This window comes from Triturus cristatus, chromosome 6 (assembly GCF_964204655.1).
Source record: "Triturus cristatus chromosome 6, aTriCri1.1, whole genome shotgun sequence".
In the NCBI taxonomy this organism is placed as follows: Eukaryota; Metazoa; Chordata; class Amphibia; order Caudata; family Salamandridae; genus Triturus; species Triturus cristatus.
In genome coordinates this window covers 792,617,929-792,690,017 of record NC_140589.1, presented here as the reverse complement: position 1 = coordinate 792,690,017, position 72,089 = coordinate 792,617,929, and positions in this window count along the sequence as shown.

The following is a 72,089-nucleotide window of genomic DNA, read 5'->3' as shown; positions in this document are numbered from 1 at the left end:
ATGTCCAGGGCCTTGGTGACGATATTGTTTAAATTGTCATTAGCTGCCTCACAGTCGACCCCTTTGGGAGGGCCTTCGTCATGAACAATTTGCTTAAATGAATCAAGAGAGAAGGTCTTCCATTTTCTTCGTTTGTATCGGAGGGATTGATGACGAACAATCTCCGTTCTGTCAAGCTGGATTGTGATGGGAATAATATAATGGTCCGACCAAGGTATGGGTATAGGATCAGAAGTATGCACTCCCTGCCAGTTTCCAAAAACGGGGTCTAGTAAGTGTCCTCGTTGATGAGAAGGTTCTTTATTTTTTAGATCAAGCTGAACAGATTGCAATTCCAATCGGATATCATCAGCGTTTTTATCTAAATGATCTTCGAAATGAACATTGAGATCCCCTAGCACTAACAGTCTGGATTTCCTCAGTGCTAGATGAGTAATCGCTTCCATTAGGGTCGATGTGAACTCATATAGTGTACCTGGTGGTCGGTATATCAGAATACCAGAGATCGAATGATTGGGGCTAGTGTTTATTGTGAAGGTGCCGGCTTCACTGTGATCAACCTGAGTGTGTACTAGGGAACAGACTAGAGGAGCTTTTGTGGCTATGGCGATGCCGCCTCCTCTGCCGTCCTTCCTGTCCAGTCTAGATAGAGAATAGCCGTTGGGCATGGCCTGGATAATATCCGGGTCCGAGTGATCATCTAGCCAGGTTTCAGTTAGGAATAGGATATTAAGATTTTGGTCCTCTAGTAAGTGGTAGATTTCTAGAGCATGCTTCCGTAGGGATCTACAATTCAATAGTGCAGCTTTGATGATAGGGCCTGAGTTAGTGTCTGGGATTAGAGGGAGAGGTTCAAAGCGGCACCTCGTGCATTTTATAATTGACTGGGCAGGCATGGCGTGTTTGCAGTCGACAGGTGTGTCGGGTTGTAGAGCAAGTAGTGCGTGTCGGCCATACCTTATGGTGTTTAGAGCTGAACTGCCAGGGTTTGTGGCCCCGCGCCCCGTCCGGCCGCGGACGGGCGCAGACGGGCTGGACTTTGGCTCGACTTCGGCGCGCTTCCGGCGCGCCCGCTGCGCCGTCTGGGTGGTTGACACATGATATAGGGAGGAGGAGGGTGGGAGGCCGGCCCGACTTGAGCGCTGACCTCGCCTTCCTCACTCAAGATGGCGCCCACCGCCGAGTGAAGTATGAAACAAAATCGGGTTGAGGCTCGATTAAAGGAAAGTAAAGGTGTGTAGGGTGTCAGAGTGCCTGTTTATTCAATTCCCCTTGCTATAACAGCCCCCAGAATACAGAAACGGCGATTTTTTAAAACGAATAAAATCGTTCCAAAATGTATTTATAAAATCCTAAAATCAGTATGCATAAGTTCGTGCTTCCTCCTGTCTCCTCAGCTGCTCGCAGCCCCAGCAGTACCCTCGCTAGGGAGAGCTTCCGTCTTAGAAAAAGAAGAAGCAAAAATCAACAAATCACCCAGGTAAGGAAAGATCTTAATACCTCTCCCATGCAAATGACCCATCAGCGGGGCCAGAACTTTAGTAAAGACCCAGGGAGAGGAACACAGGCCAAAGGATAATATCTTGAACTCAAAATGTTGACCCATAACACAGAATCGGAGAAACTTATGAGACTTCAGATGGATCGGTACATGGAGATAAGCATCCTGCAGGTCGATGGAAGCCAGAAAAACCCCCTGAGTGATCAGAAGGAGGATCACCTGCAAGGACACAATCTTGAACTTCATGGAAGGAATTAACCAATTTAACCACTTTGGATCCAACACCAGTCTGAGGTCCCTGGTGCATTTCTCCACCAAGAAGAGAATAGAGTACACTCCCAGCTCCTGCTGATCCATGGGTACCGGGATGACAGCGCCCTTTCCCACAAGACAACGGATGTCCTCCAACAGAGCCACCTTCTTCAGAGAGTCCCTGGGGCAAGGAGTGACCCGGAAACAGTCTGGGGGAGTCTGGACGAACCCAAGGTGAAAACCTTCCGACACCACCTGAAGAACCGATTGATCTGGCACAGTTTGCCTCCAGCTGTTCAAAAAGAGAGACAGTCGACCCCCCACAGGACCTACCCCTGGAACAACCCAGTCATGACTTGGAGGAAGCAGAAGAGGAGTAAGAGTTGGCAGGGAACCAGGATTTGTCAGAGGAAGGAGCACCCCGGCCACGCCCCCTTCCACGAAAGGGCTGAGGAGCCCGACCTTGACGAGCAGGACCAAAGGCTCTACGAGCCACAAAAAAGCATGAACGCCCTTCTTTCTCTGGAGCCACCAGCTTACGATCTTCCGCAGAGTTCTTGACCATATCTTCCAAGGGAGCACCAAACAGCTTAACTCCAGAAAAAGGGATTTTCATGAGCAAACCCTTTAGCGCAGCATCAGCCTTCCAAGATCGTAACCACAACTGGCGATGAGCTGCCACAGAAGACCCAGCAGTAGAAGCCGCTGCCCCCAAAGAATCAAAGGAAATGTCAGAAAGCAGAAGCACCTGCTGTTCCATCAGAGCGAGCGTGGGAGAAACGTCCTCTCCCTGGTCCAACAACTCAGCCAACGATTGGAAGTCTTTCAGCAAGGAATGGATGGCATAGGAGGAATAGGTAGCAACCCTAATGGAAAATTTGGCAGCGGAAAAAGTGTATTTCACCTCCGCATCCACCTTTTTGTCAACCGGATCTGCCGGGGAAGCATCCTCAGAAATGATAGCACCCCGAGCGGACATGCCAGCCATCAAAGAATCCACCTTCACTGAGGCGGGAAATTTAACAGCAAAGTCCTGCAATGGATACTTTTTAGCCAGAAACCTTGGAAAGTTACTCTTATCCACATCCTTCCATTCTGTCTCCAACACCGTCAAGACAGAGGAGTGGAGAGGCAACGTTGATACTGCGAAAAGAAAGCTGTGTCTTCCACATTCACCTCAGACTCAGGAAACAGCAGGTTGGAAAGAATGTGCTGAAGAACATCCTTAAGATCCGCCCCCTGCACAAAACGACCCTTAAGTTCCACATCCTCATCCCCATCAGAGTCATGGGAGGGACCAGCGTCACATCAGGCCATTTTAGAGGGAGGAACAGAGTCCCTGTCCCGTAAAGCAGCAGCCACAGCAGTATTAATCATTTGCTGGATCATATCTAGGGAAGGGATCGCGTCCATAGACCCAGAAGACTCCCCAGTGTCAGCAGAAGCCAACTCAGCACCTTCCTCCATCATGGCACAAACAGAAATGTCAGGCTAAACCCCTACGGCAAGCAAAAAAGCTTAAAAATTGTACTACTGCCATGCATGGAAACCACAAAAAAGTGCCTCAGGCTGGTCATCAGCACACCCCTATTGAGTACGCCATATTATGATCCCCGTAAAAGAGCACTGCATGCACCGTGCCGATCCGCAAGGAAGCCACGCCCCCTCCTAGGCCGACGACCAGCATCCACAGAACTCGGCCATCATCCCCTCGGAAGCCGGTAAGCCACGGGGAAGGAGGGAGCCATGTGCTAAGGCGTCCCACCAACCCCACCTGGAGGCAGGCATACAAAGTAAGACCCGCTGACTCCGCTAAAGCAGGACTCGGCAGCTTAGCAAATAAAGACATAGGCACGGTATCTCCCAGCGTCCGCTAGAGCAGAACTGAGGAGAATGTTCTTAAGTGCCACAGTACGGGGGAGACACAGAACAACAATCCCCCCCTTAACAGGGCCCACGAGTCCGCTAAAGCAGGACCTTCGCCCCCCAACTTACCAGGACAAAAGGAACAGCACTCATAGCAGTGCAGAAACTAAAACAACAGGTCGTGTTCTGGCTTCTGTAACCTTTTATGTGATTGGTTGTTGCCACTGGAGGCCATATTGTATGGATAGGGATACTAGAATGTAACTTTTTACTTGGAGTTTCTGTAGGAGCAGAATGCTCACTGGTAATTACTGCGGCGAGAAAGACGGACGAAGAGGTAATGCCTCAGTTCAACACAATGTATGTTCCCAGCCCTGTTCTACATCCACCTGCAACAGTGATGGCAACCATAGCATGCACTGTCTACTTGAATGCCAGTCTACCAATCTACCTACTGAGGCCCTAATTTCAGTTAAGAAAGTAATCCAGATTCGGATTTACAAGATTTCCCAGAGGTATCCGTATTTGGTTATGCCCTAAAGCTGCATTTCCAATGTTGTCCCTCCCGGGAGACAGGTCAGTTGCAAAACAAAGGACAACATAGATCTGTGGGAAACAGCCTGAAAATGAAGAGTTACCGATGGAATCCGATTGGAAAATCCCGATTCCCACTGTAATTTCCCATTTCTCGGGGTACTACTATGATTTCCCACGTAATTCTTCTGCCTTCTTAAATTACATGCGGTAATGGTAATTTCAAGTGCAAAATTACCGGATCGGAATTCACCTACAGTTGTAATGAAGGTCTGAGTGATGTCAGTAAATATTTACTAGATCCAAAAGTGAAAAGTAGTTTGGGGGAAGCCCTCTTCCAATCGACAAATCTAAAAATGCACGTAATTCGTCAGAAAAGATTTATTTTAATTTTTTTAACAGACACTCATCTGCAGTGGCATGTCAATTTAAGGTATGCCTTATACAGCTACCAAACTATCATGCTCTCTGACATATACTGGATTAAAAGACATATTTACTAGTCACCTCTAAATTTTGGTACATTAGTCTTATTCCTCGTTCAAAATCACATGCCCCTGCTGCATAAAAATGCATAAATAGTTGATCAGCTACCTCCAGCAAAATGAATAAAATTGTTCCGCATGGGGTATTTTCAAGTGGGATGGAAGAATTTGCCTTGAGCGAAAAGTAATAGGAAATGCCGCTTCTTGTATCTGCTACAAATTTCCCAATAACTTTCAAGTGGTGTGTATGTTTATTTATCCCCTCCTGAATAGTCCAAACAGAGTTCTTATTGGGACAGAAGAATTATCTCACAATTAGTGTTTTTCTTGTTTTGCTCACTGGCCCAGAATCCTGACTCCTTGTTGCAGCCTCGGGCAGTAAATGTTTATCTTCCAATAATAAGTAACAGGGCTTGGGAAAGTATTCCTCTTCGAGTTATACTTGGCCTATAACTGTCTAAAGTAATTTTGTATTTTTAAGATTAGGAGTAGTTAGGTCAGCTCACATGCTATGTCTATAACAAAAATAGAGCAACATACATCCTGTGTCAGTTGCAGGATATTGTTAAAGGCAACACGAGTTGAATTGGTTCCTGAGGCCAAACATCATCAATCTGGTATCATTTCAAAGAGAAACATGGAAGCTGCACCTTAAGGCCATGGCTGGCACTAACAGCCTGGCACAACCAGACATCTGCCAGCTCGAGATAAGGAATTGCAAGTTATTCCAAGAAACCACTGCATGCCAGCCGAGTTGTTCTATTGCCAAGGTGCCAGGTTCTGGGTTAATGATTAAAAGGCCTCATATTATATCATATACCCGTGCTTCTGCTTTGTTTAGTCGATGAAGAACTTATCTAACTGTAATGTGACTTAAGCAGCATTCATAATTTCAGGGAACTATCAACAAACAAGCATTGGTAAAGCCGACAGGTCTTGCATTTGGGACCTCCTGGCTTTGCCAATGACTTTTGCATGCACGCGTCTACAGAATGGCGTGGATGCCATTTTCTTTCATTTTTATTGACTGATGTAAGATAACGGGCACCATTTAGATCAGTCAATTAAAAAAAAAAATTTAAGCGCTTTTGTGAAAGTCCAAAAGCAATTTTCTGAAGGTACTCCCAATAAAAAACAGAACAGCGGAGGTGGCGGGGTAATGGAGGAGTGGGTGGGAGAAACGGATTTGAGGAAAGCAACAAGGATGGGCGAGGAAGACAACAACATAGGGGTGGGGGGTGAAGCCCACGAGGGAGATAGCAATACTGCAGGAGGGGGTCAGAAGAAAATGAGGGAGACAGAAATATGGAGCACAGGGGATATGCAGAGAAGCAAGAGAGAGAACCACAGAGCAAGGGGAAGAGAAGCAAACAGATGAGAGAGAATAACACACATCACAGGTAGAGAGAAGCACATAGATGAGTGGGAGCAATACGGACCAGGGGGAAAATGAAGCACGTAAGGGAGACAGGTGGTTAATGGCATGCTCTCAAAAGGAGTACTTCTTTGTTTTCTAAAACAGATTTTATTGTTATTTCCTAACAGATTGCATACATTACAGATTCCAGGTAAGCCACTTCATAGTTAGTTGCAGTGCCACATATATTCAGAAGTTTTACAATGTCTATATGTCATATCACGGTTACTTGCTCCACAAGAATATGTCTCAGCAATAGGTCAATTCAGCTCACCTTAGTAAGTTGGCTTAGTCGATTCCTGATGCTGTACTGCCCCCCCCCCTCCATTCCTCCCTTCCCCTCCCCTGCCTCTTCCAAAAACACAGGATAAGTTCTCAAGAGGACATGTTGCTCCTCCCAGGTCCTACAATCTTGCAGTCAGTCCATATATCACCGCACCCCATGCAAAATATTCCTGCCTGTGTGGCCCTCCTATCTGGTTTCAGTCGCTATGTAAGTGTGAGCCAGAACGTTCAGAGCTGTCATCATCAGGGTTTTTCAAGCATTCCAAAAGCACGTCCCAGGCTCTGGCCATATCTATAGTGCAATGACCTTTCCTCACCTCTTGGAATAGCTCCCTCATAGCCCACCCACCCCAGCAAGGTCTCCCTCCATTTGGGTATCTGGCGTCAGATAGTGGCCTTGCATTTCATAGTGATTGCTCGCTTCACTAGCACAGATGCTAAATCCACAAATCTGTTAATGACTCTATGTTTTGCTGGGCAGGGAATCCCCCCAGCAGGAAAACAAGGGGGTGCATGGGAGGGTCCTGACCATGATGTAATTAATGTGTGTTATTAGTCCCTTCCAGAATTCCCACAATTCCGTACATGTCCACACCATATGAAGTATCTCAGCTCCTTGTTTCCCACATCTAGGGCATCTCATTGCTTTTGCCCCAAAGTGTTGCATTATGTTCCCCGTTGTAATATATGCCCTATGCAAAAAGTAATAATTAATTACTTCAAATCTGGCATTACGGGAGACCGTGTATATGTTAGTGAGTATCTTGGACCAGTGTGATTCAGGGATTGACTCTCCAATGTCCTCCTCCCATGTTTGATGCGGCTCTGTTTATATCTGTGAATAAAGCCATATAGATGAGTGTGATGGCATGTGTTCTTCCAGAGGATGTACACAACATGTGGCTGCTTAGGTGTGTTGGGGCTCCACTGTCTCTTTCTTCCAGTGGATTTGTTTGGTGACAGATTACTCTCAAGGGGTACTTATCAAAAAAGCAAAAGTAGTTTCCTAAAAGTGAGCAGTGGAAGTACAGAAGTAAAGTGGATCTATTTCAGGGGAGGGACAAACACAAAGAAAGTCGAATAAGAAGCTATCAAATGAGAGTGACAATAGAGCCAAACAATGGTAAGCAATGGGCGGCCTTTAAGCCCAGTGTACGTTCTTGGTAAGGTGACAGTAGGTCTTTTTTGCAACCAGGCAGTTTGCGCTGCCTTGTAGACTCAACCTAAATATGTTCCTAGGTGTTAGAAATTAAAAAGGCATGGATGTTGCTATATAGAGAATTTCTTTTTGTTATGTTTTGATGTTTCTGTGGCTGTATGCACAAGCTCCTCAGGGTCAATCAATGATTCACCGTACTTTTTCAGGTTGCCTTGCCATTGACCAGTCCTCAGTTTCTTTTTATAGTTACCAGCGATTAGACAAAGATCACTGTGACTATGCTCTCATCTGGTCTTCTGCCTCCCAGGGGCATAGAGGAACCTACCCTGCCCCCAATCATCCATCTAACCCCAAGATGCCAGTTTCATGCATGCTAGTTTTGGTGATTTTGAAGAAGAACAGTGCGGATGGAGGATATCGGTGAGATTTCAGATATCCATGGAAACCACAGGGGACCAGGTGATATCTCCCTCAGCGAGCTTTGCACATTTGTGGAAATGAGATGTGCTGAGGTGCCTGTGAATGGCTTCTGTTATCTCCATTGCACAGTGCAGTGTTAGAAGCACCTATCACCTTGGAGATACCAAAGACGAGGAATGTGGTCTAGTACAGTGTAGTGCACATTGCCATCAAAATAGCAGCACAGGCCAGGGAGCAGCCCAGACTAGGGGAACTGCTCCAAAAGGGCTGATGGTGATGTCTCAGTCTGCCCCTGCCTGGTATAATGTGAACGGGGGATATACTTCAGAAGACAGAGTTTTGATGTTGGGTTGTGTGTGGGAGTTTGAGAAGTGTGAGTTGAGGGGGAACTTGAATACTGATGGGCAGATACTGTACAGAATTGTGTATTACTTTAGTAAATTTTCCATTGTGTTTTGCGAGTATTGCAGTGAGTGGTTCTTGGCTTGACCAGCCGACCTCCTTTGGCCTATCTCTTATGTCTGAACACAGTTGCAAGCACTCCCCACATCACCTCCTAAATCAAAACCCTTTGCGCCTGACCGTGGAATCCTTCTGAAGTTGCGGACTACGATCAGCCAGCCTGTTTTAATGTTCCACATTATACATTGGCTTAGTGCAACTCAAATTTTGATGTCTAAGTCCTGGTGCTTCACCAACAGTTAAAGTATTCCTAGGCTTCTTGCAAACCAACATTCCAAAGAACAACTGAAATCCTAATGCAAATTCAAGGAGGGCAGTACATAAGAACACCATCCAACCTTCTATATCATTTCTACACAGTTATGTCTCCTCTTTACAAAAAAACCTATGGCCTCTGCATTAAGGGATAGTTTGTGCTCAATGATTGTGGCACTCTCAAACCCCATGTCCTTCCTTACCTTAGCTTGATTTGGACATCAACCATCACTTTTCTTTTAGCTCCTAATAAAGAGACATAACACTTCAAATATTAGAACTAGCATAGGAAAATAGCATTCTATTTTTATTTTTGCTTTAACAAAGGCTATTGAGGTTTACTATTGATGTATTGGGAGCCTCTTACCACAGTCATGGTAGTGTAAGAGGGCAATGGTCGCTTATCTGTTCTGTTAGCTTCTCCTCACAGCCCTGAATGTGTGTTATGAAGTGGGTGATGGAGAAAATGACCGAAACCTTACCAGGGGAGGAATAACGAGGAAAAATATCTCTATTTCTCCTCGATTCTTCCTCTTTCGATGTGTGCTGCATTCTGCAGCACACATGGAAAGAGGGATATGCCTCCCAGGAATGTTTTGTGCAGGAAGATGTCCCTTCCTGCAGAAAAGCAATACTGCATGCAACACAGGCACCTTTGCACCATGGTGCAAGAGTGCCTGCATTGCAGCTAGGCTATCAAAAGGGCACCAGAGAAAGGGAAAGGACAGGTATGCATGATATTGTCTTACATACGGTGCATTCCTTCCCTTTCCCTGTCATGCAGTGCAGCGCTGCAAGGTGGCTTTCTGCACTGTATTGCGTGACTTCCTCATAAGTGAGGCCCTCAGTGTTTATTATAAGAGGGTGAGTAGAGGTGTGGCACTTCACTGATCTCACATTACTTGTAGATGATGACCTTTACTGCCCAAGATCACATTGAACTCTTAGAGGCACCAGATCATTTGATGTGGTGATAGCTTTGCCAAAGACCTCATTAGCTGTTGCTGTGGCACGTAGACCAGTGTACTCACTTCTGATGGTGAGAGCTGCTTCTGCAAAAGATCACAAGGACTGCTGCTAAGTGCCCATTTTTTTTAAACGTATTTTTATTGCAGAATTAAGTATGAGAACTCCATACTAGCAACCTATGCCCACCAGGTATCTCAGAGCCCCCGCATCTTTGTAATACTGTACACAGCCATTCAGCCCACATCCCAGAGGCCGGGCGGCACAACATTACCATTCTCTGAGTACCGTAGCCATCCTGTCACAATAGAGCAGGTCAACCTCCCAAGGCAATATCTGCTTTTCTCCCAGCCGCCTCAATCCCCAGCTGTCCGTCATTATACTACTACAACACCCCGATAACTCCCCCCTTCCCCACCCTCCCACCCACCCATTACTGCTGGCGGAGGCCCCGATCATGAGGTCTAGCATACTGTTGCTACTGCTGCCGGTTGTTCGCCTGTGGCACCTAGGCCTCGTGGAGCCCCTCCCTCCCGGTCCTCCTGCTCTGTGCTCTCCAGCCGGTAATCCTTCATAGTCTGTACTATCAGCTCCCATGCCCTCACCCATTCCAGTCCCTTCTCATCCCCTGCCCTGGTCGCCTGTCGCCTCCTAAGCACACTTTCACAACTAGCCCACTTCAGCAACTCAGCCATCCATCTCCCATACGACGGGCCCTCCCGGGATTTCCAGTGCCACGTAATTTCTCTCTGGGCCAGCATGAGGCCCAAGTCAATGAATTTACTTGACACTTTCGTTTTCGCTGTGTGAGGGAACCAGAACAATAAGCAGGCCGCCATTTCAAACTCCACCTCCCGGTCTGTGACAGCGTTCAAGAGTTCCCCCACCTCAGCCCAATACGTCCCCAGCCGGGGACACCCCCACAAGAGGTGGTCGAGCTCCGCTCCGAGCTCCATACATCTCGGGCACGCCGCATCCTGCACCTTAAAATACCGTTTAATCCTCCCCGGGGTCAGATACGCCCTATGCAGTACGAAGAAGTGCACCTGCTGGAAGCGGGCATTCCTACTCCCCTTCCATGTCCTCCGCATAATATGACTCCATACCGTGTCCGGGATGGGTTTACCTATACTGCCCTCCCACTTCTCCTTCAACGCCGTGAGCGGTTCCAACCCCTCCCGTAACAGCCTGGAGTGGATGCAGGTGACCGCCTTGACTCTCCCCGCCGCCATCACCACATACTGGCAGGTCTGAACCACCGCAGGCTCCACTAGTCCCTCCCTCCAGTGCCGTTGTACCGCCGCGCACACCACCGCGTGTAACAGGTAATTCCCATCCGGGAGGCCAAACTGTTCCTGCAGCACCCCAGAGGGCGCTAGCGCCCCGTCCACATACAGGTCTCCCACCATTTGCAATCCCAGCTCTTCCCACTCCGCCAGCGGCGACCAATCCCCACCATGTGGCAACGCTGTCAGCATCCCCAGCGGGATCTCCGGCGCATACGGGTGCGCCACCTTCGCTCTCCTCATGCTCCTGCGCCAGCACTGCCGGAGGGTTCTCTCCTCTATGGAGAGGTCTCTCGAGTCCAGCTTCTGTTGCAGGACTATGTAGGATAAAACGTGTCTCTGGATACCGGAGTCCCTCTCGTGCTCCGGGCCTCTAAATACTCTAGCGACATTTTGCGTCAGGACCTGTAGCTGCGCCGCCAGGTAGTACAATTCAAAATCAGGGACCGCCAATCCGCCATCGAATTTGGGTCGCACCAAAGTCGCTAAGGCCACCCGCCGCCGTCCCCCCCCACAGGAAGCCAACAACCAGTGTCCTCAGCTCCGCAAAGACCCGCTGGGGGATCCAGACCGGCAGGGTGCGGAAATAATAAAGCAGCCGTGGCAGGGCTACCATCTTCAACAGCGCCACCCGGCCCAGTACTGACAGCGGTAGGGAGGCCCAAAAGGTCATGCATCCCTTCAGGGCCCGCACACTACGCCCTATATTACCCTCCAACAGGTCCCCAACGTCGTGGTAGATCCTGACCCTCAAGTAGGTGAAGCACGAGACCTCCCACACCACCTCCTCCGTGAGTGGGGGGTATGGGACATCCGCCCGCAGCGGGAAGACACAAGTTTTATTCCAATTTACCTTGAGGCCCGACAGTCCCCCAAAGCCCGACAGCAACTCCATAGCCCCCCCCCCCCAGGACGTCCTCTGAATTCTCGAGATACAGCAAGAGATCATCAGCGTACAATGAAATATAGTGCGTCGTCTCCCCACTCCGGACCCCGCCATAACTTGACCCCGCCCTCGCCCGCGTTGCCAACGGTTCCATCGCCAGGGCAAACAACAGGGGAGACAACGAACAGCCCTGTCTCGTACCCCTGCCCACCGGGTACTCTGAGGAAACCACCGAACCCAGTCGTACTCGGGCCGAAGCAGAAGAATAAAGGACCCTCGTCCACCGCCCAAAACCATCCCCCAGGCCCATTCGCTCCAGTACCGCATCAAGGTAGCCCCACTCTAAACAGTCGAAGGCCTTTTCGATATCTACAGATAGCACTGCCGGCTTCTGGGTAGGGTCCCAAACACTGTCCATTCTGCGGACCAGGCGCCGAACATTCATGGCTGTGCTCCTAGTGGGGATAAATCCAGCTTGGTCCTCATGAACCAGCCGGGTCATGTGTGGGAGCAATCTAGTAGCCAGGATGCGACTCAATATTTTATAGTCGACCGTCAGCATGGACAGTGGCCTATACGAGGTCACATCCGAAGCGTCCCTGCCCGGTTTCAGCAGCGGTACCACTAGCGCTTCCCTCAGCGACCGGGGTAATTTCCCCAGCGTCAGGGCCTCTGCATAGACCAGCAGGAGCCTGGGCGCCAATACATCGACATATTGCGCATAAAATTCAATCGGCAGGCCATCCACCCCCGGCGTTTTGTTTCTGGCCATGTGTTTGATAGCCACCCTGATTTCTGAGAGCATGATGGGTCCACCCAGTTCCTTCACTGTCTCGGCCTCCAGCCTCGGGAGATGAGTAGTCTCCAGGAAGTCGGCCACTGGGAGGCCCTCCGCCCCCCGCCGGCTCTTATAAAGGCCCGTATAATAAGACCGAAAGCGCTCCAGTACCGCCGTTTGCGTGTAAACTACCTCCCCTGTCTCCGTGCCTATACTCATTACCGGGCAACCTCTAGGTTCGGGGTTAGCAAGCCGGGCCAGGAGCGTTCCCACCTTGTCCCTCTCCGCATGCACTCTCGCAGCATACAGCTTGTAATCAAAACACCTCAGTCGCTCTGTTTCAGTCGCAACCAGATCCTTCGCCTCTAGCAGCCTATCCTGTAACTCCGGTCGCTCCGGCATGCGCCGCTCCAAGTCCCGCAACACCCCCTCCGCCTTCGCCAGGTCAGCCAGAACAGTTGTCCGCGCATTCGAGAACCGGCCCATGCAAACACCTCTGATCACCACCTTCATTGCATCCCATTCAATCGCTCTCGTGGCAGTTGACCCTTCATTCTCCCTAAAGTAAAGTTCAATGCCCTGCAGGACAGCATCACTAAACACCGGATCTTCTAATGTCTCTGGCCGTAGCCTACACGTCGGAATTGCCGACCTCGGCCTCTGCCACTGCAGCGTCAGCAACAACGGATTATGATCGGAAACAGTTCTAGTTAAATACTCCGTGTGTGCCATTTTGGGAGCCAGAGAGCCACTACACAGAATGGAGTCTATCCTAACGTGCAGTGCATGTAAAGCGGAAAAAAAGGAGTAGTCCCTCTCGCCAGGATGCTGCTCCCGCCATACATCGATCAATCCCCACCTCTCCGCCCTGTGCGCCGCTAACCGGCGCACTGGGGAGTCAGCCAGCGGCGGGTGCGACCTATCCAACTCCACATCAGTTATCGAATTAAAGTCCCCTCCTATCAGAATGGGGCCCGCCAGGAAGTGCGCCAGCGATCCCGTCAGGCCAGCAAAGAAGCGTGCCTGATCCACATTAGGAGCATAGATGCTACACAGTACCACATCCTGGCCATACAACCGCCCCTCCACCGCCACATATCTACCCTCAGGGTCTACCAACTGATTTGTAGCCTGGAATGGGACCCCCGCTCTCACCCACACCAAAACTCCCCTGGCAAACGCCGAGTACGTGGTGCCAAACACCTGGCCATGCCATCTCCTCTGCAGCGCAGCATGTTCCTGCTTAGTTAAATGAGTTTCTTGCAAGAAAGCAATTTGGATGCCTCGCCTCACTAGCTGGGCATGCACCTTATACCTCCTCGTCATGGTCCGGAGCCCGCGGACATTCCACGTGAGGCATTTCAGATTAGGTAATGTCCCCATTGTAGCCAGTCCTCAGCCAACGACCCAGCGCCCAGTGATCACCCCCAGCCATGCAGTATAACCACTTAACCAAAACACCCCAACAAACTCCCCCCACCCCTCTCCCCAGAACAGGACCCAATAACACTATATCAGCCCCCATCCAAACCTGCACCCACCAAACATTCCCTACTCTGTGGTCGTCACCACAGAAAGCCTTAAGGGCCACAAGGGGGTACGTCAGAGCCGACCCGGAGCGGGCCCAGCCCTTGCCCCCAGCACACGATCCCAGATGTCTGTCAACACAGTACCTTCCATTCCGCAGAGCACCCGGGCGCTCCGCCGGGCTCAGGGCCACAGGTAACGCCCCCCTCTCCCATCGTTAGTCATTGAAGAGACCATCCGCCATCTGTGGGGTGACCGCCGGCCTCCCTGAGCTCTCAGCCTCCGAGACTTCTCCACCGGACCGCCCACCATCGTCACCAGTGTCCGACCCCACCGATGTTCATTCTTGCGGGGAGCCCGTGAGGATCGCCGTCGCCGCCAGCGCTCCCCGCCTGTCCTCCGCCATCTGGTCGTCTCGCAACCCTCTCCTGAGGTTATCACGTTTGCGGATGCGTTGGGATTTCCGCACCTGAGCCGGCTGGCGCCCCGCCCTCGCGCCTTTCCCCGTGCGGTCCGTGCCAGCGCGATGCAACTCGAGCCATGCCCCCGCTTCGTCCGGGGTCTGAAAGAAGTGAGTCGTATCGTCCACAATCACTCTTAGTTTCGCCTGGAAAAGCAAGGAATATTGTAGACCCTCAGCCCTCAATTCCTTTTTCACTGCCAGAAAAGAGGCTCTATGTTTCTGGACCTCCTGCGTGTAATCGGGAAACACCGTCACCGGGCTATTCGCCACCTGAAAGGGGCCCTGCGATCGTGCCCTCTGGATCAGTAAATCTCTGTCCCTGTAATGCAAGAGTCTGACCAGCATCGGCCTGGGCGGGCGGCCCGGCAGCGGCGGACGTGCCGAAACCCTATGCGCTCTTTCCAGGGAGAAGAAGGGGGAGAGCCCCTCCGGGGCCACCACTGTTTTAAACCAGTTCTCCATGTATGCCACCGCATCCTCCCCTTCACTGTTTTCCGGGAGGCCCACCACCCGTACGTTGTTCCTTCGATTGCGGCCTTCGGCGTCCTCCGCCCGTCTCTCCAGCGTCGCCAAACGGCCCAAGATGTCGGCGAGTTTGCGGTCCGCGGCCGCCACCACAGGCCCGAGCTCCTGTAGCTTCATCTCATTGTCCTTAACTTGGTCCGACAATTTGGCATGGTCCGCCCGCAAGAGACCCAGCCCCGTGGCGACCTGCGCGATATCGTTGTGCAGGGCCTCCTTGGTCGCCGTAATCGCCTCCAGGATGCCGTCCAGCCTTTTGTTCAGGCGCCGTTCCTGCGCCGAGCCCTCCGACTCGTCCTGGGCCCCACCATCCGCGGCCTGCTCCGAACCCCGGCCGTGCCCCACCGGCATCTGCGGCGCGTCACCCTTATTTGCCATCTGCTCGATGGGAGCCCCCGATCAAGGTGGGCGCGGGGGCCCCCGCCCGACCGCTCCAAAGTCCGCTGCCCGGCGCGGCCGCTACCCACGAGGGCCGCCGCAATCGCAGCCCGCGTGCTTCCCTCAGTCAGTCAGTGGGCCACTCCGCAGTCGGCGCCTCCCACTCCCACCTTCGGCAGCCCCCTCCACTCTCCGGCCGCCGATGGGTGCCACACTGTTCAGGGCCGTTCTCCGCTCCCCGCAGAGTCGTCCGCCTCTCTGGACCTCCCCGTCCTGAGGCCCACTCCGATTTAGGCCAGGGCTATCCGCCCAGCGGGGTCAGCACTATGGTCCAGGGGGGCACCTTCCCTCGCTCGCCTGCAGCACTCCTCTGTCCCCTCACTGCCAGCCACCATCCAGCGCCGGGACTCGCACCACGCCGGAGCCGCCGGCAGAGGCCGTCAGCCCGCCCCGATGCCGGGCGCGCGGCCCAGCCACTCCCGGCCAGGCGCGATCTCTCCCGGGTGATGCCGATCGGGCCCCGGCCACCTCCGCCGTCCCTGGTCTCGTCCGGGCGCCTCGCAAGCCCAGGCGGCCGTCGCTCTCCACGCGGGGGGAGGGGCAGCTCCGTCGCCTCGTTCCTCACTCGGGACAGGGGGCCCCACCCCCCAGCTCTCACTACCAGGGGCACTGGAGAGCCGCCGTCTTCCAGCGCAGCTGGGCCAGTCCCCGTCTCCCTCCGGCCACGATCCTCCGTCTTCCTCCCTCAGGGCTCCGAGGTCGAGGCCGCCGCCATCTTGCCTGCTGGTCTCTGCGCTTCATAGCCCCGGCGTCGGGCTCCAGCACTGCTCCCGGCCCTCCGCAGTCTCCCTGCTTACAGCCCCTGCAGCCCCGGCGCTCCGTACCGGCAGTCCGTCCTGCTGATAACCCCTCACGGCAGGTAAATCAGGAGTATTGACGGGATCAGGCTCGGAGCTACAGGCTCACGCCGCCATCCCGATCGGCGTCCAAGCCACGCCCTTCCTGCTAAGTGCCCATATGTATTATATTCGGCTCATCTCAATAAAATAGCTGTGGGTGAAGGAATATTGACCAAGATTTCACTGTGTTTCCAGAAAGATGCCATGATGTATGCAAGTTGCGTACTAAGACATGGTGCTGTTGCTTTCTCCCCTGGCACTCGAACACACTATAGGCTGCCTTGCACCATGCACACAGTCATGCACCATGGTGTAATGGTGTCTGCATGAAGAGTAGCATAGGTTTATTACTGGAAAGATAACCTTCCAGTAGAAAACACTATGCTTAGACATTGTTCAAAAAGTTTCAAAATGTGTTTGTGTATAGTACAGCACTCATGCAAAGATAAAAAAAGATTAGATTAATAAAAAAAAATCTCCAGTGCCTAAAAGAGACATAAATCTTTGGGGTAAATCACAGTCCACCTTTTTTAATAGGTAGGTGTGGCAGTTAATGTATCTGGCCCTTGCTCGACAATGTAGGAGAAGACCAAATGAACCGCCAAAGTTCAAGTTCTTTATTCATAAGGAGACCCCATCCATCCATCAACCGCTCTCCAACATAAGTTGTCACTTCACTCCTGCCCTAAGCCACATTCCATCACCTCGGCAACCCAAACCAGGTGACATCATAGTGCCCACAGTCACAGCTGAGCTACCAGGAGCACAGGAGTGATTACCACAAACATCCCTCCTTGGACAATAAGCCAAATACAAAACCCTAGCGAGAATATAACAACATTGAAAAGAAAGCTATGCTCATAGAACAGCAGCACAAGATCAATAAGAAAGTATCCTTGCCCTTCTAAACAGTGTTAAACAAAGCCTGCCAAGTATTTGGGTCTCCTCATGATCCTGCCAGACCTTCTCGTTGCCAAGTCTTTATTGGAACTTGAATCACCCTGCTGCTGCTGCACGGCCCCTTGTACAGGACAACTCTTTTCAAGTTCCATATGCAAAGATCTGGGTTATTACAGCATTATTCAAAGTCTTAATAAGTTGAATGGGTTTGGAAAACTTCATCACACCCCTCAATCATGTACCTCCAACCTCTTCACCGAGTTGTTCACATTAAAGTCTTTATTTCTATGCTGTATTTTCCTCCCTTCGCTCAGACACCAACTTAAATCACCACGTTCCTTGCCCACCTCAGCCTTACACTTGATAATCCTGGGCGGCTCTACGAAAGTATTAGGTAGCCGACCCCTGAACAACTGAAAAGGAGTTTTACCAGTGGTGCAATGAGGTCTGACCCTATACATTTCTACTTGTCTCATCCCTTCCTCTTTTCAATCAAGGAAATAAGACTTGGCCATGACAATTATCTCCTTGAGGACCATGTTCAGCCTTTCCACCATTCCATTAATTTCCGGATGATACAAGGAACCCTTCCTGTGTTCTATTCCCCTCTCCAAAAGGAACTTTTTCATTTCCTTGGAGGTAAGCTGCACCCCATTATCAGTACGTAGAGTGTGGGGAAAACCATCTCATGCAATGAGTACCTCCAAGAACCTAATGACATCTTTGCTCTCTGTTGTACTATAGATGCAAACTTCAGGCCACCTACAGAACATATCAATCACCACAATGAGAAACTTCTGGGACCCTACTCCATAAATTGATCCCACAATGTCCAGCGCAATCTCCCTCCAGGGACCATCTGGTAATTTCCTAATCTCATGTGTTGCACCCTTGTTTGTTTGGTCTTATTACTAAGGGCACACATCAAACACTCTCATACAACCCTTTGCACCATCTTGTCTATCTGTGCCCATCAGTATGAACTACAAAGGCTCTGCTTTCACTTCGACATTCCTTGGTGTGTACCATGAGCAAGACAAACGAGTTCCTCCCTAAGTCTTGCAGGAGGAACAAGTCTTGTTCACCTGAACTGCAAACCCTTGTTACTTCGAATATAGCTGTTTACGACGCATGCGATTAGATCGCATGGCATTACAACGCGGTTGTTACAATGACCGCGTTGTTAGTACTCATACCATAAATCGCAAGTCATTACAACGACTTGCTGTAGGGGACGCGCTGGACTAAGGAATAGTATTATTTACTATTCCTACTCAAGTTTGCGCAACAGCAGGGAAGGTGTTGGATTTTAAATCCAATGCCAGTGCGCCCCCTACAGCAAGTCGTTGTAATGACTTGCAATGTAATGGTATGCGTACTAACAACGCGGTCGTTGTAACAACCACAGTGTAATGGCATGCGTTGTGGAGACAGCATTGTAAATGCTGTTTCCCGTTAGTTCACAACTCATCCTTCACATTCCTAAAAACTTGACATCCTACGGATCCCTTTCTCTTATCACTCCAAACACTTCCCAACAAATGCATAACTTCTCCCAGAACATCATCCTTAGATAGCTCATCACGCCACCTTTTCCCAGAAATGGTCTCACAATCACCCAGACACACATAACTAGCCTCCTCATCAGACCACTCATCCATGTCAGATGTATCCACACCCACAGGCCCTAACCTCGAAAGAGATTCAGCAACACTGTTCCTCACACCTGGTAAGTGCTCAATGGTAAAATTGAATTGCTGCAGAGAAATCACCCACTTGTTTATCCTACTGGCAACAAGATCCACCCTTTTATTCGTGAACACCTCAATTAGAGGCTTATGGTCTGTCCACACAACAAAGCTTGACTCCCACAGAAACCTTTTCAACTTCCAGCCCAGTAAAATGCCAAAGCCTCCCTCCCAGTACAATGCCAAAGCTTCCCTCTCAATTACAGAGTACCTCAATTCTGCCTCTTCAACCCACATGAAACAAACATGATGGTGTTCACACCAATACCACACACACGTTGCAGGACCACACCAAGGCCTTTCACGCTTGAATTAGTGGGTACAACATATTGTTTTTTTGGATCAAAGTTCTTGAGTTTGGGAGCAGCACTGAGAAGTTTCTGTAAACCTACAAACTCTTCCTCAGAAATGACTTCCCCAGTAAATGCAACAGCTTTCTTTAGACGACACCTTATATTAACACCCATGTCTGAGAAGTTTCGGACTAGTTTTACATAAAATTCTACCATGCCCAAGAATTTCATCAACTCTTCCTGCGAGGTAGGTGAACTCATACGAGCAATAGCGTCATCTAACTCCACTTTGGGAACCACCCCCTCTCCAGAAAAAGTATGATCCAATAGTCAACAATCTTCATGCCAACCTGCACTTCTCTGCCTTAATCATAAGATTGGCTTTAGATAGACTCCTGAAAACCTACCTCAGAAACCTCTCATGATCTAACCCATCCTTTCCAAAGACCAAGATGTTGCCCTGATATACGCAGACCCTGTGAACCGCCTTGAGAACCCTTTCCATTATCCTTTGAAAGACAGAGGCTGCCGAGACCAGACCAAAAGGAAGCCTGACAAATCTGAACGTGCAAAATTGAGTCACAAACTCACTTAAATCTCTGGAGGACTCTTTCAGTTTAATCTGGTGATGCGCTGAGGTGAGATCAATGGTGCTAAAAACAGTGGCTCCTTCCAGCAATAGTACCAGTACAGTAATATTAGGCAGGGATACCTATCTACAATCACTCACTTGTTGAGATGTCTCAAATCTTTGAATAAGCTTAGATTCCCATTGACCTTCCTAGCAGCTACCACAGCAGCCAGCCACTCAGTACCTTCAACTTCTTCTATGATGCCACCCTCCTTGAGATTTCTAATCTCATTAAGCATTTCCTAGCGCACTGCAATTGGCACACTCCTCACTTTACAGCCCATGGGTTTTGCATGTGCCATCAAACTTATTTCATGCTCATAATTCACTAAACAACCAAACTCTTCCTCGAACACCTGGGGAAACTCACCTCTCATTCCCTCTATCAACTCAACACCACCCACCGAACCAACAGAACAAAGTGCTCCCCTTTCCTTCAAAAGGATGGGATTGACACCACTAGGGTCCAACAGGATTCCCAATTGGCCTTGATGTGACCAACTGATGATGACACTAACACCCTTCTTTGACACATATATCTACCCTGACGTCAACCGCTGTTTATATTCAATCACACCCACAAAGAAACCATGTAGTTTTATGGGTTCCTCTCCATAGGCACGCGGCCTGATATCTGGCTCGGATAAGGTAACTTTGTCTCGTACATTTTTCTGATAAAACTTGTTTGAAAAAATAGTTATTTTTGCTTCAGAATCGAACAGAACATTGGTTGAATTCCCATCCACAGAAATAGTATCCACAGGCAAAATCTTTACCATACCCTCTCCATTCACCTGTAGTACTAGCTGAACACAGACAAAGACCAAACTCTCATCATCTTGGCCACACTCCACATTTACCTCCTTAACCTTGGGTTTAGAAATGTTCACCTTGCAGGCAACAGCAAAGTATTCTTTCTTCTTACATTCCATGCAAATAGCCTCCAGAGCTAGGCAACACCTGTCACTCGCCAGGTGTCTAACTTTATCACACCTGTGACACCTTCTCGCACCCAATTTCCCTTTAACAACCTCATCATCTGTCTTCACCACACCCTCCTAAGCCTTTCTCCTTTTCAACATGCACACTCTGATCCTTCTCTTTGTCCTTCCTGGTGACCCCTACACATTCCATACAATGCTCCATATGTTTTGCAATGATTAACACTTCAACCAAAGTGGGTTCATCCTTCAACCAGAGCTCATCCCTCACTTTTTCAATCACACACCCCACCATAAACTGGTCTCAGTGCGCTCCTCCATCATGCCACCAAACTTACAAGAAGATGCAAGTCTGTGCAAGTGTGTGACACAAGTCTCAGTAGATTCCCCCTCACTTTGGAACCTCCTAGCAAAATGATAACATTCAAGGATAGTGCAAATTTTATGAACAAAATGATTATCAAGTTTTTTGATAGACAATTCATATTCATTTAAATCTTCAATATCAGCTTGTGAGGGTTGAGGCTGATGATCAAATATGTTCTGACCCTCAGTGCCCAAACAATGAAGGAGAAGAGAGGCCCTCACTTCGTCCTTCACATGCGCAGCACACCTTTGAATATCTCTCAAAAACCTTCTATTTTTGCCACTTAATAGGTGGTGTGCCAGTGCTGACCAAAAAAAAGGTGGTGCAGGAATGTTTTGCATTGTTTGCCCTCAAACAGATTAAACAACAATCACTGCAAACCCCAAAAGTAAAGCATACAATAATATTTGAATGTTATCACTGTAAAAGATGCCCTCCTTAAAGATTATAAAGGGGAAATACCAATGAAGAAATGAAATACAATGTTCAGCAAATGAAATACAAAGCTTAAGGCTCAGCACTGCAGTACCATACAGGGTCCCCAGAAGGCAGTAAAGTGTCTAGCGACAGTCTAGCCACTAAGCAGCCGATAACACTGAGGGGCCGATTCCGATACCCGGTCGGACAGCTGTCCGTAGCCTTACTGTGCGACCGACACATACCCGGAGCCGGTCCGACCTGTAGAGTAAGTACGATGCGCATAACGGCCAAAAACCCGACCGACACGTAGGCTGTGATTCAAGCTCCATTCTCCGTCCGAGCCATTACTCCTAACACTGAACCGAGTCACCCGGAAGCAGTATCCATAGCAGTTTCCTGCATGACAAGTACGATGCGTACTTCCTACGCGCCGGACGGGTCGCCAAGTACGGCACGTCACAGCATCCAGAAAACAAGCAAATCAGCTACGATTCGCGCCACAACTCAATCCACGGCTACGAGACGGACCAGCTTGCAGCGGGTATGAGACAGAGCAACAAGCAGCGTGTACGACACGAACACATCATGAATCCCATCGCGCAGGTCATACCAGTACTCTACATCTATGACCGGATCAGGAACCGATGACGCAGGAGGTAAGTCAGACACCAACCACATAAACAAACGACACGTACCCGCAAAATGGCACACACACACAAGGGATCCACATCCTGGCCACTAACAACAGCCCACCATAGGGGTTGCATGGCCTGCACCACTAACACCCCCACCCATAGGGGACCTGTTGCCCATCACTACTGCCACCCCCACCCATAGGGCATATGTTGCCCAGCACTACTGCCACCTCCACTCATAAGGGACCGGTTGCCCATCACTAGTGCCACCCCCACCCATAGGGACTATGTTGCCCATCACCCCTGCCACCCCCACCCATAGGGCTCATGTTCCCCAGCACTACTGCCACCCCCACTCATAGGGGACCTGTTTCCCATCACTACTGCCACCCCCACCCATAGGGGACCTGTTGCCCATCACTACTGCCACCCCCACCCATGGGGACTATGTTTCCCATCACCCCTGCCACCCCCAGCCATAGGGCTTATGTTGCCCATCACTACTGCCAGCCCCAGCCATAGGGCTTATGTTGCCCATCACTACTGCCACCCCCAGCCAAAGGGAGTATGTTGCCCATCACTTCTGCCACCTCCACCCATTGTGGACCTGTTGCCCATTACTACTGCCACACCCACCCATAGGGCATATGTTCCCCAGCACTACTGCCACCCCCACTCATAGGGGACCTGTTTCCCATCACTACTGCCACCCCCACCCATAGGGGACCTGTTGCCCATCACTACTGCCACCCCCACCCATGGGGACTATGTTTCCCATCACCCCTGCCACCCCCAGCCATAGGGCTTATGTTGCCCATCACTACTGCCAGCCCCAGCCATAGGGCTTATGTTGCCCATCACTACTGCCACCCCCAGCCAAAGGGAGTATGTTGCCCATCACTTCTGCCACCTCCACCCATTGTGGACCTGTTGCCCATTACTACTGCCACACCCACCCATAGGGCATATGTTGCCCAGCACTACTGCCACCCCCACCCATAGGGGACCTGTTGCTCATCACTACTGCCCCCCCACTCATAGGGGACCTGTTGCCCATCACCCCTGCCACCCCACCCATAGGGGACCTGTTGCTCATCACCACTGCCACCCCCACCCATGGGGGACCTGTTGCTGCTCATCACTACTGCCACCCCCACCCATAGGGGACCTGTTGCCCATCACTACTGCCACCCCCACTCATAGGGGACCTGTTGCCCATCACTACTGCCACCCCATCCATAGGGACTATGTTGCCCATCACTACTGCCACCCCCAGCCATAGGGCTTATGTTAGCCATCACCCCTGCCACCCCCACCCATAAGGGACCTGTTGCCCATCACTACTGCCACCCCCAGCCATAGGGACTATGTTGCCCATCACTACTGCCACCCCCAGCCATAGGGCTTATGTAGCCCATCACCCCTGCCACCCCCAACCATAGGGGACCTGTTGCCCATCACCCCTGCCACCCATAGGACATATGTTGCCCATCACCCCTGCCACCCCCACTCACAGGATGGGTGATGCGCCACACATCTAGCATACTCCAACATCAGGTATGTCAGCAAAATACTTCCCCCTAACATCATGACAACAGTGTGTAGTCTCTGACAAATGCCCACAACAGTGATTATGACTTCGAACATACAATGTAACTAACAGCACATGTGTGACCAACACATGAGTGTGCCATACACAAGGCAAGCATCACTATAGCACTGTGGCAATGAAAAAAGAACACCCCCTCACTGTGTAGAACTGAAGTTAAGTCTGAGCTTCCAAACTGCAGCAGATGTTGAGCATTGTGGCGATGGGGTCTAAACCCCCCCTCATCACAGTGACCAAAAGGTAAGTGTCATCATGGTCAAAGCTGCAAATAACAAACAGCATGTATAATCCCTGCTCCCAACACATTAAACACTTCTGGGGCAAACTAGTGGTTGTGTCCCATTCCCACAGAGATGTGGTGAGGCTAACAGTGCTGTTAAAACATAACACACTCTCGGCCATGTGCAGACAAGCACCACACATGGGGGCTGACAATGCATACACTGTACAATGACACAAGAGCAGAAGTGACCATCACCAAGCATGCACACATCTCGAAAATAGACACACTAATCACAACCTGTGTAGACTGTAGGTGTCAGCTCACAAACTCACATTCCATGCCAGCAATGGCACCTAATAACTAGGATGAATGTGCACAATGATGTGATATGACTCACAGGGACAGCAGGGAAAATCACAGAAACAGCATCCAGACAAAGGCCCACAACAGCAATACCAATGCACTGGTGAAGATGCACAAACACAAACAGGCAACCTCACACTGCACATCTGACACAGCATGTGTGTGTTACAGTATCCCCAGGCAACTACACAACACAAGAGGGGGGCTGAACCACAGTGACACAGATGTGGACACAGTGCCATACTAAAGTAAACCATCATTGGGACACCCTTAGTGGGCAATCAGGCATTGGGAGATGAGAGGGAGCACAACAGACACGTGACACAAGCTGGAATGAACACCAACTAACACAGAAAGAGACTGACACACAACAGCACTACCCCCAGGGCCCAGACATTGGGGTGACACAAGCATGCATGACACTTCCACTGTGATGACAAAGGCAGATGTCGTACAAACTGGGAAACCCAGACATGTGTCCTGTTCCACAAACGTACATCACACATACACAAACAAAAATCACTCAGCATGGCCCCTCATCCATGGACAAACGGGAGCTAGGGGACCATCCATGCAAACATTTACATCAGTCCACCCTCAACACCACACACCCTGAACTGCAACAATGTGCATCTGTGAAGCCCACATGGACAGGTGACATTGCACATGCACCCATGATAAACACAGGAATGTTGGGAGGAACTAAGGTGTACAGACACATCACACAAGGACAGTTTACAACCCTGGAGAATGACAGACATACTGCACAGTATGCGGTACATGGCCATGACCTCAAAGCTCACGTAACCTTCAGAATCCCTGCCACAATCCCAGGACAATGCAGAAGCCAAGGAGAACCACAAGGCACACATGCTTACACCTGCCAGCATTACAGCCAATGATCCGACAAGTGGGAGCAGTCACACACACATACAAATGTCTCAATCACTGAAAGGTACCACCTAGAGACAACTACATGATTTTGCAAATAAACATGTGCCGTGGGGAACCCTGACTGTGTCCCATCTGTGTCTGACAACATCATCACCACCCAGAACTGACAAATCCCAATGATGATACACCAATTAACAGTAGTGTGTCATGCACCCACACATCTGGTAGCCTATTGGAAAAGTAGTGGGATGAACCCAGTACCACTCAGCAAGCATCAACAACAGGAACATATCAAGGGAACACTGACTGTGTATGAACAGGGATGTTGACACACACACATGCTCATACGCCACACACCATGGTCCCAGGCCATGTCACTGGACAACACACTTACTTGAGGGGACCCAACTCCTGTGGAAGCCCAGCTGTGCCAAACATATTCACCGCACGTCTCACTCATGTCTGCAGAACACTTGGTCAGTCAGCCACCAGTTACCAGACAATGAAGGCTCTGGTCACAACAGCCTGGGTATGTGAGTCTCCCCTAAGTCATCTGCACATACCCAAAACATATGTCTAGCAAGTTGCACAGAGGAGCCAGTTGCTCCTATACCAATGATGCCCACACCTGTAGGTCCAGTGTTGATTAGCACAAAGTCTGTGGAAGTGTAAATTGGACAATGGGAAGCACATCATATGTGCAGGGGTGCAAGCCAGAGATGTGACCATGCAAATGAAATGTTCACAGAGATGTCCACAAATAGTTGATCCTGACACACCCAGGTAGCTGCAAAGGATGACATGGATACCCACCAGGATAGGATACATATCTCATGGACCACAGGAAGTACCTCACAGCACCACATCAGGATTCAACATTGGAAACCAAGCATCACATGTACAAGGGCATGTTAAACATCATCAACATAATGTACAGCTAAATCTAGTTCACAGAGATAAAGAAAAAAGCTTTATTCAGCACATTAAAAGTTAAACGTCTTTTCAAACAAAAGGCCAATGGCCAGTCCATGTCCAAATGCCAAGGAGTGAAGTAGAGTGACAACTGTCACACGTTGCTTGCCTGCACTGCTAAGGACCGGGGTCATCCCCTCGGAGGGGCATACATGGGGGCAGGCCAGGCACCGCAGGGACAGGATCAGGGTGCAGCAGAAGGAGGCAGTGAAGAGGTGGTGGATGCAGACGAGACACTTGCAACTGCAGTGGAGCTGACTGAAGTGGTGGGTGCTGTCACAACTGTGGGGCACAAGTCAGATGGGGTGGGTGCCGGCACAACTCCAGTGGGCAGGTCAGATGGAGTTGATTGGGTCACCACTGCAGTGCCCAAGTCAGACGGGGTGGTCGTGGCAGTGCCTAAATCCATGGGAGCAGAATGAGGGGCAGGTGAGGTCGGCAGGGCTGGGGGGGGACACGGTGCCCACATCAGTGGCACTAACCATCTGACCAGGTGTGGAGGAGCAAGTGGTAGGGGGGATGACCTTAGCATTTTGGGGATGGTGTATCTGTGGGTGGGTGAACCAGGGGCAGGGAGTGGCGGGGGAACCTCTGGAGTGGTGGCCTGGGGGATGGAGGACGGAGACTTTGCCTTGGAGCTGCATGGTGGCGGGGGGGTCTTGCTCTTCTGGCGCCGGGGGGACTTGCGGGTGGGAGTCTCTGTCTGACTGCACCTGGGGGAGGGTGTCCAGGTGTGAGGGGCACACCCCTCTGTGTGTGGGGACTTCCTCTTCCCCTTGTAATCAGGATCGGCTGGGTCAGTGGGGAAGAGCCCAAAGTCACAGAGGAAGAGCTCCTGGGGAGATGGGGTTGCAGGTGATGCAAGGGAAGGGGGCTGGGACGGAGAGGTCTCGGAGGACTGCGGAGTGGTTGTGGATGACTGTGTGTGTCTGCAAACCAGCCCCTGTGAGTGTGGTATCAGTCCCCTGCGCTTGCTTGTGTGCACGTCTAGACCTTGGTTTGGGTGTTTCTGTGCTTGGGACAGGTAGGCTGCTAGGAATCATGGGTGGTGCAGGGGTAGGAGGGGTGTGGGACTGTTGGAGGAGGGACACTGCTGCCGTCAGGGAGGAGGCCACGGACAAATTGGTCCTCTGTAGGGCAGACATACCCGAGGAAATGCCCTCCATGAATTACACCAGTTGTGTCAACAGACCTGTGTGTGTATGGAGGACCTTCAGCATCGACGTCTGCCCTACATGAATCTGTTTAAGTAAGTCCACAGACTCCTCACTCAGGGTAGCAGGGGACACAGGGGCAGGGGATGCAATGCCTGGCACAAAGGAGACATGCTCACGAACACGGGAGCCCACAGGGATCTCTGGGATGGGAGCCGATGGGAGGGTGGTAGTGGTGGTGGTGGTGGCGGGGACAGCCTCACTAGCTGGGGTTGGTGGCTGCTGACACCTGCCTCCACAAGGGAGTCATCCTCAGAGCTGCTGTGGCCCTCAGCTGGGGGGGGGTGGTGCTGACGACTCCTCTGTGTGGCTCCACTCGCCCACAGTACCACTGGTTCCACCCGACTCCTCTCCTTCTGTCCCTGTAAGGCTCTGTGGCTCCTCCTGGACCGTGGAGCTGTCCCCTCCTGTGGCCGTGGATGTATCGGAATAGGAATAGGAAGTAAGAGAACAACATCAGTCACCTGCACTGACTGCACACACCACAGTGAGTACATCACATCACAGGGCAAGCCCTGGCATCATCATCTGAACACAGCTCAAAGTGCCAACACTGTATAGAATAAGACAATTGCCATTCGCAACATCAACCATGGCACACATATCCCTCCTTGACTTTCACACATATGTCTGTTGCATGTTGGATGCTAACACCCCAATGTGCCAACATGCACCACCCACACATTAGTTGTACATGCAAGTGAACATGTAGGAGTATGTCACTATACACACAGCACATCTCTTGCTACTGACTCAGTACAGGTGTCCGGATGAAGGGATGGGCAAAGACTCATTTCACATGCTTGTGATGCATACCAGTAACACACACTATGATGTTCTCATGTCCTGATGGGCAATGCCACAATGGGGTGCATGGTGCACACTTGAACACAATGCAGGATCACTCATAGCAAGTTAAATGCCATTGCACTGAGATGCCCTGAAAGTCAGTCAACACTGTCTCCTGTCACAGGGGCAGGGCTTCCAGACAACAACAATATGCACTGACTCACAATTCTAGCTCAGGGGTGAAGCTAACTCTGCAGATGACCGGCGCATTTGCCCATCCCATGCAAACAATATATCCAGGACCCAGAAGACCCCACATCATGCAAATCAAACATATGAGTCTCAGCAAACACAAATCCCTGTACATTAACACATCACAGACTGCCATGCATGTAACCCAGCTGCATGAAGGACACAGTTGCATACACCATTGTGCGCTGTCAGATGATCACACACCTATATGTCACACAGGTCTTGTCTCTCACAGTCACATCTCAGATGTTATGCTGACCCTCTGAATCATCGACACCCCAGTTGTACGGATTACAGAGTGTTTCTAAATGTCGTTGAGGATGCATGACTGGCCAGGTCTACGTGACACAGTGTTAGGCCCTGGACAGTAGTCAGGTGGCTAAGCAAGTGTGACATACTTGATATACATACTCCTGAGGCCCAAGAATTGGAGTCCCCTGCTGCATGGGTTTGTTTGGAATACCCCAGCCACATGTTGCGAGTCAGACCAGCAATTGGAACACGTCTCAAGGGCACAAACAGATCACATGTCAGATCTCAGGCATTGTGTAAACAATTGACCCACCCATAAAACACACAACAGAGTCACGGGAACAGATGCTGACCGTTAGCTGAAGCATAGCTGACTGCAGGGACACAGTGCCCTAGTGACACAAGCAACAGACTGTAGGGGCCACACCTGTGGAACAGATGAGGAGGGTGCATCACCCAATTGAGGGACATGAGTATTGGACTACAAGACCTACGTAATGTGGAAGTGTGACCAGGCCAAAAGACTGCTATTAGCATGTCAGACATAGTACACAGATCAGGCATGGACTTACCCCCTTCCTGCTGCTGTCTGGCATTCGGCTGCCTATCCAGGTTCGGGAAGACCACCGCCAGTATCCGGAACATGTGGGGAATCAGAGATCTGAGGACATCAAATTTACTATGCACTCAGATTCCAGTACCATCGACTTTCTGGATATCTCTATCAAGCCAGAGAATAAACAACTATACACTACTCTTTTCAGGAAGCCGACAGAGCGGAACTCGCTAATGGGATATAACAGTCACCACCCAGGGGGACTCTGGGAAAACTGCCTTTTGGACAATTTTTGAGGATTAGTCACAATTGTTCAAGGAGGACTATATGACTGAATCGCAGAGCCTTATGGATTGCCTCATAGAAAGGGGTTACCCGAAGATGTTGGTCAGACGTCCCCACAAGAGAGCCTGGTTCAACCCGAGGGAAACCTTACTCACAGCAAAGACACAAGATAAAGATCTGAGTAACAGGATGATATGTGTCACCACACTCTGCACCCGAAGCCATGCCATTAGAAGAATCATAAACCAGTATTGAAAACTCATCTCAGACGACTTGGATTTGGCTGAGCCACCCTTGCACTCCTTCAAAAAAGGAAAGAATATACGAGATCATGTAGTCCATTTACTTTTGGAGACACCCTCCGCACCCTCCATCCAGACCATGTGGCACCTTCCAGAAATCATAGGCCACTATATATGTAGCAATTGTAAGGCATGAAACCTAACCATTCAGACCAAACTATTCCATCACAAACAACATGACATTGACCTTAAAGCTCACGCAAATTGCAACACATCGGATGTGATATACGCCATTATCTGTCCATGCAATATGATGTATATAGGTCAGACATTACAAAAAGTGAAAGCAGGTGTACTTCAACACTGTAGCGGAGTGAGATGTGGCGTAGTTGGGGCACCCCTGGTAGAACAGTTTCAGAGAGCTGAACACTCACCGGGAAGCTTAAAATGGGTTGTTCCAGAAAAGGTCACATTAGGGATTGGGGAGGAGACATCCAATCGGTTTTAAACATACTAGAATGCAAATGGATGCACTCCTTAGATGCCATCCATAATGGGTTAAACGAGTTGGATGCTAGCAGTGCCCATTTATCATGCCGAACAATTGAATAAATCATTTGGCCGCAAACGGATCACTGTACATTTTTAGGACATCAACATATGTTTGATTCCCAAGTAATTTGTTCATGTACATTGTCCAATTGCACACAACCTACAGTCATCGCAATATATGTATACAAATGTTATCACCATTATGCTAAGAGCAACCCCATAAGTTGTCTCAGAGACACGCTGCACCTTTTTATTAAGACTATCTTTCAGTCGAATTGTGAAAATATTGCCCTAGGTTGTCATGTTCTCATGCACCCATTCTAAAGTCATGATATCATGAGACTGACTATCAGGGGCCCAAAAGGCGGGGATTCTTTAGACCTGTTTAATGTCTATAGTAGACGAACCAAGGGGGGCAACCAATCAGCCACCATCACGCTTTTAGAGCAGGCTATATCCAGCTGTTCGCCTGGTAATCGTATTATGATTGCAGGCGATTTTAATTGCACTTTTGAGCCCTTGATCTCAGATGATTTGCTGGAGTATGATAGGGCTGATGTTAAATGGGCAGTCCCTCGACTTAATTTACCACCCATCAAAAAATGGACCAGTTTAGCCATTCAACTCAACGCACTGGCCACAGAGTTTGATCTTAGAGCAACCAACGGAAGAACTCCCTCGGACATACAGGGGGCAAACACCTTTAATAGATTTGGCTGTCCTTCACGAATCGATTATATTCTACTGGATGTAAATTTGTGGGACGAGAAGACTGACATGTTTGTAGGTTCTACGACTGACATTGACCACAATCCTTTATGTATGACCATGACAAATCCATGGGTTCTTCCACCAAATCCCAAGACCAATAGGGCAGCAACCTGCCTTATGTTTTTATTCAAATACGCCGCTACTAATTTTACACCAAGATACTTTTAAACTACCTTCTGTATTGTAAGATCTTTTTTATCACTGAACAGATACTCTTTTATTGTATTGATGTCAAATGATGCTTTTATGATACATGTTGTTGAATAAAGCTATTTGAATTGGAACTGGAATAATTGTGGGTATGTTTACTATGTTATTCCAATGGATGGTTACAGTTCCTACACAGTGGAGAGGGAAATTACAGCCAACAGATAAGCTGTAAATAGTGGGGAGTGTCTCCAAGGATCGAGTGAGTGTGCAGAGTAAGGAAAAAGTACTCCTTAATGTGGTATCTAGTGCCCTCACACACCCTTGCGGATGTATAGCATCATCATTGGGCAAGGTTGCTCCTCGTGGGGGTGGCGCTGCAGTCCCTCACGGGCCCTTGGTTAGGGGCTCTCTGGCGGAGTTCTTTTAAGGAGTTGCCGCATTTGTGAGTGAGGGTGTGTGGGTAGGGGAGTGTTAGTGAGTGCAGGTTTAAAATGAGACAGGGACCTAAAAATATTTAATCAAAAAGGTCCCTGGTACAGGCTAAAAAGTTCACGGGGATGGAGATGCACGATAGTGCTGCTATGAGAGGGAAACAAGACCAAATAGAGTCCCACTACTCTCAACCCGTGTTGTGTATTAACAAAAGTGAGTGTGAAAAAGGTCTACATGTTTCGTGCTGTTAGATGGTCCCTATTGGATCCAGGAGCGCTTCGTCAGGACCAAAGAGTGGATAATAATAGGGTTCGGGAAAAGACAGCCCGTAATCCTATATGTTACCTGGGTCAGGTATGCTTGACATTCAAAGTCCAAAATCCGTTATTATACGTAATTCCGTTCACAGCCTAGAGGGAGACATGGAAAGAAGGGAGAGGGTGGGAAAAAAAGGGGGGGGGGGGGGAAACAAGGGAGAACCAAAAATATATCAAGTTTTATATGGTACACTTGTGGCTCAAAGAAGGACACTGTTGCACGGGGTGTGCTTAGGTGCCTCGTGCATGAAAAGGACAACAACCATGGTAATATCATTGTGTTCATGCAGGATTGTAATGCTAGAGATATCTGGCATAAAGGTGAAACTAACGGTGGTGATGTAGGGTTTTCTCCTTAAACATCATAAGACATACATGTATGAGGTCGTGCCTAATTGGAGACCGACGGTTCATAAATGCAGGCACGGGTGTGGCGGTGGACAAAAGGTTAGGAGGTGCCCGCCGTGGGGGGTGCTATAGTTCTGAATCACCTCGACGTGCCTGGCGATGTTTAAACGGTGATCTATAGTAACTGTTGCGCTCTGACAGGGAATGGAAACTGGCCGTAGATGAATACAGTGATCTCGTTTTAACTGTAGTGGAGCGGAACTCTGTCTAAAGTATCGGCGGTATGCAGCCTGGCAGCCAGTAAGGACTGCGGCGCAACCGCGAGTGTGGGAGCGGCCAACGTGAAAATATAGTGCTCTTATCGGTTAGTTGGATGGACAAATCAGATGGCAACAAAAAGATAACAAAGATAATACATAGCGTCACCGAATGCCTACCCTCTCCTTGTCGATGAAGGGCTCCGTCAGCGTGTGCCGCGGAGTAAGGCTGCGAGAGGACAGAGTCAACATAAGGTATCGGTGATTACACGAAATGATAAAAATACCTTTTCAAGGGGTGCTCCAACGGTCCGGGCTGGAGATGACAATACTCACTGCAGTAGTCGCCTTACGTTGCGGGGTGACCTACCCGTGCCGCTGCACAGCCAGTAACATTATTCGAGAAACTCCAGTCTCGTTAAGTAGTGTTGCCGGGATGTATGCGGGCCCTGGGCGATGACGTAGTCTCATCGCGCCCGAGGGCCGGATAGTTAGAGAAAGGACTAAAATACAGCCAACTGCCGCAGCCATGATGAATTAGTATGCGGACCCACTAACGAAGTGGGGAGAAAAGTTAGATGTAATGGCTGATGTGACAAGAAATGCTGTAAGGGTCGGTGTCAAATACCTCAAAGACATAATGAAGAGATGAAGTGTCTTTTCGGTAAATAAGTGATGATACTTAAAAATTGTATATGATACATCATCGAGCAGTGACGTAACTCGGAACAAGAGGGAGGGAGAAGGGAAGGACCATAAGCACGTCAATGTCCTGTAAGGGCGTGTGGACGTGTGATGTTAGGAGATGGTCACGACTTGGCATGTGCTCAGGTGCTGTAATGAGAGCTCTGTCCTCTGTGGCAGATTTTCAGAGTCATTACTTGCTAAATGCGGCTAGAGCACGGTGATGGAGGGTGCAATTAGTTAATAGTGCTTAATGTTCATTAGGACTAGTATGTCAGTTCCAGAGGTGGTAATGTATGCAATAAACTATTAGCCCTTGGTGTCGAGTACTGTTAGTGGGGTGATCTCGTGTTACACAATTAACGGGATAAATCAACCCAGGGAATGTCTTCATTGAGTCCCCCTTTATTACTTCGCAATTTGAACACCCATCGTTGTTCCTGCCTAAACAGTGTAGATGCTGACCAATGGGGATTCGATTCGATGATAGTCCATCGTAAGTCTTCAGGGGAGTGGTTCATTTCCAAGAAATGACTTTGTAATCTCGTAGCTGTGCGTTTGCACCGGATTGTGCTCTTATGTTCCCCAATCCGGGTTTTGACTGATCTCATTGTCATGCCGATATATCGTGATCCACAGGGACAGGTAATCATGTACACACAATTTTTGGTGTTGCAGTTAGTGTGATGTAACTGCTTCCAGGGTCTTAAGAGTCCTAGATCAATTTCTTTTGTGATACTTGTCTGTGGGCATGCTGTGCACGAGCCGCATGGGTAATGACCCACTACCGGGGGTAGATTCCATAGTGTTGGTTGCGTTTTGATCACGTTCTTAGGGCGAGTGTGGACTAATATGTCCCTCAGATTTTGTGTTCTCTTGAAGGCAAAGAGGGGTTTTGGTCCTGGTAGGAACTCCCCTGTTTCAAGGATCTTCCAGTGTTTTTTAATTATTCTTTGGATTTTGTTGGAGTTTGGTGTGAAGGATGTCACACATGTTAGTGTTTCTGAGGTGGTTTTCTCTCTGATTTCTAATAGAGCTTCTCTGGGAGTGTTCCTGGCTCTTTTGCGTTCCTGTTTCACAATTCTTTTCGGATACTCTCTTATTTCCAAATTTTCCGTTAGTATGTCTGCCTCTTTTTCAAATTCCGTAATAGAGTTACAGTTCCGGCGTAGGCGGAGGAATTGTCCAACCGGTAGATTGTTTCTTAAGGACTTCGGGTGGTGACTCGGGAATAGAAGAAGACTGTTCCTGTCTGTGGGCTTTTTGTAGTTGGTAGTCAGCAGGCAACCTTCTTTAAGGGATATCAGGAGGTCAAGAAATGGTATGGATTCGTGTGAAAATGTACCCACAAATTGTAGATATGGATTTAAGGTATTGATCCATGTAAAGAATGTCCTGCATGTCTCTTCATCCCCTTTCCAAAAGATGATTATGTTGTCGATATATCTACGCCATAACAAGATGTTGTTGGTATATGGGTTGGTCTCTGTCAGGATGTGCTCTTCTTCAAAGTTTGTGGTACAAAAGGGGGTGGTGATGGACGGAGCATCAGAACCAATCAAACACTCACACCCAGTCAACAGATCTGGGTTTGATCCATCACCGTTCTTTAGCCCACTCTGCCACCCCAGTTCAGACATGGCCATATGCAAATCAGTCTGACCCTGTGCATCATGGGAACAGTCCAGCCCGAACTGCCAAGCCATGCCTTCCCTGGACCGGAAACCAGCTTCCTAGGACCGGTTTCTGGCATTTCAGCCGTCTTCAGCCAGGCTTGCTTGAATCCAGTGGCAAAGTGAGCAAGGGACTCACGTCTGAGCATACCCTGCCAACTTATGGCGAACAAAGCGGTACAAAAGGGGGTGGTGATGGACGGAGCATCAGAACCAATCAAACACTCACACCCAGTCAACAGATCTGGGTTTGATCCATCACCGTTCTTTAGCCCACTCTGCCACCCCAGTTCAGACATGGCCATATGCAAATCAGTCTGACCCTGTGCATCATGGGAACAGTCCAGCCCGAACTGCCAAGCCATGCCTTCCCTGGACCGGAAACCAGCTTCCTAGGACCGGTTTCTGGGATTTCAGCCGTCTTCAGCCAGGCTTGCTTGAATCCAGTGGCAAAGTGAGCAAGGGACTCACGTCTGAGCATACCCTGCCAACTTATGGCGAACAAAGCGGTACAAAAGGGGGTGGTGATGGACGGAGCATCAGAACCAATCAAACACTCACACCCAGTCAACAGATCTGGGTTTGATCCATCACCGTTCTTTAGCCCACTCTGCCACCCCAGTTCAGACATGGCCATATGCAAATCAGTCTGACCCTGTGCATCATGGGAACAGTCCAGCCCGAACTGCCAAGCCATGCCTTCCCTGGACCGGAAACCAGCTTCCTAGGACCGGTTTCTGGCATTTCAGCCGTCTTCAGCCAGGCTTGCTTGAATCCAGTGGCAAAGTGAGCAAGGGACTCACGTCTGAGCATACCCTGCCAACTTATGGCGAACAAAGCGGTACAAAAGGGGGTGGTGATGGACGGAGCATCAGAACCAATCAAACACTCACACCCAGTCAACAGATCTGGGTTTGATCCATCACCGTTCTTTAGCCCACTCTGCCACCCCAGTTCAGACATGGCCATATGCAAATCAGTCTGACCCTGTGCATCATGGGAACAGTCCAGCCCGAACTGCCAAGCCATGCCTTCCCTGGACCGGAAACCAGCTTCCTAGGACCGGTTTCTGGCATTTCAGCCGTCTTCAGCCAGGCTTGCTTGAATCCAGTGGCAAAGTGAGCAAGGGACTCACGTCTGAGCATACCCTGCCAACTTATGGCGAACAAAGCGGTACAAAAGGGGGTGGTGATGGACGGAGCATCAGAACCAATCAAACACTCACACCCAGTCAACAGATCTGGGTTTGATCCATCACCGTTCTTTAGCCCACTCTGCCACCCCAGTTCAGACATGGCCATATGCAAATCAGTCTGACCCTGTGCATCATGGGAACAGTCCAGCCCGAACTGCCAAGCCATGCCTTCCCTGGACCGGAAACCAGCTTCCTAGGACCGGTTTCTGGCATTTCAGCCGTCTTCAGCCAGGCTTGCTTGAATCCAGTGGCAAAGTGAGCAAGGGACTCACGTCTGAGCATACCCTGCCAACTTCCGTCCATCACCACCCCCTTTTGTACCGCTTTGTTCGCCATAAGTTGGCAGGGTATGCTCAGACGTGAGTCCCTTGCTCACTTTGCCACTGGATTCAAGCAAGCCTGGCTGAAGACGGCTGAAATGCCAGAAACCGGTCCTAGGAAGCTTGTTTCCGGTCCAGGGAAGACATGGCTTGGCAGTTCGGGCTGGACTGTTCCCATGAGGCACAGGGTCAGACTGATTTGCATATGACCATGTCTGAACTGGGGTGGCAGAGTGGGCTAAAGAACGGTGATGGATCAAACCCAGATCTGTTGACTGGGTGTGAGTGTTTGATTGGTTCTGATGCTCCGTCCATCACCACCCCCTTTTGTACCGCTTTGTTCGCCATAAGTTGGCAGGGTATGCTCAGACGTGAGTCCCTTGCTCACTTTGCCACTGGATTCAAGCAAGCCTGGCTGAAGACGGCTGAAATGCCAGAAACCGGTCCTAGGAAGCTTGTTTCCGGTCCAGGGAAGACATGGCTTGGCAGTTCGGGCTGGACTGTTCCCATGAGGCACAGGGTCAGACTGATTTGCATATGACCATGTCTGAACTGGGGTGGCAGAGTGGGCTAAAGAACGGTGATGGATCAAACCCAGATCTGTTGACTGGGTGTGAGTGTTTGATTGGTTCTGATGCTCCGTCCATCACCACCCCCTTTTGTACCGCTTTGTTCGCCATAAGTTGGCAGGGTATGCTCAGACGTGAGTCCCTTGCTCACTTTGCCACTGGATTCAAGCAAGCCTGGCTGAAGACGGCTGAAATGCCAGAAACCGGTCCTAGGAAGCTTGTTTCCGGTCCAGGGAAGACATGGCTTGGCAGTTCGGGCTGGACTGTTCCCATGAGGCACAGGGTCAGACTGATTTGCATATGACCATGTCTGAACTGGGGTGGCAGAGTGGGCTAAAGAACGGTGATGGATCAAACCCAGATCTGTTGACTGGGTGTGAGTGTTTGATTGGTTCTGATGCTCCGTCCATCACCACCCCCTTTTGTACCGCTTTGTTCGCCATAAGTTGGCAGGGTATGCTCAGACGTGAGTCCCTTGCTCACTTTGCCACTGGATTCAAGCAAGCCTGGCTGAAGACGGCTGAAATGCCAGAAACCGGTCCTAGGAAGCTTGTTTCCGGTCCAGGGAAGACATGGCTTGGCAGTTCGGGCTGGACTGTTCCCATGAGGCACAGGGTCAGACTGATTTGCATATGACCATGTCTGAACTGGGGTGGCAGAGTGGGCTAAAGAACGGTGATGGATCAAACCCAGATCTGTTGACTGGGTGTGAGTGTTTGATTGGTTCTGATGCTCCGTCCATCACCACCCCCTTTTGTACCGCTTTGTTCGCCATAAGTTGGCAGGGTATGCTCAGACGTGAGTCCCTTGCTCACTTTGCCACTGGATTCAAGCAAGCCTGGCTGAAGACGGCTGAAATGCCAGAAACCGGTCCTAGGAAGCTTGTTTCCGGTCCAGGGAAGACATGGCTTGGCAGTTCGGGCTGGACTGTTCCCATGAGGCACAGGGTCAGACTGATTTGCATATGACCATGTCTGAACTGGGGTGGCAGAGTGGGCTAAAGAACGGTGATGGATCAAACCCAGATCTGTTGACTGGGTGTGAGTGTTTGATTGGTTCTGATGCTCCGTCCATCACCACCCCCTTTTGTACCGCTTTGTTCGCCATAAGTTGGCAGGGTATGCTCAGACGTGAGTCCCTTGCTCACTTTGCCACTGGATTCAAGCAAGCCTGGCTGAAGACGGCTGAAATGCCAGAAACCGGTCCTAGGAAGCTTGTTTCCGGTCCAGGGAAGACATGGCTTGGCAGTTCGGGCTGGACTGTTCCCATGAGGCACAGGGTCAGACTGATTTGCATATGACCATGTCTGAACTGGGGTGGCAGAGTGGGCTAAAGAACGGTGATGGATCATACCCAGATCTGTTGACTGGGTGTGAGTGTTTGATTGGTTCTGATGCTCCGTCCATCACCACCCCCTTTTGTACCGCTTTGTTCGCCATAAGTTGGCAGGGTATGCTCAGACGTGAGTCCCTTGCTCACTTTGCCACTGGATTCAAGCAAGCCTGGCTGAAGACGGCTGAAATGCCAGAAACCGGTCCTAGGAAGCTTGTTTCCGGTCCAGGGAAGACATGGCTTGGCAGTTCGGGCTGGACTGTTCCCATGAGGCACAGGGTCAGACTGATTTGCATATGACCATGTCTGAACTGGGGTGGCAGAGTGGGCTAAAGAACGGTGATGGATCAAACCCAGATCTGTTGACTGGGTGTGAGTGTTTGATTGGTTCTGATGCTCCGTCCATCACCACCCCCTTTTGTACCGCTTTGTTCGCCATAAGTTGGCAGGGTATGCTCAGACGTGAGTCCCTTGCTCACTTTGCCACTGGATTCAAGCAAGCCTGGCTGAAGACGGCTGAAATGCCAGAAACCGGTCCTAGGAAGCTTGTTTCCGGTCCAGGGAAGACATGGCTTGGCAGTTCGGGCTGGACTGTTCCCATGAGGCACAGGGTCAGACTGATTTGCATATGACCATGTCTGAACTGGGGTGGCAGAGTGGGCTAAAGAACGGTGATGGATCAAACCCAGATCTGTTGACTGGGTGTGAGTGTTTGATTGGTTCTGATGCTCCGTCCATCACCACCCCCTTTTGTACCGCTTTGTTCGCCATAAGTTGGCAGGGTATGCTCAGACGTGAGTCCCTTGCTCACTTTGCCACTGGATTCAAGCAAGCCTGGCTGAAGACGGCTGAAATGCCAGAAACCGGTCCTAGGAAGCTTGTTTCCGGTCCAGGGAAGACATGGCTTGGCAGTTCGGGCTGGACTGTTCCCATGAGGCACAGGGTCAGACTGATTTGCATATGACCATGTCTGAACTGGGGTGGCAGAGTGGGCTAAAGAACGGTGATGGATCAAACCCAGATCTGTTGACTGGGTGTGAGTGTTTGATTGGTTCTGATGCTCCGTCCATCACCACCCCCTTTTGTACCGCTTTGTTCGCCATAAGTTGGCAGGGTATGCTCAGACGTGAGTCCCTTGCTCACTTTGCCACTGGATTCAAGCAAGCCTGGCTGAAGACGGCTGAAATGCCAGAAACCGGTCCTAGGAAGCTTGTTTCCGGTCCAGGGAAGACATGGCTTGGCAGTTCGGGCTGGACTGTTCCCATGAGGCACAGGGTCAGACTGATTTGCATATGACCATGTCTGAACTGGGGTGGCAGAGTGGGCTAAAGAACGGTGATGGATCAAACCCAGATCTGTTGACTGGGTGTGAGTGTTTGATTGGTTCTGATGCTCCGTCCATCACCACCCCCTTTTGTACCGCCTTCTTCAAAGTTTGCCATGTATAGGCAGGCCAAGCTCGGCGCAAAGGTACTACCCATGCTGGTGCCCTGTATTTGATGGTAAAGGTTGTTCTCAAAGGCAAAGTAATTTTCTTTTAGTGCTATGGTGGCGCAGTCACAGAAGAAGGTGATTGGTGTAGTTGACGGCCACGGATTGATGTTACGGAGAGCCTTGTCAAGGACCATCAGTGTAGCGTCTTGGGGAATGTTCGTATAAAGTGATTCCACATCTAGGGTATCCAGTAGGGTGATGGATTCAGGTGCATCAAATCGTTCTATGAGGTTGAGCACCTCAGTAGTATCTCTTAGGTACGTTGGAGTCTTCGTTACCAGGGGGCGTAAGAACACATCACAGAACTTACTCAAGGGTTCCAGGAGAGAATATATCCCAGACACGATGGGTCTACCTGGTGGAGGGGTAATCCCCTTATGAATTTTGGGGAGGCAGTAGAAATACGGTGTCCGTGGATTTTTGTTCAGAAGAAATAGGGCCTCTTCCTTGGTAATCCATCCTTCTGCCTCTGCTTCCGATGTCAGGTGTTGTATCATGGTAGAGAGGCGCTTGGTGGGGTCTTCATTGATGGGTTTGTAATACATGATGTTAGATAATTGTCGCGTACATTCCTCATCATAGACATTCTTGTCTTGAATGACAATTGCCCCTCCTTTGTCCGCGGGTTTCAGTATAATGGTTCCATCCTCTGTCAGGTGTGTGAGGAGTGACCTTTCTTCTCTGGAAAGATTATCAAATGTACGGTTCGTGGTGATGGTGTTGACCTCCTTCAAGACGGCTTGTTCAAATGTTAATACCTCATTCAAGGTCATAGCTGAGGTGAGGGTGAATTTTGATTTGTTCTTAAATCCAGAGCCGCTGGGGGGGGCCTGAGGTTTATCTTGGAAGAATGCTTTTAGGCGTATTTTCCTAAAGAACTGTTGGAGTTCTTGATGCAGGAGGAAGTCATCTCCCTTAGGTGTCGGTACAAATCCTAAGCCTTTTTCCAACAGTCTGTTCTCACCTTCAGTGATAGGCCTTGAGGATAGGTTAACCACTAAGGTCTTGTTGTCTTCGCAGGACCATTGGTTCCGGGTCCTGCCAGTGGACGGTCTTGGATGTTCCTCTTCTTTTGCCTCTTCCTCTGCCCCTCCCTCTGTTGAGAAAAGGTGGGGTTTGATACTGGTGGTAATTTGGTATCGGATTTGGTCCCATCGGGCCATTCCACATAGGTTGGGGGCCCATCCATGGTCCCTGATACATGGGTGTTGGGAAGGGGTGGGAAGGGAACCCATGGAACAAGGGTGGTGGAGGTGGTTGGTGCCTATATCCACCTCTTGTTCTAGGTTGTCTGGTGTCGTAATTGGATTCACTCCCAGTGGAGTCTGATCTTCCGGAGCTGCGGCTACTCACGTCATCAGAGGAGGTGTCTATGTTGGAGAACACAAAATCTTCTTTGGTATAAGGGTAAATTTTTTCTTTGTCGAACCGCTTCACATCTTTTTGCAGTTGATTAATCCTTTGTTTAGTTAGATATTCTTTATGTTCATTCATTTCCAAATTAATCTCTGAAAGTTTTGATTTAAATGCTGTGATGGAAATCCCTGTCTTCAGTCGATTCTCAGACAAATTGATTTGAATGAGTAGGTCATCAGATAAACGTTTTGCTGTATTTATGATTAGTATCAGCCAGTCACGTGTACATTTCCAGGATATTCTTGACCATTCACGGCGGAACGTCAGATCTTCCAAGAATATCCTAAGTGCCAGAGTTATCAGCAGGCCATTGGGAGCGATGTTTGCTCTCAGATATTCTGTCATAATGGTTCCGTGTAGGGCTGTTTTTATCTGTAATTTTCGTAGAGTTTGGAGCGACCTCCAATCTTCATTGCCGCTACCTGATGGTGCACTGCCATCTTCTGATAGTAATGATGGAGCTCTCAGAATCTCTGCTACCATATCATCATCAAAACTGAGACCCGGGTTATCCATTGTGTCAGTTAGATGTATGATAATGCTTAGTAACAGTCAGGAACTAACAAGGGTTCCCGGTCACGTGTGTCTTATGGGGGTGAGGGGAAGTAAAGAAAGAAAGGATACAAAAGTCCCACGGCCTGTGGCCGTACTAAGTATTCAACAAATCAAAGAGAGGGGGGACTAGGAGCAATTAGAAAGAGGTCCTGAACCAGTGCTCCTAAAAGCCATACATTATTCCAATGGATGGTTACAGTTCCTACACAGTGGAGAGGGAAATTACAGCCAACAGATAAGCTGTAAATAGTGGGGAGTGTCTCCAAGGATCGAGTGAGTGTGCAGAGTAAGGAAAAAGTACTCCTTAATGTGGTATCTAGTGCCCTCACACACCCTTGCGGATGTATAGCATCATCATTGGGCAAGGTTGCTCCTCGTGGGGGTGGCGCTGCAGTCCCTCACGGGCCCTTGGTTAGGGGCTCTCTGGCGGAGTTCTTATAAGGAGTTGCCGCATTTGTGAGTGAGGGTGTGTGGGTAGGGGAGTGTTAATGAGTGCAGGTTTAAAATGAGACAGGGACCTAAAAATGTTTAATCGAAAAGGTCCCTGGTACAGGCTAAAAAGTTCACGGGGATGGAGATGCACGATAGTGCTGCTATGAGAGGGGAAACAAGACCAAATAGAGTCCCACTACTCTCAACCCGTGTTGTGTATTAACAAAAGTGAGTGTGAAAAAGGTCTACATGTTTCGCGCTATTAGATGGTCCCTATTGGATCCAGGAGCGCTTCGTCAGGACCAAAGAGTGGATAATAATAGGGTTCGGGAAAAGACAGCCCGTAATCCTATATGTTACCTGGGTCAGGTATGCTTGACATTCAAAGTCCAGAATCCGTTATTATATGTAATTCCGTTCACAGCCTAGAGGGAGACATGGAAAGAAGGGAGAGGGTGGGAAAAAAAGGGGGGGGGGGGGGGGAAAACAAGGGAGAACCAAAAATATATCAAGATTTATATGGTACACTTGTGGCTCAAAGGAGGACACTGGTGCACGGGGTGTTCTCGATTAATGTTACTGGCTGTGCAGCGGCACGGGTAGGTCTCCCCGCAACGTAAGGCGACTACTGCAGTGAGTATTGTCATCTCCAGCCCGGACCGTTCGAGCACCCCTTGAAAAGGTAGTTTTATCATTTCCGTGTAATCACCGATACCTTATGTTGACTTTGTCCTCTCGCAGCCTTACTCCGCGGCACACGCTGACGGAGCCCTTCATCGACAAGGAGAGGGTAGGCATTCGGTGACGCTATGTATTATCTTTGTTATCTTTTTGTTGCCATCTGATTTGTCCATCCAACTACCCGATAAGTGCATATATTTTCACGTTGGCCGCTCCCACACTTGCGGTTTTTTTTCCACCCTCTCCCTTCTTTCCATGTCTCCCTCTAGGCTGTGAACGGAATTACGTATAATAACGGATTCTGGACTTTGAATGTCAAGCATACCTGACCCAGGTAACATAAAGGATTACGGGCTGTCTTTTCCCGAACCCTATTATTATCCACTCTTTGGTCCTGACGAAGCGCTCCTGGATCCAATAGGGACCATCTAACAGCACGAATCATGTAGACCTTTTTCACACTCACTTTTGTTAATACACAACACGGGTTGAGAGTAGTGGGACTCTATTTGGTCTTGTTTCCCCTCTCATAGCAGCACTATCTTGCATCTCCATCCCTGTGAACTTTTTAGCCTGTACCAGGGACCTTTTTGATTAAATATTTTTAGGTCCCTGTCTCATTTTAAACCTGCACTCACTAACACTCCCCTACCCACACACCCTCACTCACAAATGCGGCAACTCCTTAAAAGAACTCCGCCAGAGAGCCCCTAACCAAGGGCCCGTGAGGGACTGCAGCGCCACCCCCACGAGGAGCAACCTTGCCCAATGATGATGCTATACATCCGCAAGGGTGTGTGAGGGCACTAGATACCACATTAAGGAGTACTTTTTCCTTACTCTGCACACTCACTCGATCCTTGGAGACACTCCCCACTATTTACAGCTTATCTGTTGGCTGTAATTTCCCTCTCCACTGTGTAGGAACTGTAACCATCCATTGGAATAATGTATGACTTTTAGGAGCACTGGTTCAAGACCTCTTTCTAATTGCTCCTAGTCCCCCCTCTCTTTGATTTGTTGTATGTTTACTATGTGCCATCTGAATATTTACTTCATGTAAGATGTACATCATGTGACTGATCCAACTGTAATGTCATTACGTAGTTCTTTGATTATTGATATTGTTTAGTAGTAAGAACAATGCCACTTGTAGTCTCACAAACATGCTGCACCATTCGTTTCAGACAATGGCCTTTGTCAAATCATGGATACATTTTTAGGTGTTTACTATGTGCCATTAGAACATGGACATCCATCTCTGTAATACAAACACCATATGTTTCAACCCACGATAAGGTCATAAATTCGTTTTTTATCATTGGCATGAAGTGTTTTTTCATGTATTCATCTGTTCAGTTTTGAGTGTGTTTTAAATGTTACCTGTATTATGTACAATATGTGATTCAACCCACTACTAGGTCATGACAAAAATTATTTTTTAACCATTGGCATGAGGCATTTTTAATTTATTTTTCTATTCATTGTTGCACAATATGTAAATTACATTTGAGGCCTCATTTATACCAGTATTGTTTCAAAGGGAGTCACAACCTCTAACCATGTGAGGTATTGTATTCCTTTTACAGTTTTCATCCAAGTACCTACTTGACAAGTGTTTCCGTACTTTTAGGGCCGAAACCGCAATCCACGAGCGGTCTTCTTTTCACCCGGGAAGCACTCGGTTTCTTCCCTAGGCAAGACAGCATTTAGCGGCTGTCCGCGTAACGTAGCGTGTGCACATTCCCGGCTTGGCAAGCCGGTATTTAGAAAGAACGTGCTTATTGTTCCGTTTGCAAGTCAGCGAATGGACATGTGTTTTTCTACGTGGAGGTAGGTTTGTGTTTCCCCCCCGTTTTGGAATGCGATATGGTACTTTGGACTTCAGTCTATTTTGATGATGGTGGAGAAACTAATTACTCTCTATTTTATTTTATTTTCTTTATTCTATAGATAAAAGGAGCATCTTTAATTAACTTTGCCCGTTATCACAAATAAAAGAAAAGATTTAAAATCAAGCAGACAAGCGGAGTAAGTGCATTAATATTTCTCTTGAATGGGAACGCTAGTAACAACGAGCGGCTTCAATCACACACCTGCTATTTCAGACATTACTGATGGCTTGATAAATCTTTTTTCAGATTGCCATCAAGAATCCCTCTCTGTCCCTGAAGCCCACGGCCTTGCGTGACCATTTCTCCACCCCAGAAACAGGTGGACACAGGGTAAATTCACATACCCAATGATTTGTATCAATTAAAGTTCCATCGCCTGAATACACTAATTTTAATTACTCTTAGGTGCCCCTCACAGTCCTGATGAAGACCTTCGTGTAAGGATTTAGGCTACACTAATATTGAGTCAAAATGTTGACAGCTCCATTATGTACGCCAAATGTGGACAACAGTGATAGCTTCACTAAGCCAAGCTTAATATTTTGGTTTTGTAAATAATTCTGAAGCCTTGGTTAAGGCTGAATAGGCAATTCATGTATTTTTGATGTATATATTGTCACTGCCCTCCTTTTCTCACTCACCCTCACCTCTGCACATTTCTGCACCAATCCCGCCCTTTACCTTTTCTGGGGCACCGTTGCACAATTTTATTCAGACAAGTGCTGTGCTTTGAACATGCTAACATGTGTTCAATATGATTAAATATGTTCAACATGCAAAAGATTGTTAGTAAGCAATTTAACAGGTGCACTCAAATTAATGTTTTAACTTTGTTCTACTGGGACCATTTCCTCTTGTACCGTACTCTACCCGGGATCTAGTGACATTTCTGGGTCATACCCATTGTTTTGTACTGAGCACAGCCGGGTCAACATTAGATTTTTTCAAACTTTGGTAGTAAGAATGCTTGTTTCCAAATGGCCTGGAAGGTGCCAGTTTTAAGAGAGGAGTTCCAAATGTGGCTCAGTACTGGGTTTAACAATTGGGCCATTGATTTAAAAAGCTGGGGAGGGCAGGGGTCCCCTGGAGAGTCTGACTTGCATCTCAGAAGTTCAGCCAATGACTCCTCAACTGTTATAGGGAGAAATTCCGAGAAGGAGCTAGAGGTGTTAGAGGTTACAGGTTGCTGAGTAGCAAAAGCACCTGTCCCAGCAAGAAACGAGGAATACAATGTAGGGATTTTTTCCTCAAAGAAATCCGACAGGATCATACACAGGGAAGGGGAGGGGTGGATAATACCATCCAACGCAGCCGGATTGGTAAAAGATCTAACAATCTTAAATAATTTCTTTGCAGAGTTCTCCGAACTCTCTATATGTGACTAACCAAATATTCCCTCCTGGTAGACCGCATCAACTTGCGGAAATTCTTCAGTGCCTTCTTCTAAGCATTTTCTGCTCAGCGATAGTAGGTCTTTCTCAAGCTGCGCTCTAACTCCTTGCAGTTGCTCTTTTCCAGCTGCTCATTTCCATTTATCTGAATAAAAAAAGACCAAAACGATAAAAATCCAACATACACAAGTCAAGATATCACTTTTCAAAGGCTAAATAAGTTCAGTCCATAGAAATCTATGGATGCATTTCTTTTAGCACAAAGTACCTTGGATATGTCAGAATTCAACGAAGAAACAGGGGCTGGGGAGGTGAGGTGAGGTGAGGCGACGGAAAAGCAAAACAATGCGTTGGTTTCTTAATACACAGGGGAGGTGATGCCTTGGTTCCTTACTGGCAGGGGAGGTGATGCGTTGGTTCCTTACTGCTAGGCAGGGGAGGTGATGCGTCGGTTCCTTACTGCCAGGGTAGGTGATGTATTCATTCCTTACTGGCAGGGGAGGTGATGCGTTGTTTTCCAGACACGCGGCCTAGGTTCCTTACTGTCGGTGTGGAGGGAGAATGCATCGAAAATCCAGATGCAATGCATCAGCGGCGATGCAGGCGCTACGTTGATTTTGCAGCCGAAAGGCAGGCGTGGCGTCAATTCTTCAGCCGTGAGCTGCATTGGAGTCGGAGCGGGTGCCACAGACGTTGGTGATACGGTGCTCGTACTCACGCTGTGGCAATTTTTCTGACGCACTGAGATGGCGAGCTGGGGTCTGCAGTGAAAAACTGTGGATGATGCTTCCAGTGGGAATTGCGTTTCGGTGCGGACAGCAGCTATCTTTTTATGTGATGTGTCAAGAATACAGGCACTGTGAGATAGAATCAGACTCCCATTCCCGCCTCACTGCACCCCAAGATATAGCAGATGCATTTGGCAAATACTATCAGATGCTTTACATATCCCACACGCCGCATACAGAGGAAGAAGATTCCTTGCTTTTACGTGTAATCTCGATGCCGCCATTCACCATGGAGTGTTCTGACCTCGATCTCGACATCACAGTCGAGGAGGTTGAGAAAGCCATCCAGGATTTACATGGGGGAAAAGCGTTGAGCCCTAACGGTCTGCCCATCGAGTTGTTCAAGCTCACGGGGCAAGACGGCACCCTATCTCACCGAAATGTACCACGAAAGTAAAAAAGAGGGCACCTTCCTGAGGATCAGCAACTCGCCAATATTTTCGTCATTCACAAAGTGGGTAAGCCAGCCAACAAGTGTTCATCCTATAGGCCCATCTCGAGGCAAAAATCCTAGCGAAGGTTCTCGCCACTTGCCTGCTCAGGGTCCTCACCCTCAGTCCTTCATAAACTGGGTTTTGGCCTCGAATTTTTCAATTGGGTGTGGCTTCTATATCATCAGCCGCTTGCCCAAGTAGTGGTCAACAATAGAAAGTCTCTTGTTTTTGTTCTCAGCAGGGGTACCAGACAGGGTTGCCCCTTATCCCCGCTTCTCTTTGCCTTGGCCCTTGAGCCTTTGGCAACATGGGTCATCCAGGACCCCGTCATCAGGGGCCTTAAATGGATGTCAGGGTGGGAGGACCGCATCTCGCTATATGCGGATGATATCTTGCTCTATTTGGCCTCCCAGGCTGCGTCCCTTAATGTGGTCCTGGACATATTTCATGTGTTTGGTAGGTTTGCAGAATATTCAATAAATTGGGCTAAATGTGTGCTCTATGTCCTTTACGGCAAGCGACCTTCGCTCCCTCTGGGCTGCCAATTGGCAGTCGATGGCTTTAAATATTTGGGGATCTGGGTCTCTAAAGAACTATCCAAATTTTAATCTCCTACCGCCTCGAGTGCATCTTAAATCAGATGTCCAACACTGGAAATCGCATCCGTTGACCCTTTTGGGGCGCGGGCCCTATTCAAAATTATGTCCCTTCCCAGATTCCTATATGCCCTACAGAATACTCCACTTCCTGTCGACACCTCGTATTTCAAGGAACTCGACTGTATCGTTCGGGATTTGCTGTGGGAGGGTAAACCACCTCGTATTGCAACACACAAACTCACGCTAGGATGGTTTGCTGAGGGTATCGGACTTCCGGATATTAGGAAGTACTATTGGGCATCGCAACTCGCAGCAATCAACCAATGTATGTATAGGCCGCAGGGTGACCCGGCCTTTCAGATCGATAGGTAGCTCCTCCCGAGGGGTGGCTTCGAGGGCGCTCTGTATGTACGGTCTTTGAGGCCTGCCCTGACTGGTCAGACCGGGCATGCGGTGCATGTGTGGAGGGTGGCTACCAAGAGTTTGGGATGGGAGGGAAACTCACATAGGCAACGCCACTCTGGCACAGGGAGCAATTAGGTAAGCTGATCCGCTCGAAGGTCTTCGATAGATGGGATCTCATAGGTATCTCCAAGGTGGGTGATTTATGGAAGTCCGGTGAGGTGAACACAAGGAGATGATGGACGACGTGCTGAAACTTTTCAAACACTTACCCCCAGTCACAGATCTGGGTTGAATCCATCATCATTCTTTAGCTCACTTCGCCACCCCAGTTCAGACACAGCTATAAGCAAATCAGTATTGACCATGTGCCTCATGGGAACAGTCCAGCCCGAACTGTCAAGCCCTTTCTTCCCTGGACCAGAAACAAGCATCCTTGGACCGGTTTTGGGCTAAAAGCCCTCTTCAGCCAGGCTAGCTTGAATCCAGTGACAAAGTGAGCAAGGGACCCACATCTGGGCATACCCTGCCAACTTAGGGCGAAAAAAGCAAACACAAGGAGATGATGGACGGAGTGCTGAAACTTTTCAAACACTCACCTCCAGTCACAGATCTGGGTTGAATCCATCATCATTCTTTAGCTCACTTCGCCACCTCAGTTCAGACACAGCTATATGCAAATCAGTCTTGACCCTGTGCCTCATGGGAACAGTCCAGCCCGAAATGCCAAGCCATGTCTTCCATGGACCGGAAACAAGCATCCTGGGACTGGTTTTGGGCTAACAGCCCTCTTCAGCCAGGCTAGCTTGAATCCAGTGGCAAAGTGAGCAAGGGACCCACGTCTGGGCATACCCTGCCAACTTAGGGCGAACAAAACAAACACAAGGAGAGGATGGACGGAGTGCTGAAACTTTTCATACACTCACCCCCAGTCACAGATCTGGGTTGAATCCATCAACATTCTTTAGCTCACTTCGCCACCCCAGTTCCGACAAAGCTACATGCTAGATGGGACCTCATAGGTATCTCCAAGGTGGGTGATTTATAGAAGTCGGGTGATGTGGTCCCTTTTCCTCGGTTGCAGCAAGAATACGATCTAGCCGAGTCTAAATATTTCAGATATCTCCAAATTAGGCATGGCTTGCTCGCTGTGCTTCCCGGGGGTAGTGAACTCCCTGAATCCTCCCCACTCGAAGACAGAATTTAGGATGGCAACCCACTGGAGAAAGCCATATCACTCATTTATAAAAAGCTCATCAACAACATGACAGATCCCCTGATCTGCTTGAGAGCCAAATAGGACCACGATGTGGCGGTGGCCTCCCCTTGGGAGGTGGCCATCTCTTCCAGGCTCCGTCTGGTGCAGCTAAAGCTTCTCCATATATCCTACTTGTCAGGGCCCCTGATGGTTAGCATGGGTTACACTCCGGATGGTGGCTGCGTGCGACAATGTGGGCAGGAGGTAACTTTTATCCATACTCTCTGGGAGTGCGCAGTGTTCCAGAGCTACTGGGAGGCGGTTGTGCGCCTGATGGAGGAAGCGTTGGGGCAACAGATTCATTGTAATATTAAATTGGCTTTGTTGAACGTATGGGACCCTATGGACTTGAACTCCAGGGAACAGACGTGGGTTACTTTGGGGCTGATGGTTGCAAAAAGGACCATTGCCTGATTGTGTAGGGCTCAGAGCCCACCAACTTCAGCAGACTGGAGCAAACATATGGACTGGTGTATGATCACAGAGAAGTCCATTTACGAAGCCAGGGGGTGCCCAAACAAATGGACACAAATATGGGGGTAATGGAATGTCCACAAGGGAGAGATATGAGAACCACTTAGGTCCAGAGAGGATGTTATCAGTGGGACCTAACTTTGTACAACTGTAACTGTCACCTTCATTTTGCGACGAGTATGATTTAAAGAACCACTTACAATGTAACACTTGTTACCAGATTGCATGTCAATGTTTTACCTATGTGTCATGCCTATTTTCAATAAAAAAAGAGTTAATAAAAAAAAAAGAATACAGGTACTGGGATTCGATGCATGGATTTTGTCTTTAAGACCACAAGATTGCACTTTCAAGGGCCCAGGAACTGGATTTGGCACCACTTAGCAAGCCAGGACTCTCAGTAGAAGAGTCCAGACACTAGTAGGTGAAGTATTTGATGGCCTTGAGACTTCTTAACAGGAGGTAAGCACATAGAAGCCATTGGAGAACCTTGGAAGCAGGATACAGAAACAAAATCCAGTCGTTTAACTCCCAGGACAGAAGCAGAAAGCAGCGGTGCCTGCACAACAAAGAAACACGAAGAGTGGCAGTCCCTCCTAAAGCATCCAGCTCTTCTTCCTGGTAGAATGTCCTCAGTCCAGAAGTGTACTGATTTTGGGGTGCCTCCATGACTTGGTTACAGACACAATACAGGTGGGTGGAGACAGATTTGTGTGAGGACAGGAAAAGCCCTATTCAGATGTCAGTGGCAACTCCTCCCACCACTCTAGCTCAGGAAGGCCCATCAGCCTGGTAATGACCCATCAGCCTGGTAATGACCCATCAGTAAATGCAAGGCATACCTCATCTCCCTTTGTGGGGCTGTCTAGAGTGAATGCAAAAGAGCTCAACTGTCAGCCAACCCAGACGTGGATTCTACAGACAGGCAGAGGCACAAAATGGTTAAGAAAGAAAATGCCCGCTTTCTAAAAGTGACATTTTCATACGCGCAATTTAAAAACCAACTTCATAAAAAGATGCATTTTTAAATTGTGAGTTGAGACCCCAAACTCCAAATCTCTATCAGTCTCCCAATGGGAAATTACACTTAAGAGATATTTCAAGGCAATCCCCCATGTTACCCTATTGGAGAGATATTCCTTGCAAATGTGAAAAACGAAATTAGCATTATTTCACTATTTGAACGTGTTACACACCATTGTAGATGTCCTACCTTTTAAATACACTACACCCTGCCCATGGGGATGCCTTGGGCCTACCTTTGAGGTGAATTACATGTAGTAAAAGGGAAGGTTTGGGCCTGGCAAGTGGCTGCACTTGCCAGGTCAAAATGGCACTTTAAAACTGCACTCACAGACACTGCAGTGGAAGGTCTGAGACACGTTTAAAGGACTACTCAGGTGGGTGGCACAATCAGTGCTGCAGGCCCACTAGTAGCATTTGATGTACAGGCCCTGGGCACACCTGTGCACTTTACTAGGGACTTACTAGTAAATCAAACTTGCCAATCATGGATAAAACAATCACAAATACAATCTACACAGGGAGCACTTGCACTTTAGAACTGGTCAGCAGTGGTTAAGTGCCCAGAGTCCTAAAGCCAGCAAAAACTAAATGCACCACGCTATCAAAAAACAGGAGGTCAGAGGAAAAAAGACTTGGGAAATCATGCCAAAGATGCCCGGTCTAACATAAAGGTTATGATTTAATATGCCATAAGTGATGTAATGTGAAAGGGAATAAGCAGTATATGGGAAAAGTGTGAGTTATAGTACACGTAGAGTGGCTAGCTAGAGTGGAGAAAAGTGTCATAGAGAGGAGTGGAGTGGTGTGTCGTGCATTAAAGTGGACTGTCATTTTTCACAGTGTCAGAAAGGGGCATACAGTGGCTTACAGCTGAGTGACGTACAGTGGAGAGTAGTGGAGCAGAGTGAAGTAGAGTGGAGTAGTGTTTTATAGAGTAGAGTACAGTGGACTAAAGTAGGGTGGTGGGAATAGAGGGAGTACATAGAGTTCTGTAGAGTGCTACACAGTAGCACAGCGTGGAGCAGAGTGTTGTACAGTGGCATAGAGTGGAGTATAGTATTGTACAGTGGAGTGGGGGGCATAGAATGGAGTATATTGTCACACAGTGGCATAGAGTGCAGTAGAGTGTTGTAGAGTGGAGTTGGATATAGTGCCGTAAAGTGTCGTAGAGAGGAGCGCCATAGATTGGAGTGTCGTACAGTGACGTACAGTGGAGTAGAGTCAAGCTGAGTCCAGTGGAGTGCCATAACATAAGTAGAGTAAAGAGTCATTGAGTAGAGTGGTGTGGTGTGTCATAGGGTGGTGTGGAGTTTAGTGAGGAAGAATACAGTGGTGTAAAGTGGCATATAGTTGAGTGAAGTGGAGTAGAGCAGAGTGGAGTGGCCTGTTATAGAGTGTCAGAAAGTGCTGTGAAGCCGAATAGAGTGGAGTGGTATAGAGCGGAGTAGAATGTTGTATAGCGGAGTGACAGAGAGAAAAGTGTGGTATAGTATGGCAGAGTGGAGTGGCATAGAGTGTTGTACAACTGAGTGGCATAGAGTGACACCAACTTGTTTAAAAATACATAGAACTATGAAAGTATGTTTCCCTAACTATTTACACTTTTGTAAAGTGCCTCATGTCTTCCTTTAGGTGAAAAAACATGGTAATAACATAAATGTAACACACAAAACCAGAACACAGTTAAAGTGCGGTAGACAGACGCAGCGGCAAAATGGCTTAGTTTTTCATTTCTACATGAGATATACATTATTTCTATGCTTTTTAACCTATAGGAAGAAATGAGGCACTTTACCAAAGTCAGAATAGTTATGGAAAACAATTCTTTCTTGTTGTCTATATTTTCAAAAAAGGTAACGCAGCACCACAGTTCTATCTTGGTAGAACTGCAGTATCTATTGAATTTTTGTTTTTAAAACAAGAATTTATGACAAATAATAAAATATTTTTTTTATTGTTGTTTGTTATTCTTTTATTGTTGACATATATTTGTTTTTAATTTCAAAAGGTACAATGGTACTTTCTTGGTAGTAGCGTGGTACTCCATTACTTTTTTAAAAATACATAGAATAAGATAAATACTTTTACTAACTATTACCAGTTTTGTAAAGTACCTTAGTTCTTCCGAAAGGTGTAAAATATAGTACCAAGTTATATCTCAGGTCCAAACCCAGAACAAACCCACAGTGTGGTCTAATCAAAATGGCTGCCGTTTACTTTTGTGAGGGCAGTCCTTAGCAGTCATTAGCCACTAATATTTGTTTTATAATCGTCATGTACAGCAGAACTATAACTCATACCCTAATGTTACTATAACATCTACCCCGTCATGCAAAGTGTTGTCATGAATTATGTCATTTCTGATGTTGCAGTCATGTCATCAATGATATCGTAGAAATTGTCATGAGTGATGTAACATGTGAGTTAATTAGCAGTGCATGGCGAGGGTGCGGTTATAGTTACTTTAGGGCACAATTTATAGCTATTTGTGTTAAGTGTAACTGGTGAATCTCAGTGGTTTTGTTCTTTAAAAACAGGATGCTTCAGCTGACATTTTCACCTAACTGTAACGTCCCTTAAACTTTTGTTTTTTTCAGTGAATTCCTAAGGTTTTTTTTTAAATTATAAAGTAAGATACTATTACAATTCCTAACTATAACATCACTTTAATCTTTGTTTTTTTCAGAGAATTTCTGTGTGTTTTTTAACATAAAGTAAGATGTTTATCACCAAGCGTGGAGTGGGGTTTAGCGCCCAATACCCTAAGGCTGTGTGCTTCATGGGGTTGGATGCAGGGACTGCCCCCAAACCCTCGTAGGCCCCAACCACATGCATTGTGCAACCTTTGGCCTTGTGCGTCATGGCACACAACCCTCTTTTTACTTTTTTTCGGGTTCCGTGGATCTGCTGATTGACCATGATGTCCAGTGCAACACCCCTGGGGATTAACTCCAGATCTCTACGTCCACGGAGTCCCAAATATAACCATTTTTAAAAATTTGACCCAAAGGGGCGGCCACTCTGGGAACTCCCCTCCCCACAAGGCTCCGGGGGTCAGGGTGCTCCTACCCTGCCTTTTTATATTTTATTTTGGTTTATTTTTTAGGACTTGGTGACCAAGATTGCAGCTGCAACAAATATTCAGGAAACTTTCCCCAAAAAATCTAATCCACCTCAGCTCCTTCCTAGTTACTTTTGCGCTGAACCGTCAAGAGGCGGTAGGTAAGAAGGGGTGTTCCAAAATGCTTTTTCTCCCATGCAATTCTCCGTATATAAAGAGAATAGCAATACCGCATAAACAGCTTAGTAGAATTGCACCAAATTTGTCCCAAAGCTAGATTCTGGTCCAAAAAGTGTGCTTTTTGTGAGTAGGTGTAAATCCGTTCAGTTTGGGAAATCAAGGTTAAAAATTAATCTATATTTAATGCCGCGGAACGGCCACGTCTCCACCATGGTAGATCCGCTGATCCTGCTGCGCTGTGATTGGTCGACCTCGGCTAACCATGGTTGATCCTATGCATTCTGATTGACTGACTGCAACCTGAGGAAAAGTTGCTGTTGCCACCCGAGGACTCTGGGACTTGTTCCCCCAGACCCAGAAAATACAATTAAATAAGGTACAGGAGGGCAGGGTAGAGGGTACCTACACCCCCTGGACCTTGTGGGAGTGTCCTAGAGAGACCCTATTTGGGTGCTCAATCCCTTGCTACGCATGGTCAATAAGATCTTACTTTATGTTAAAAGAAACGCAGAAAATCACAGCAAAAGCGAAAGTGATGTAGACCTTACTTACTACATCACCCATGACATGTTTTACGATATTACTGTTAACATCACTGCGACATCTGAAATGACATCTTTGATGACAATACTGTGCATGGCGGGGGCGTGAGTTACAGTTACTTCAGGGCTCAAGTTATAGCTAATTTAGTTAACTGTAGCTGGCGAATTTCAGTGGTATTGTCAGTTTAAAATGTTAGGTTTTAAATTATATTTCACCCAACTCTAATGTCCCTTCAATCTTTGCTTTATTCAGTGAATATGTATTTATAGATACAGCCCTCTTCATTTGTTTGTTCAACTGCCATTCACATGTTGCTTCCACCCACCACAGCATATGCGAATGGGTAAGCCTGCCTCCGTCATTGGCTCTTTTGATTGTATTTTTACCTGATGACAAGTACACATCCACCTAAAAAGAAGAGCACTTCAGTGTCAGGGTTGGTGGGCCACTACTTAACTTTGCCAATGTTTTTCCTTTATATTCTTTATCTTTATTTCTATTTTAAGTCATTCTTTTGTGTTTTGGGTTACAGTAATTCACAGCCAGAACTATCTTACCTTTTGTTGAGTAAAAATTAGAGTTTCTTCTGATGTGCATTGAGAATAAAAAGGCCTTCTATGCATAATATAAGAATACCCGCCTCCTGGATAGCAACTGCAGGCAGACCCTTTGGCTTTACCATTGCTTGTTTACATTTGATGTGAAGGAGGAGTTCACTTGAGGGATCCACCTGTTACCTTTCCTGAAGGTATGCATATCCAGTCTCGAAGGTAGTTGGGCCATTCGTTGTTTCATCACTTGTCACAGCAGCTATTGCAGCTACCCTGGTATAACTTTAACAGGCATGGGTGACACCACTGGAGACAACTGCCTTAACTATGGCCGCTCCTGCTGCAGCACTCACTCGAACAAACCAAAGCCAAAGGTGTCTCAGTCATTACCTTATCGTCAGCCCTCCCCGTCCCAATCCTAACTACATGAGCATTGTTCCTCCCACCAGAAACTCCCATGCAACTTAAAACCCATCCCTTCCCTCCAGGCCACACCCATACCCTGAGGCATATAACCCTGTGACCCGCCAATCCACATCCTGTTTGTTTTTTCTGCGGAATCACTTCCGGGCATACTTCGTCGTGGGGGGTGCTGGAACTGGCCTCCTTTCGGATAAGTGTGAAACGGGATGTTAAGCGCCCGTTTAAACCCCTTATGTGCCTGTTTGTACTTATGGGCATATGCTTTGAGTCCCTGCTTTAGCGGGACCATGGGGTTGGGGGGTCCGGACTGCCTGGTGTAGGGTGGTGACTCCCTGCTGCGGCATCCCCTCTTCCGGGTTCGTTCCCTGCTCTAGCGGGAACACCCGGGGAGGGATGGGAGGTGTGTTGGGCACGGCAGGCCTTTCTGCGTGCCGAGGGCGTGGTGGTTTGGCTTCTCCACGGATTACCTGTCACGGTGCTCGTTTCGTTTCGGGCCCGTGTTTTCCCGTTTTTTGTTTCCTGTTATCCTTAGTGGAATCTTGGGTTTAGTTTGTTCAGTAGGGGCCCGATGTTTGTGGTTTCAATCCTGCTTCTACTGTTCTTATCTCCTGAATAAATCAAACCGCTGAGTTTATTTTGAGAAGAGCTCCCTCTACTGGCAGACCAGTATAAGAATTGCCATTTTGGGTTGCTGCTGGAGAGTGGCTGGGGCTTAATGGTTCGGGTCTTAGACTCTTGCTATCATGGTTAGGTGTTCGACTCCTGGTGATTAAATGAATCTGCTTTGAGGGCGCCCTGGTGGGGAGTTTTCCCTGTCCTCGAGTCTGTCTCTGCTGATTGTGGGGGTCGTGTGGTGTTTTTGTGGCTCCACTCCCCTGCAGATCTGCTGGGGCATTGGGGAGTTTCTTACCTCTGTGTTCGCTGGTTCCTGGGGCGGGGGCTTCTGGGTTCCTTCGTTTCCTTACAGTTGGGCCCTGTTCAGTCTTTTCCTTTTATAGGTTTGTAGTTGTCTCTGATTGGCTGGTTTAAAGGCCGGCCTTCGGTCCTGTTTGGGGATTGGCTGTGGGTCTGAGTGGCATTCCCTGGTTGGCCCTTGGGGATTTTTTCTTTGATTGGTCTGGGTATTTCTTGGGTCTGGTTCTCTGTTCTCCTGTTCACAACATGGAGGGTAGAGGTGCGGACATACGTGAGCTCGGCTGTGAGGTTGAGGTGGTGGTCGCTGGGTCTTCCACTGCTCCTTCCTTGGCGGATATTCAAAAGATGATTGAGGCTGCTGTGGCGGCGGCCTTTGTGGCTCGTGATCCCAAGGGGTCTAAGAAACAGAAATTGGATGCCTCGGCGGAGGTCGATCCAGACATTGACTCTGATGAGGAGGTGAAGGGTCGTTTTGTCCAGGGGACAGACCTTTGCTGTGTTCTGCAGTATGTTCGAGACAATCTGGGGTGCCCTGGTCCCGTGGAGGGTGGAGAGTCTGAAGACTTCTTCGCAAATTACCTAAAGAAGGAACCTGAAAGCCTCCCCATTCATTCATCTGTGCGGAGGCTGCTGGAGTGGGAGTGGAAGGATGTTGACAAACATGCCTTGCCCCGGTTTCTGGCTAGGAGGTATCCCTTACAGGGATTCACTGAGGAATTTCCGGCCGTGGTGAAGGTGGATTCCCTGCTTGCTGGTATGGCGTCTCAGAGTCTGGTGGTGTCTGAGGATGCGGTTCCTTCTGATCCTGGGGACAAGCGAGTTGAGGGGGCCTTGAAGCGGTCCTTTGCTGCCTCTAATCTTGCAGTTAGGTCTGCAGTTTACACCAGCTATCTTGTTCAGTCGCTTCTGAAGGTCTGTCAGGGTACTTCTGAGCAGCTCATGCAGGATGAGGATCCCTCAGATTCTTTGTCCATGTTGGAACAACAGTTGCGTTTCATGGCAGTATTGTCCTTCAACTCCCTTAGCGCTGCTGCGGCGGCTGCTGGTGCCTCTGTTGCTGCTAGGAGGCAGTTGTGGCTTAAGTCTTGAAAGGCGGGGGCTGCTCAGAAAGCGGCTGTGATGAAGATTCCCTTCATGGGCTCTAAGCTGTTTGGGTAGCCATTGGAGGCTTTGATAAAGAAGACAGCTGAGGGCAAGAAATTGTTGGCTCCGGTCCGCTCTTCTCAGAAGGGGAAGTTTGCGGGTTATAAGCGGGCTTTTGGGCAGGCGTTTCAGTCTAAGATGGCAGCCCAGCCCTTTCGTGGTAGGGGACGTGGCCGGGGTGTCCCTTCCTTCCACAAGTCCCGGGGTCAACAGGGTGCTTCCTCTTCTGCAGGTCCCTCCAAGTCATGACTATGTGGTGAGTCCCTTGGGGGTGCCGGTTGGGGGTCGCCTCACCTCTTTTTTTCCAGTCTGGGAGGAGTTCGTTCGGGATCAGTGGGTCCTGCAGGTGGTCCGGCTGGGCTACAGAATAGAATTTGGAACTCCTCCGGTGTAAAGTGGCATATAGTTGAGTGAAGTGGAGTAGAGCAGAGTGGAGTGGCCTGTTATAGAGTGTCAGAAAGTGCTGTGAAGCCGAATAGAGTGGAGTGGTATAGAGCGGAGTAGAATGTTGTATAGCGGAGTGACAGAGAGAAAAGTGTGGTATAGTATGGCAGAGTGGAGTGGCATAGAGTGTTGTACAACTGAGTGGCATAGAGTGACACTAACTTGTTTAAAAATACATAGAACTATGAAAGTATGTTTCCCTAACTATTTACACTTTTGTAAAGTGCCTCATGTCTTCCTTTAGGTGAAAAAACATGGTAATAACATAAATGTAACACACAAAACCAGAACACAGTTAAAGTGCGGTAGACAGACGCAGCGGCAAAATGGCTTAGTTTTTCATTTCTACATGAGATATACATTATTTCTATGCTTTTTAACCTATAGGAAGAAATGAGGCACTTTACCAAAGTCAGAATAGTTATGGAAAACAATTCTTTCTTGTTGTCTATATTTTCAAAAAAGGTAACGCAGCACCACAGTTCTATCTTGGTAGAACTGCAGTATCTATTGAATTTTTGTTTTTAAAACAAGAATTTATGACAAATAATAAAATATTTTTTTTATTGTTGTTTGTTATTCTTTTATTGTTGACATATATTTGTTTTTAATTTCAAAAGGTACAATGGTACTTTCTTGGTAGTAGCGTGGTACTCCATTACTTTTTTAAAAATACATAGAATAATATAAATACTTTTACTAACTATTACCAGTTTTGTAAAGTACCTTAGTTCTTCCGAAAGGTGTAAAATATAGTACCAAGTTATATCTCAGGTCCAAACCCAGAACAAACCCACAGTGTGGTCTAATCAAAATGGCTGCCGTTTACTTTTGTGAGGGCAGTCCTTAGCAGTCATTAGCCACTAATATTTGTTTTATAATCGTCATGTACAGCAGAACTATAACTCATACCCTAATGTTACTATAACATCTACCCCGTCATGCAAAGTGTTGTCATGAATTATGTCATTTCTGATGTTGCAGTCATGTCATCAATGATATCGTAGAAATTGTCATGAGTGATGTAACATGTGAGTTAATTAGCAGTGCATGGCGAGGGTGCGGTTATAGTTACTTTAGGGCACAATTTATAGCTATTTGTGTTAAGTGTAACTGGTGAATCTCAGTGGTTTTGTTCTTTAAAAACAGGATGCTTCAGCTGACATTTTCACCTAACTGTAACGTCCCTTAAACTTTTGTTTTTTTCAGTGAATTCCTAAGGTTTTTTTTAAATTATAAAGTAAGATACTATTACAATTCCTAACTATAACATCACTTTAATCTTTGTTTTTTTCAGAGAATTTCTGTGTGTTTTTTAACATAAAGTAAGATGTTTATCACCAAGCGTGGAGTGGGGTTTAGCGCCCAATACCCTAAGGCTGTGTGCTTCATGGGGTTGGATGCAGGGACTGCCCCCAAACCCTCGTAGGCCCCAACCACATGCATTGTGCAACCTTTGGCCTTGTGCGTCATGGCACACAACCCTCTTTTTACTTTTTTTCGGGTTCCGTGGATCTGCTGATCGACCATGATGTCCAGTGCAACACCCCTGGGGATTAACTCCAGATCTCTACGTCCACGGAGTCCCAAATATAACCATTTTTAAAAATTTGACCCAAAGGGGCGGCCACTCTGGGAACTCCCCTCCCCACAAGGCTCCGGGGGTCAGGGTGCTCCTACCCTGCCTTTTTATATTTTATTTTGGTTTATTTTTTAGGACTTGGTGACCAAGATTGCAGCTGCAACAAATATTCAGGAAACTTTCCCCAAAAAATCTAATCCACCTCAGCTCCTTCCTAGTTACTTTTGCGCTGAACCGTCAAGAGGCGGTAGGTAAGAAGGGGTGTTCCAAAATGCTTTTTCTCCCATGCAATTCTCCGTATATAAAGAGAATAGCAATACCGCATAAACAGCTTAGTAAAATTGCACCAAATTTGTCCCAAAGCTAGATTCTGGTCCAAAAAGTGTGCTTTTTGTGAGTAGGTGTAAATCCGTTCAGTTTGGGAAATCAAGGTTAAAAATTAATCTATATTTAATGCCGCGGAACGGCCACGTCTCCACCATGGTAGACCTGCTGATCCTGCTGCGCTGTGATTGGTCGACCTCGGCTAACCATGGTTGATCCTATGCATTCTGATTGACTGACTGCAACCTGAGGAAAAGTTGCTGTTGCCACCCGAGGACTCTGGGACTTGTTCCCCCAGACCCAGAAAATACAATTAAATAAGGTACAGGAGGGCAGGGTAGAGGGTACCTACACCCCCTGGACCTTGTGGGAGTGTCCTAGAGAGACCCTATTTGGGTGCTCAATCCCTTGCTACGCATGGTCAATAAGATCTTACTTTATGTTAAAAGAAACGCAGAAAATCACAGCAAAAGCGAAAGTGATGTAGACCTTACTTACTACATCACCCATGACATGTTTTACGATATTACTGTTAACATCACTGCGACATCTGAAATGACATCTTTGATGACAATACTGTGCATGGCGGGGGCGTGAGTTACAGTTACTTCAGGGCTCAAGTTATAGCTAATTTAGTTAACTGTAGCTGGCGAATTTCAGTGGTATTGTCAGTTTAAAATGTTAGGTTTTAAATTATATTTCACCCAACTCTAATGTCCCTTCAATCTTTGCTTTATTCAGTGAATATGTATTTATAGATACAGCCCTCTTCATTTGTTTGTTCAACTGCCATTCACATGTTGCTTCCCCCCACCACAGCATATGCGAATGGGTAAGCCTGCCTCCGTCATTGGCTCTTTTGATTGTATTTTTACCTGATGACAAGTACACATCCACCTAAAAAGAAGAGCACTTCAGTGTCAGGGTTGGTGGGCCACTACTTAACTTTGCCAATGTTTTTCCTTTATATTCTTTATCTTTATTTCTATTTTAAGTCATTCTTTTGTGTTTTGGGTTACAGTAATTCACAGCCAGAACTATCTTACCTTTTGTTGAGTAAAAATTAGAGTTTCTTCTGATGTGCATTGAGAATAAAAAGGCCTTCTATGCATAATATAAGAATACCCGCCTCCTGGATAGCAACTGCAGGCAGACCCTTTGGCTTTACCATTGCTTGTTTACATTTGATGTGAAGGAGGAGTTCACTTGAGGGATCCACCTGTTACCTTTCCTGAAGGTATGCATATCCAGTCTCGAAGGTAGTTGGGCCATTCGTTGTTTCATCACTTGTCACAGCAGCTATTGCAGCTACCCTGGTATAACTTTAACAGGCATGGGTGACACCACTGGAGACAACTGCCTTAACTATGGCCGCTCCTGCTGCAGCACTCACTCGAACAAACCAAAGCCAAAGGTGTCTCAGTCATTACCTTATCGTCAGCCCTCCCCGTCCCAATCCTAACTACATGAGCATTGTTCCTCCCACCAGAAACTCCCATGCAACTTAAAACCCATCCCTTCACTCCAAGCCACACCCATACCCTGAGGCATATAACCCTGTGACCCGCCAATCCACATCCTGTTTGTTTTTTCTGCGGAATCACTTCCGGGCATACTTCGTCGTGGGGGGTGCTGGAACTGGCCTCCTTTCGGATAAGTGTGAAACGGGATGTTAAGCGCCCGTTTAAACCCCTTATGTGCCTGTTTGTACTTATGTGTGGTTGAGTGGGCCTGCACACCTATTTGTGTGTACTTATATTCCTTATGTAACAAAAATCTTTAGTGTATTTTTAGCGTGCTTTCACGTGAAGGGATGTGAGTCAACGTCCCTATCAGTAACAATGAGTAGGAGAGGTTCTGGAGTGATCAGAGCCTACGTGAATCACAGCTCGGACCCGCGGGTCTCAACAAAGTGAACCAAAACATATACAAACTTTGCGAGAAATTTACAGTGAAGCTAGATACTGATAATAAAATATGAAAGACAACAAACACGTTCAATTTAGTCGTTTTTTGTATTGAAAAACAAGCTTAATGGGTATTGTTATCACCACAATACGTTCAATAAAGATTCTGTGTTTCAATTCACAGTAGAAAATAACATTCAACAATTACAAAGATTAGATCCCAATGCATTTCGGGTTAAACTCTAACCCTTCGTCAGGGGATACAATTGTTCACAAAACCATCTTAACAAATGTGGTGGTTCTTTAGAACTTCTTTTCAGTCTCACACCGGAGATGCAACAAAAGCCACATAAATCCAATTAAGGAAATTACATGTACATAGGTACAATAGGATTTGCACTCGACAATAGGTCCAAAAGGTGAAAGACCGTGACCAAGAAATCCGAGAGTGACTGTATTTAAAAGGAACGAGGGAAGTAAAAAACGTAAGGTCTCGTTGTGATGTGTATGAGAGGAACTGTGCTATAATCATGAGATATATAACCAGCCGAGTGAAGTGAAATCATGCGTTACGAGAGACATAAAGGACATGCATATTAGAGCTGAACCGCCACCGATATTCTGACGGAGAAGACTGTCTAGCCTCGACTCACCTAGCTGTAACGCCAGGGATGTACGAAACAGGGTTGGAGTGTCTGCCGGTCAAGGAAATCTGTAATGAGCGAAGACTAAGATTAACAAAACAACCCGAGGGTTGTAATATGATCTGTGTAATCAATAGACATAAACGAGGCTTACCGTGCTAGAAAAGTATTCATGTCTTTCCGCGAAATTTTCACTTCCAGCAAGTCTACTGCTAGCGCATGCGTGTATGTGAACGCCGTGTCAGTTATAACGGAAGGGTGAAAGACATAAACAAAGGACCACGTCCATTACGAGGGGTCTAAAAATGGAAAGAGGACTGTCTGAAAGTGGACTCAGTTAACCATAATGCCCTGCATTTGAAAAATGAAGAAAAGTTCACCGTGTGTATATGTACCGCAAAGAAAGACAATATATAAGGATAAAAGGGGAGTGCGAGTGCAAAATCCTTTACAATATAATGTATAATCTGACAGTTTCAAATAAAACATAACATTTCGTAGTGGTCATTGAGGCCACCTGGGGTCACTGTTCCTAAAAATTTGATCCAATGTGTTTCTCTGCATGCTAAAACTGTATTCATGTCTCTGTCTGACATTGTGGGGAGATGTTCCAGAATAGTGAAACGGAGTTGAGGAATGGTGTGTGATGTATTGATCCAGTGTGTTACAAGGGAGGAGGTCATGTTCTTATTTCGAATTCTACTTTTGTGTTCGATGATTCTAGTCTTGATTTTGCGACTAGTTCTCCCAACATATACCAAGCCACAATGGCATTTAATGGCATAAATAACCCATTCAGTGTTGCAGTCAGATGTGTGTTGTAATGTTATGTTTTTCCCTGTGTGTGGGTGGGTGAAAACTTTGCCTACTATGACATTGCCGCATTGGCCGCAATTGTAACATTTTTTCATCCCACTGTATTTCACTACTTGCGGTTTGATTTTGTTTTTGAGGAGTTCCCTCAAGTTCTTCGATCTAGTGTGCGCAAACAGAGGTGGGTCCATAAACAACTCTTGAAAATCAGCTTCTTGAGAAATTATATCCCATCGTTTATGAATGATGGTTTTGATGGTTTTAGATTGCATCGAGTGTCTTAATACAAAAACTTCACGTTTCGGGGAAACCTTGGGGATGGTCAGAAGCAAATCTTCTCGTTTTTTTTGTGCTACCTTATGTTCAGCCTCTGTAAGAATGTTATCAGGGTAGCCTCTGTTTTTGTATTTCACCAGTTGCTCGTTGATGTTCAATTCGCATTGTCGATCATTTGAAGTAATCCTTTTTATTCTCGTGAGTTGGGACACCGGTAGATGTTTCTTCAAAGAGTATGGGTGGGCACTGCTGAAGTGCAGTGCGTTGTTGACATCTGTAGGCTTTCTGTAAATGGTAGTGATGAGACCTTGAGTAGATTTGAGGATCTCAATGTCCAAAAAATGGATCTTGTTATCTTGTATATCATGGGTGAATTGTATTCGCGGATTGCATGCATTCAGCTCAGTGATGCTGTGTTCCAAAAGAATCCTGGAACCCTTCCAAATGCGAAATGTAGTAGTTCCAAAAGGAAAATACTTTTTTCTTTTGCAATGGACTAGAATCAATCAAAGCACATCTTGACACCAACTATCTTCTCTGCACAATTGACGTTGTGGCCCTCTATACATCTATTGCCCACGAAGAAGGTCTCGAGGCTGTAGAATGGAGACTCCTTAACTCATCCATTGCAAAAGAAAAAAGTATTTTCCTTTTGGAACTACTACATTTCGCACTGTTCCACAGCTATTTTTCATGGCAAGACAGACACTACCTTCAAATCACTGGCACATCGATGGGCTTTCCAGGAGCACCATCGTACGCGAATACCTTCATGGCCTATTTCGAGCATCAATTCATTTTACAAAACCCAGTCTGGCGCGCCAATACAATTCTCTTCTTGAGATATATTGACGATATCTTGGTCATTTGGAAGGGTTCCAGGATTCTTTTGGAACACAGCATCACTGAGCTGAATGCATGCAATCCGCGAATACAATTCACCCATGATATACAAGATAACAAGATCCATTTTTTGGACATTGAGATCCTCAAATCTACTCAAGGTCTCATCACTACCATTTACAGAAAGCCTACAGATGTCAACAACGCACTGCACTTCAGCAGTGCCCACCCATACTCTTTGAAGAAACATCTACCGGTGTCCCAACTCACGAGAATAAAAAGGATTACTTCAAATGATCGACAATGCGAATTGAACATCAACGAGCAACTGGTGAAATACAAAAACAGAGGCTACCCTGATAACATTCTTACAGAGGCTGAACATAAGGTAGCACAAAAAAAACGAGAAGATTTGCTTCTGACCATCCCCAAGGTTTCCCCGAAACGTGAAGTTTTTGTATTAAGACACTCGATGCAATCTAAAACCATCAAAACCATCATTCATAAACGATGGGATATAATTTCTCAAGAAGCTGATTTTCAAGAGTTGTTTATGGACCCACCTCTGTTTGCGCACACTAGATCGAAGAACTTGAGGGAACTCCTCAAAAACAAAATCAAACCGCAAGTAGTGAAATACAGTGGGATGAAAAAATGTTACAATTGCGGCCAATGCGGCAATGTCATAGTAGGCAAAGTTTTCACCCACCCACACACAGGGAAAAACATAACATTACAACACACATCTGACTGCAACACTGAATGGGTTATTTATGCCATTAAATGCCCTTGTGGCTTGGTATATGTTGGGAGAACTAGTCGCAAAATCAAGACTAGAATCATCGAACACAAAAGTAGAATTCGAAATAAGAACATGACCTCCTCCCTTGTAACACACTGGATCAATACATCACACACCATTCCTCAACTCCGTTTCACTATTCTGGAACATCTCCCCACAATGTCAGACAGAGACATGAATACAGTTTTAGCATGCAGAGAAACACATTGGATCAAATTTTTAGGAACAGTGACCCCAGGTGGCCTCAATGACCACTACGAAATGTTATGTTTTATTTGAAACTGTCAGATTATACATTATATTGTAAAGGATTTTGCACTCGCACTCCCCTTTTATCCTTATATATTGTCTTTCTTTGCGGTACATATACACACGGTGAACTTTTCTTCATTTTTCAAATGCAGGGCATTATGGTTAACTGAGTCCACTTTCAGACAGTCCTCTTTCCATTTTTTGACCCCTCGTAATGGACGTGGTCCTTTGTTTATGTCTTTCACCCTTCCGTTATAACTGACACGGCGTTCACATACACGCATGCGCTAGCAGTAGACTTGCTGGAAGTGAAAATTTCGCGGAAAGACATGAATACTTTTCTAGCACGGTAAGCCTCGTTTATGTCTATTGATTACACAGATCATATTACAACCCTCGGGTTGTTTTGTTAATCTTAGTCTTCGCTCATTACAGATTTCCTTGACCGGCAGACACTCCAACCCTGTTTCGTACATCCCTGGCGTTACAGCTAGGTGAGTCGAGGCTAGACAGTCTTCTCCGTCAGAATATCGGTGGCGGTTCAGCTCTAATATGCATGTCCTTTATGTCTCTCGTAACGCATGATTTCACTTCACTCGGCTGGTTATATATCTCATGATTATAGCACAGTTCCTCTCATACACATCACAACGAGACCTTACGTTTTTTACTTCCCTCGTTCCTTTTAAATACAGTCACTCTCGGATTTCTTGGTCACGGTCTTTCACCTTTTGGACCTATTGTCGAGTGCAAATCCTATTGTACCTATGTACATGTAATTTCCTTAATTGGATTTATGTGGCTTTTGTTGCAGCTCCGGTGTGAGACTGAAAAGAAGTTCTAAAGAACCACCACATTTGTTAAGATGGTTTTGTGAACAATTGTATCCCCTGACGAAGGGTTAGAGTTTAACCCGAAATGCATTGGGATCTAATCTTTGTAATTGTTGAATGTTATTTTCTACTGTGAATTGAAACACAGAATCTTTATTGAACGTATTGTGGTGATAACAATACCCATTAAGCTTGTTTTTCAATACAAAAAACGACTAAATTGAACGTGTTTGTTGTCTTTCATATTTTATTATCAGTATCTAGCTTCACTGTAAATTTCTCGCAAAGTTTGTATATGTTTTGGTTCACTTTGTTGAGACCCGCGGGTCCGAGCTGTGATTCACGTAGGCTCTGATCACTCCAGAACCTCTCCTACTCATTGTTTGTACTTATGGGCATATGCTTTGAGTCCCTGCTTTAGCGGGACCATGGGGTTGGGGGGTCCGGACTGCCTGGTGTAGGGTGGTGACTCCCTGCTGCGGCATCCCCTCTTCCGGGTTCGTTCCCTGCTCTAGCGGGAACACCCGGGGAGGGAGGGGAGGTGTGTTGGGCACGGCAGGCCTTTCTGCGTGCCGAGGGCGTGGTGGTTTGGCTTCTCCACGGATTACCTGTCACGGTGCTCGTTTCGTTTCGGGCCCGTGTTTTCCCGTTTTTTGTTTCCTGCTATCCTTAGTGGAATCTTGGGTTTAGTTTGTTCAGTAGGGGCCCGATGTTTGTGGTTTCAATCCTGCTTCTACTGTTCTTATCTCCTGAATAAATCAAACCGCTGAGTTTATTTTGAGAAGAGCTCCCTCTACTGGCAGACCAGTATAAGAATTGCCATTTTGGGTTGCTGCTGGAGAGTGGCTGGGGCTTAATGGTTCGGGTCTTAGACTCTTGCTATCATGGTTAGGTGTTCGACTCCTGGTGATTAAATGAATCTGCTTTGAGGGCGCCCTGGTGGGGAGTTTTCCCTGTCCTCGAGTCTGTCTCTGCTGATTGTGGGGGTCGTGTGGTGTTTTTGTGGCTCCACTCCCCTGCAGATCTGCTGGGGCATTGGGGAGTTTCTTACCTCTGTGTTCGCTGGTTCCTGGGGCGGGGGCTTCTGGGTTCCTTCGTTTCCTTACAGTTGGGCCCTGTTCAGTCTTTTCCTTTTATAGGTTTGTAGTTGTCTCTGATTGGCTGGTTTAAAGGCCGGCCTTCGGTCCTGTTTGGGGATTGGCTGTGGGTCTGAGTGGCATTCCCTGGTTGGCCCTTGGGGATTTTTTCTTTGATTGGTCTGGGTATTTCTTGGGTCTGGTTCTCTGTTCTCCTGTTCACAACATGGAGGGTAGAGGTGCGGACATACGTGAGCTCGGCTGTGAGGTTGAGGTGGTGGTCGCTGGGTCTTCCACTGCTCCTTCCTTGGCGGATATTCAAAAGATGATTGAGGCTGCTGTGGCGGCGGCCTTTGTGGCTCGTGATCCCAAGGGGTCTAAGAAACAGAATTGGATGCCTCGGCGGAGGTCGATCCAGACATTGACTCTGATGAGGAGGTGAAGGGTCGTTTTGTCCAGGGGACAGACCTTTGCTGTGTTCTGCAGTATGTTCGAGACAATCTGGGGTGCCCTGGTCCCGTGGAGGGTGGAGAGTCTGAAGACTTCTTCGCAAATTACCTAAAGAAGGAACCTGAAAGCCTCCCCATTCATTCATCTGTGCGGAGGCTGCTGGAGTGGGAGTGGAAGGATGTTGACAAACATGCCTTTCCCCGGTTTCTGGCTAGGAGGTATCCCTTACAGGGATTCACTGAGGAATTTCCGGCCGTGGTGAAGGTGGATTCCCTGCTTGCTGGTATGGCGTCTCAGAGTCTGGTGGTGTCTGAGGATGCGGTTCCTTCTGATCCTGGGGACAAGCGAGTTGAGGGGGCCTTGAAGCGGTCCTTTGCTGCCTCTAATCTTGCAGTTAGGTCTGCAGTTTACACCAGCTATCTTGTTCAGTCGCTTCTGAAGGTCTGTCAGGGTACTTCTGAGCAGCTCATGCAGGATGAGGATCCCTCAGATTCTTTGTCCATGTTGGAACAACAGTTGCGTTTCATGGCAGTATTGTCCTTCAACTCCCTTAGCGCTGCTGCGGCGGCTGCTGGTGCCTCTGTTGCTGCTAGGAGGCAGTTGTGGCTTAAGTCTTGAAAGGCGGGGGCTGCTCAGAAAGCGGCTGTGATGAAGATTCCCTTCATGGGCTCTAAGCTGTTTGGGTAGCCATTGGAGGCTTTGATAAAGAAGACAGCTGAGGGCAAGAAATTGTTGGCTCCGGTCCGCTCTTCTCAGAAGGGGAAGTTTGCGGGTTATAAGCGGGCTTTTGGGCAGGCGTTTCAGTCTAAGATGGCAGCCCAGCCCTTTCGTGGTAGGGGACGTGGCCGGGGTGTCCCTTCCTTCCACAAGTCCCGGGGTCAACAGGGTGCTTCCTCTTCTGCAGGTCCCTCCAAGTCATGACTATGTGGTGAGTCCCTTGGGGGTGCCGGTTGGGGGTCGCCTCACCTCTTTTTTTCCAGTCTGGGAGGAGTTCGTTCGGGATCAGTGGGTCCTGCAGGTGGTCCGGCTGGGCTACAGAATAGAATTTGGAACTCCTCCGGTGGATGTGTTCAGGACTACCAATGTTCCCAGGTCTCAGGCGAGATGTCGTGCTCTGTTGGATGGAGTTCGGGACGTGGTGTCAAAGGGGGCTGTGGTGAAGTTGCCAGTGAGTCAACAGGGTCGGGGTGTTTACTCAATCCTATTTTTGATCCAGAAGCCAAATAGGGACTTCTGTCCTGTCCTGGATCTGAAGGTGGTCAACTTGTGTATCCCTCATCGGTCCTTAAAAATCATGACTCTACAGTTGGATCTTCCCTTCCTGTTGGTGGGGGATTTCCTGGCTTCTCTCGATCTCCGGGACGCCTATTTTCATGTGCCAGTTGGGAAAGGTCTTCCTTTCGGAACCCCGCAGACTGACTCTTATGCACGAATTGAGGTAGGTGTGGGGGGCTCAGTCTTCCACGGCTCGCCAGTGGTTGCGTGTTCAGGGGCTAATGTCAGCTACTGTGATGATTGTTCCTTGGGCCCGTTTACACTTGTACCCCCTGGTGAATCATCTTCTGGGACATTGGGATCCGGCCTCTCTGAATTACGAGCTGTTGATACCGGGGGGTGTGTCCATCGCCCAGGAGTTGTCCTGGTGGCTGGTGGATCGGAACCTCTTACAGGGCTCGCCCTTTGTGTCCCAGGAGAGGTTGGTCCTGCTGACCGATGCCAGCGAACTGGGTTGGGGTGCGTTCTTGGGTCAGGAGTTGGTGCAGGGTCTTTGGTCTGTGCCAGAGGTGGGAATGTCCTCGAATTGGAGGGAGTTGAAGGCGGTTTAGTTGGCGTTCACTCATTTTCTGCCTTGGGTCCTCCAGAGGGATGTGATGGTGCGGTCAGACAACATGGTGGTGGTGTGTTATATCAACTGCCAGGGGAGCGCGAAGGTGGCTTCCCTCAATTTGTTGGCACAACGTATCGGCCTGTGGGCGGAGTCTCACTTGTTGTCTCTGAGGGCTTTACATCTACCGGGGATTTTGAACACGGAGGCGGATCGCCTGAGCAGGGTGTTTCCCTCCCTGTCGGACATGTGCCTGTCGCAGGATGTGTTTGGTTGCCTGATGGCCCGGTTTGGGGTCCCGGTGGCTGGACCTGTTTGCAGCCCCAGGGAACGCCTTGAGGAAGAGGTTTTGTTCTCTGGTTCGGTCTGCCGCGGTTTGGAGGGTGGATGCCCTGTCCTTTCGGTGGGAGGGGGGCCTGATGTATGCCTTTCCCCCTATTGCTCTGCTTCCGTGTGTTCTGCTAAAGGTCAAGCTAGATCGGGCTGGCTTCGGTGATCCTGGTGGCTCCGGATTGGTCGAAGAGGCCTTGGTTCCCTCTGTTATTGAAGTTGACAGTGGGGCCTTGCTGGAGGTTGCTGGTGGTCCCTTGTCCCTTGTCGTTTCCCCCTCTGTCTCGGGAGTGTCTGGTCCGCCTGCGACTAGCAGGTTAGCTGTTGAGAGGATGAACCTTGTGGCTTTGGGGTGTTCTACTTCAGTGGCGGAATTTATTCAGCGGTCCAGGTGCCCTTCGACTCTCAAGTCCTATGCCAGGAATTGGGTTTCTTTTCAGTCTTGGTGTACGGAGCGAGGGTGGTCTGCGTTGCAGGTGGATCCGCTGCATGTCTTGGAGTTTTTAAGGATGGGTTTGACTTGGGTCTAACTATGTCCTCCCTGAGGGCACAGGGGGCTGCTGTTCGGGCCTTGAGGGGTTTGGTCTGTGACCCGGTGGTTCCCCTGGTGTCCCGCTTGTTAAGGAGTTGTTTCCTTCAGAAGCCTGTCTTTCGGTCCTTTGCTCCTAGTTGGGATCTGTCTCTGGTTTTGGGGGCTTTGCAGAAGGCTCCCTTTGAGCCTCTGCATGAGGTGTCTTTGAGGTTTCTGACGATCAAGGTGCTGTTCCTTGTGGCTATTATTCGGCTCGGCGGATTGGGGAGTTGGGCTCCTTGCTTTGTTCGGTCCCTTTTTTACGTTTTTTTCCTGATTGGGTTGTTCTGCGACCTGATCCTTCCTTTTTATTTTTTTTTTTTATTTTTTTTCTTTATGCAGTTTGCACATACTGACAAATAATTACAAAGAAAATCAGCACATTTACAAACATCCTTTGTCTTCTCGAGCCTGACAATAGTAAGAAAGGAACAAGAAATCCAACTTATATACACATTTCGGGATACTATATTCTCTCTCTCCCTCTCCCATTCTGGTCTCCCTCCAATTTGAAATGGGAGATCAGATAGATTTCCCGAAATCCCCTGTTTTCTTCACCTTCAGAGCATACAGGGAGATCTCTATATTATGCATACCCAGTAATCTGGAAAGCCACATTTGGAATGAGGGAGCAGTAGTATCCTTCCACCCTGAAGAAATTAAAATCCGAAGTACTGCTACAGAGATAAAGGGGATAGATCGATCTTTTGACCTAGCAGCCCCTCCCAGAATTTACCTATCTCACCCTGGATTACAGCTTACAAGCCACAATTAAAGAACATATGCAGCAGATCTGCATGGCCAGTATTACATCTGGGACATCTGTCGTCTTCCCTGACCCTCCAGGCATATAGCTTGGCCGGCGTATGATATAAATAAACAGAGTTTTGTAATGCTGAGCCCTCAAGTTTGTAGAACGAAATACTTTT